Here is a 72,089-nt window from a genome sequence, read left to right on the forward strand (position 1 = left end):
ATCAGTTAAGCCTACTGAACCCCTGCTAGGCTCTGCCACCATTGCAAAGGGCTTGTACACAACCTCGTTGGGGCCAGTAGGGGAACCCAGTCGCACCCTTGACTGCACTCCAGCCCAGGGCCCTGTATTGCTCAGCTAGGTCTGCTCCTTTACCCATATTGCAGTTTTTCCAGGGCTACTTCCTACCTCACCTCGTTACTTCCCCTCTGGGTCTCAGAGTCTCCTCCCTGCCGGGAGAGCTTGCTTTACTCAGTCTTTTACAGCTTCCTTTCCTGCTCTGAGCTTTTCCCTAGATTCAGGACCCTGTAAGAGCCTTCTTACTCCCAGCCTAACTTTTTTTTCTCTCCAGCTCTTTCACTAAAGAGTCTCTATCAACAATTAACCCTGGATCCTTTTATGCAGGAGTCACGTGACTCCTTACAGGTGGGGCTCATCCTGTAATCAAGGTTGGCTTAGGCCGAGGCTCTCTGTGCCAAGGCCAGGACACCCTGTTAAATGAATCATAATGTTTACATTTCATCTTAGTTACAGGAACGAGATTTTTAATGAGAAATTGAGGTCCATACTTGCACACAATACAGTAAGTTCAGTTCAAAGCATAGAATATTGAACGTCCACTTTTCTGTCAGTCCATATGAAAGGAATATGTTAGTTCTATCAAACTAAAAACTTTCTACAAGCAGAGGATCTGATCCAGAGCCTACTGAAGTCAACGGAAAGACTCCCTTTAACTTCAATGGGCTTTGGATCAGACCCAAAGAGAATTACATTCAAACTGTGAAGCCATGGTCTCCTTTCTCTCTTTCTTTCAATATACAGAAGACCATCAATGATTAAAGTGGGGGAGGTTCAGAAGATGCTAGACATCTAAGGGTGGGGCTTTTTGCTTTTTTGTTATTTAAGTATAATTTCTTACTTTGTAATAAATATTTTTGTATTAAGGAATGGGAATTGGCCAAAGCTTCATATCTGACTTCAAAATTCAGTTCCCATGGAATGAACTTCCGCTAATGTTACTTTGGGGAAAACCAGCCCTTTTATGCTCTGATGCAATGAGCTCACACTGGCTGCTTTCGGGTGTGCTACCCTTAAACAAGAAATATGAGAAAAGAAAAAGATAGAACTATTACTTAGGCAGTATGTTGGGAGTGGCTGCTAGTTGACTGGCCAGTAAAACGGAAGGGTTATCTAAATATCCTCCTGAGTGATATTGCATTTCTATAGCACTTTCCATCAGAGGCACTCCCAGCACTTTACAACTTTACTGAATTAAGGCTTGCTACGCCCTTATTAGATAACTATTACCAGGCTTGAGCTGGCAAGACATCTCTATACAAAACTTTCCATGGGCTCAATGAGATTTCCTCAGACGGAGCTGGCAGCACAGTACCCAGAATCTAAGTTTTACAGATGGGGAAACTGAGGAACAAAAAGTCAAATCCAGGTCCCATAGACTCATAGACTCATAGACTTTAAGGTCAGAAGGGACCATTATGATCATCTGGTCTGACCCCCTGCATGATGCAGGCCACAAAGCCGTCCCTACCCTTTCCCTTGACTCTGCTGTTGAAGTCCCCAAATCCTGTGGCTTAGAGACTTCAATTGGCAGAGAATCCTCCAGCTAGTGATCCCTGCCCCATGCTGCGGAGGAAGGCGAAAAACCTCCAGGGCCTCTGCCAATCTACCCTGGAGGAAAATTCCTTCCCGACCCCAAATATGGCGATCATTAAAACCCGAGCATGTAGGCAAGAGTCTCCAGCCTGACCCTTGTTAGCCATTATACTGTTTACTTGCCATTTTGATCAATAGCAAAATTCACATTGACTCCAGAGTCACCTAAATCCAGCACAGAGATGAAGATCAACATTTTCAAATGGCTCAGCTAATTTTGGAGTGGCTCCACTTTTTGGTGCTCAACGTGAAGCACCTACAGCCTGATTTAGGGTGACCAGATGTCCCGATTTTATAGGGACAGTACTGATTTTTGGGTCTTTTTCTTACACAGGCTCCTATTACCCCTCACCCCCGTCCCAATTTTTCACATTTGCTGTCTGGTCACCCTAGCCTGATTCCCAAAGGTGCTGAGCACTCACAACTCCCATTGACTTTATTTGGGGTTGAGGGTACTCAGCACTTCCGAAAATCAGGCCAAGGTATCTCAAGTTGGGCACCCAAATGGCCGTTTTTGCCTAAGCACTTTGCCCATTGTCATGGTCAGCTGAGAAAAGAATTCAGCTCTCCTGACACTCAGACCTGTGGTTTAACTGCTGCCCAGTTTTGTAGATAACTACAATGATTGGAGGGATGGGAGAGGAAGGATTTCCATACAAGATGAAATTTAAAGGAGTCTAAGTAATTTGTTCAGGGAGCAAAATAACAGCTAGTATAAAGACAGCCAGATGGGTATGACTATTTACACTGTCCCATAACAGAACAGCAAGAGGAATTAATCAATGGAATTACAGGGTATTTAAAATAGAACAAAGGAAATGCCTATTATGCAACATGTAATTAACTTCCGGAACCCACTGCCACAAATATTTAACGGAACACACTTCTAAGCACAGTTCTATAAATAATAGGGTACAAACTGTCTTAATAAGAGGGATATTCTATCTGTAACAATGACCTCAACAACAGCAACAATAATTATTAGTAAATTGTTATGATTATTGCTGGAAGAAGTTAAAATCAGTGTGGGTAGGGAAAGGACTGTGTGCCCGAGCCTTTGCCAGTTTATGTAAGCACACACAAGCACTTTACATGCCTTTTCTGACCCCTGGGACTCAACTAGAATCCTCCTTCATGGTTCTAGTTACAGAAGGTTTGCAAAGTGATCTCTTCATAGGTACTGGGGGAAACCAGAACAGGAATGGCCGAATTCCTCCTTTAGCTACTGCTGCTGGGCAAGCGTTTTTCTGATGAGCAAACATGCAGTGCTTCCTTGAATTTGGCCTATTTTTTAAAGCAATGAACAGATTGCTCTGATATTGTTTCTTTCATGGGAAGCAAACCAGAGTCATCTTTGTTGGAACTGGAGCTGCTCTGTAATAATTTATGAATGCTGTGTGTTCATCTGTTTTTGGGGATGTTTACAGTATGAATATTTTGGTTTAGTAGGGGCTGTAAGGAAAAACAACCAGAAAGAGAAGCGAAATTACTCAAGATAAGTCACTTCTCTGCAGCCACTTGAATGTTGTTAAGAAAAGACCCAGGAGTACTCGAGATCAAAAGAACTATAGCAGTTTAAAAAGGGATTTTTTTCTCCAGAGAGAGGGGAGTTGTATGGGGGAGTTAATCGGAGGAAGCAGACTGAGAGTCAGGCACCCATTGGGATATCTGAAGAAATTAGGCCTACCTAGCTTACTATCAGAGGCTGATATGCCTTTAGATACAATAGACACATGTGTAGGCTGTTTGAGAGACAAGGTGGGTGAGGTGTATCTTTTATTGGACCAACTTCTGAAGTTGGTACAATACAAGATATTACCTCACCCACCTTGTCTCTCTAATATCCTGGAACCAACACAGCTACAACAACACTTCAAACAATGAAGACTGTTTGTTATTTTAAAATCCTTTTTCCTCTTATGCTTTTGTCCTACTGCAAAATAACAATACTTATGTTTAATAAGGCTGTCTGGACACTATATTCACCATTGGTCAGAGATTCCTGAAGGGAAGAATTGCAGGCATCGAACCCAGTTGGACCTGCTGGATAAACACAGTTGGTACACTGGGTGTGGTAGCCCAGGGCCCAGTCTAAGAATGGGAGAATCATGGTATTCCACCCTAGGAAAGGTAAAGGCATGAGCGCTAACATGGGAGGAGGTAGACTCAGAGAGCCCAGGGACAGAGGTGTAGCTAGCCCTGTATTTGTGATGGTTTCATAGCCAAGGGCTCACAATTAGTATCATTTCACCAACTCCTCTCTTGCTTCTGTGCAATAATATTATCTGCAGCTGAGGTTCACCTAAAATATCTTGAGAGGAAACAAATTCTTTTCTGTATCTTGCAGAACCAGATGAGCTTAGGCCAGAGGGATGACACTGTTTGGGCCTTCCCTTCTTTGCTGTGTTGGAGCAGGCTCCGATAAATATCCAAATCCTGAAATTAAAAGCTTGTGAAGAAAGACTGTTGGATAGAAATTTACTCATGACAAGTGTGCGTGCGAGTGTAATGATTCTTATGACGCGGTTTGGGAAGGCCACAGATAACCATTTCTGAATGAATCACCGAAAGATACTAAAAGCAAAGCTCACTGAACACTCCAAACCTGGTAAGGATCTGGAAACTAGTGCTTAAGAAGAAGAGGACATGGTTAGAAAGGATCTTGTCCACACATGGTGCTGAACCATTCAAAGGCCCAACTGCCCCATCTCCATTGCCAGAACTCCTCCAGCTCTGGTCTGCTTCCAAATCAGCTTGGCAATTGATTCTCTTGACTACAGAGTTGTAGTTAGAAGCAACATTTTCATGCCAAAACTCATTTTCTTGTGCTAAACTAGATGAAAAATGAAAGTTGGACCAACAGCCCATGTGATGTTGGCCTGATGGATTATCTGCGGTTGTCTGACAGCTGACAACAAATACTTTTTTAGTAATTGACAGTGTGAAGATGCTCAGAGGTTTGGACAGGAGAGAAGTTTGGTATTGCCTTTGAAGCTATTGAAAAAATCTTCTGTGCTCTATCCTGGAATTTAATTCTGGCTTTGGAAGTGTTTATCATATGGTAAAGCATAGTTTTCAGAGAAACTACAGATTTCTTCAGAAATCTAAAAGCTAGGTGCCTTTTACTGGTTCATAGGGGACCCTGAGGTTCAGTGGTTGTGGCAGTGGGGCTGGAATAAGGGTTCCACCTTCTGCTCCTTGCTTTACCACTCCTCGCTGTGAACGGTGAGTCTGTTGTCCTGCAAAGCCCTACAGGGGGAAATGAAACATAGGCACAACTTATGGCAGCCTGGACGCTGTGCCAGAGGCTGAAGCTTCCCTATAACTACTGAATAGGAACAGCATAAGGAACACCTCTAATCCCTCCCTGCACTGGAGCCTGCCCAAGCATGGGGATGAATCTGGCTCAGAGAGCTTGATTCTCCACTGCCCTGCACCTTGTGTAGCCGTTTAAACCCATGGAAAGTGAAATGTTACCATGATGTTTTACCTCCAATTTCACTTGCTTTCCATAGGGGTAAATGGCTTCACCAAGGTGCCAAGCAGCGAGGAACGAATCCCAAAAGACGAAGATTCCTGTCAGAGCAGGATTTGACATTGGGGTTTTAAAGGTGCCACTTGCCAACACGTCTTACATAATTATTATTTATTTTACAGCTTATACAAAAGACCTTTTTCTTTTCTAAAACATGACTTCAGTGTAAAGTAGAATCAGCCACCAGATTCACTCTGCAGAAGGATCAGGTACACCTCATCAGGCTCAGAACTATTTCTTTGTTTTCATAGATCAAATTTGCCCTGAAAAAAATCTTGAGTTATAAATGACAGAAAGACACATTTGGGAAATAAATATGCTTGAAGGGGAAGAGTTTTTTATATTTTATATTTTATTTTTAATTATTATTATTATTATTATTATTATTATTCAAAGTACGTCTTATCAACAATGTTACAAACCCTGATGGGAATGAAGAATAAATCAAGAAAGAGAAGCAAGGGGAGGAAGATCACACTGACAGCCATTTATCATCGCTTTTCAGTATGCTAGATGGCTATTTTCCTGGCATGTCGCATGTTCTCGGTGCCATTTGGAAAAAGCACCAAATAAGGTAAAGCTGCAAAGACAAAGAACACAAATTCTCAAGAGGAAAATACTTAGACAGAGAGCAACTCTCCTGTAATGTTTCCCAGCAGACATTACAAATGTATTACATTTTGAAAGTGCAATGCCCAGTGTGACAAAGTGTGATGCCCAAATGCTGTGATCTGTCAAGAGAAACTCCCAGATGCTTCATCACTGGAAGAGATCTATGGCTTTTCACACGAAGCAATGATCTTGCTGGCCTTTCATGTATGTAAAATTCAGAAAGAAAGCCAGGCCTCGTATCAGCTCTTCACACAACCAGTCCATTCATCAAGAACTTGGCTGACCTATGAAAGCCTTTTAATCATAGACACAGGTCAGGCTGCAGAAAGTGGCACAGCAATGAATGTTTCATGCAAATAAATCTCTCACCATCAGCCACCATACATCTGGCCATCTCTCATCCTGATTCATTACAGCAAAACATGGTTCTCTCTGACTGGAAAATTTAAGAAGCTCCCATGCTGGATTAACTGCTCTAAGAGAAAGGGGAGCATTGGCTGGTTTAAAGGATGACTAGCGGCATACTGAGCTTTTCCTCTGTAAGTACATGGGTTCAACTCCTGCCCAAGTCAGGAGAGTGAAAGATGTTACCATTCTCTGGAAGCAAATGAATCTCTCACCTTGCCAAGGTAACTTAGTGCAGTTCCCATTGAACAAGTGTCCACATAACAAAAACTACCAACGTGTTTGGCACAAATTGGCCCTCTTCTTGGCAAGCTGAGCAGAGAATAAGGGCAAGCAGTGAAACTGAATTACTCCCTTACCCAACAGTATCTCACTACCAGGTCTGGGCTGGGTCATACTGGTGGGAAAGTACAACCTGGTGCTTGCCTGTATTTGTTCCATGGTTAAACAGAGGAGTTAAGTCTCCAGGATTATCAATCTGTCACTTCACATCACCACTTAATTAACCAAATTTGGGGTTAAACTGGTTCAGAGGGCTCAGATCTCCATTCTGGTCCCTCTACTCAGCCAAAATTATCTTGATCTCTGCTTATGGGATGTCTTGCCAGTCGCCACTACAACAGAATCTCTCTCATCCATTCCTTCAAACTGCATTTTCCTTTCTTTCAGTAGATAGATGTTCATTCTACTTTTTTAATGCTTAGAAAGCACTTTAAGATCTTCAGATGAAAGTTGCTATACAAGTGCAACAAGTATTGTTAAACCCAATCTTGAGTTCCTTGGAATTCGATAGACCTGAATCATAACTAGGCTCTGTAGTTATGTACTGCTAGCTAAGATGAAAAGGGCTCCCAGCATGCATTTATAAACTTAGGATATAGGCAATGACCACCTGTATGCTGTTGGCTTTATAGGCTGAATCAGATCTCTTTTTAATGTTGGCAAAGACAAAAGGAAGTTGCAAGAATGGCTGATCTCATGAGATTCACCTCAGAGCTTTTCAGCAACTTCAAACCTGACCCTTAGCTTGGATTTGACTTCAAATTTGAATTCTGAATCCCAAGCTAACCCTACTCCAGATCCAGATCAGATCTGGCTTGATCAGCCCATCTCTATTTAAACTGATATTGTGCAGCAACTACATTCTGAACTGGACGTTAAAAAGGGAGGGAACACATGCTGTAAGAGTCTATAATTAAACTAGATGCCATTTAATTTCCACAGAAATGTCTGACTGTGGGAAAGAATATTTGCCCCTGAAATGGATGACGTTGGATTAATAACATCAAGCTGTACATGCTAGCTCAACATGCCTGTGCTCTTTTTTTGGAAGTCATCAATGCTGTCGTATGGCCAATGTGAGACATAAAAAAATGGGCAGGCCTTGCTCTGACTGCAGAGACTCTCTGAGTAAGAGAAAGACATCACCAAATGTGTGCTAAAACACTAGCATATTATTTTTCACAAAACAGCACTGTTATTAATTATGACAACTAGCAAACTCTGGGTGGGAACTGGTTTTCGTTGGCAGTACTCAGTGTAAAAATGAAAATAAAAACCACCCAAAAACAAAAAAACAAGGTTGGGGTGGAGGGGTGATGAAAAATGAAAGAGAGTTGGTCTGACAGACACTTTGTAGCCTTGAAAGTGAAAACCCAAATGGTCTGAAGACGGAGGCTTTTCATTCAAGTGAAATATCAATTACCAGGATTTTCTTCTTATCCTGCTCAAAGTAAAGTTGTAAAATTTCTCATATTCACTGGTTTCAAGGTATGCTACTATCTTTTCAGATACAGATTGATTGGCATGTGCAGCTAAATCCAAGTACATGCTGTTTGAACTCTGGCCAAATTCACTTCCAAGAGACTGGCTTTTCAATCTTGAACAAATTATGACTCAGTGAACTTTTATGCTGTAGCAAATCTATGTTTTCTGGTGAAGGATATTGGAAGGTTGTTTACACACAGCTGCAACTCCAGCCAAACTTCTCCCTCCCCACCCTCTAGAACATCCTAACCCTTTTCAGGAGAGTTTTGCTCTGGGTATACATTGAACTATTACATACAATGAGAATGCCTTTCTAGTGGTCCCCTCTAATGCACACAGAGAAACCGCTGTAGATGTTAGCTGATCCATTTAGTCTACTTGGCTCCCTGGCCTGATTGATGACTATATTGATTGCTTAATTAGTACTAAACTCAGGAAACAGAACAGGAACAAACAAGGAAGAGGATGTAATAAATGTTTCTTCCAGTCATAAAGAGAAGTAATAAATGGAGATGAAGAAAGAGCTGAGATATGGAGGACACTTGGATATCTGATAGACACAGTCTCTCTTCTATACTTTGTAGACAGCTTTATCACATGGAGATAGACTTAGGCTCTAGCAGGCTTGCTGGATACAAAGATGAACACATCAAGGAAAGGCTTCAGGATGGAGTAACAACTTATGATGTAACTGACAGAAAGTGAAAGTTTGAAACTAAGGCTCAAACATCTTAGCATAGTTGAAAAGGTATCTGGATAGTCACTGCTGGAGCCTTTGAAAAGTGGTGTACAAAATTGTTGGGGGAAAGGAAAGAAAGGAACTCTCTTTCTCAAAGAGCAAACAAGGCCCAGAAAATGGCACCCCATGAAGTAAGGGAACCAGGTCATGGAAGATCAAGGGGTGATTTGAATAAGGAAGGGAGACTGAGTTTTCTTCAATGGTCTTTCTGAGTGCATTGGACAGGGAGTGACATGGGAGCTGAGGAGAATGCTGCTACACTGGTACTGAGAATACTGGTATAGTGAACATTTTTTCAAGCCCCAAATACATATGCATCCCAATCTGTACTCCCACAACCTCTTACTTTGTACTCTAGTCTAACAGCTTTCATTTTATTCTATTTGATTATCTAAGCCTAATTCTATTCTTACCAGTCTCTCATTTTCTCTTTTCTTCTCTTATGTTCTTGGATCACTTCTCTTTCATTCCACTTTTTCTCTCAATCTGCTATTCCTTGTATTCTCTAAGAATCATTTCAGTTCTATGTTTAATTTATCTTTTAATATACAAGAATAAATTAGTCCCTTGAGGCATTTCCGGGATTTAGAAACATCAACATTCTTTTCACTTATTCTTAAAGCACTTTACAAACATTAATTAATCCTCACAACAATCTTGTGAGCTAATTAAATATTCTTATTTTACAAATGGAGAAATGGAGGTAGAGAGGTTTACTGACTTATCCAAAGCCTTGTTTGTTCCTGTTATGTTTCCTGAGGGAACTAGATTCCTGGCTCCCAGTCCTGCACTCAACCTTGTTCTCATTTGTAAGTTAACAATCCTATCTGCCAAGCCTTAGATGTAGGAAAAATACACAAAATGATCACTGCAGGACACAAAATGAAATGGATTAATTTCTTCAGACACAAATACAATTTCTGCAACTTCTGTTTCAGTATTTTGTATGTCTGATGTAAATAATTTGCAACAGATTAAGTGAGATAGTACCAGGTCTTTATGAGCTGGATGTAAATATGGGATAACTGCCAATCGCAGGTATTACCAACAGAGAATAACAGAGAATTGAGAAAGGGGATTCAACATCCAAATGTAAAAACTGATTTCTTCTATTTATTTATTACCAGAAGAAGAATTACATGTAATTTATAGGTAAAAGCAAAAATTGTGAAGGGAAACATTTTTGCCATGAGAGCAGATATACAGGGACATTTCCAGCTCCGATATCTATGATTAAACCTCTGCTCCTTCCTGAATTTTCTCTGCTTTATTTTTCTTTATGCAAATAAGTGATAAGAAATCTCTCATTATTTGGCAGCAGAAATGAACAGAAAACCAGGTAGTCGTCTAAAAATTAAGAAATGTGGGCTGGTGGGGGTTTGCAAGAGATTTGAAATAGCGGAAATAATAAAATCAGGGAATAGTGGCCAAAAGCAAATGAGCTATTCAATAAGAGACAGGTTCACAGCACATTGAAGTCAGATCATCAACAGGAATGGGAGAAAGGAGTATAATGCAGTAATACACTAGAACTTCACTCAAAACTCAGCTCTATATGATTGTTTCTCAGTGTCTGAAAATGCTCAGGAATCCTTTTGTTTTTCTTTATTTTCCATTTATTAAGAAGTTTTGATCTTTTAGGTTTCAGCTGAAACCAGAAACAGAAATGTCAAAATGCCACAAGATGCCTGTTCCTGAAATGTTTATGACCCAGTAGGAAGCAGAAAATGCCTGAACTTGGTCAAGAGAACCCAGTCTCATGAGATTTCCTACTCAATTGTACATACCAACCATATAAGCCTCAGAGCAGCATCCTAACTCTTAGGTACTTCTGCAAATTAACTTTTGATGGTCGTCCATTGTTAGACAAGGTGGAAACACAGCCTGGGAAGTGGTCAAGAAAATGTAAGTGGAAATGGAGCAGGGTAGAAGATCTAGGAAGTCATTTGATGTATCCATCTGACTGTCTGCTTCTGTATCCCTTTTCAGTTGCCTCTGCATCCTATGTTTATTGTGGGCTTTAGAATGTACTCTTGAACCTTCTATGTATCATATTTTTAAAAATGTCCTTCTCTGTCATCAGTGTTGAGAAAAAGCCAGAACTGGGCTCTGCTGTTCAGAAACGGAAATCCTAAGTCTTACACCAATAATGTGAAGAAGTCATTTCTGGACAGATTGTCTTTCTGGCTATTCTACCGAAAATATCAGGCTCTATCGCATTATCTAAAATGACAGTGGCTATCCAGTTTAAAAAGAAGTGCGTCCTTCAGGGCTAAGGTCACTTAACATCATATCACCCAGGGTAGCACCTTATATCATTCAGTCGATCTTATTGGTCTGGTGACAAGATGCCAGATTCCATAATTCCAGCTGTCTAGGACAGAGGAGTCCAAGCATCCTTTGGAGGTGACACATAGGCTAACCGAAGGGAGTCAGTAGAAATAACAGCTGTTTTAATTCACAATTTCTATTCCCATTTGTGATCATCTCAGTCAGTCAGTCAGCCCTGAGCTCTGTACTTCATCATGTTGGGTTACAAATCATATTATCTATCACACACATTTTAATCATCATGACACAATATAATTCAGGAGAGCAGAAAGAAGATTTTTAAAAATAACATATTCTTTGACCTTTTTCTTTAAAATACTTAAAGTGTAATAGTATCACAATTGCATATAAAATATCAAGTATTTGATATTTGTACAAATATGCTCTCTTTTTCCATAATAAGGAATAATTTCAAATGACAAATATAACTTCTGCTATATTGTTTGGGGGAACTTCTTCACCATGAAAATGTAACTCATTTTTCCCCTCTTTTCTCCTTATCACTTGGTGCAATAACCAAATAAACTATCTGATCAGTTGGCCCACAATCTGCTAAACTATTTCCAAGAAGCACTGAGACATCCACCAAATCAACAGATGTAATTATACTTTGATCTTGTATTCCAGTTCCTCTAAGAAAAGTTGAATGACATTAAGAAAGAAGGTCCCATCTCACCAATTTTAACATCCATAACGCTTAATATTGGCTATAGAACTGCTTGTCTTTGACTAGCTACATTAAGCGATGTTTTACTTAAGCTCCATCTCTTTAGAAATTTTTCTTGAGTGTCATAATTTGGCACTAATGAATTACATCTCATGGATTTTTTTAAATTTTCTTAATCCCATTTTCATAAGTACCAAGAAAGATTTTAGCTACTATTATTATCTTAAATACATATCTTACTTTAGACTCAATCCACTCTACAATATTGACTCATAAAATTCAATAAAAGTTGTTTTTACATTAAATTGGACCTGAACTATATATTTTATTTGAGCAGATCAACATTTTCTGGGTTTTGAATTTTGATAGAAAATTTTCATTTTTTTTTTGGTCAGCTCTATATTTTATGCTGTCTAATTATTTGGATCCAGTACAAATCCAATGTTTGAAATGCCCAAAATATGTTTAAGTAGTTTGTTGTCTGACCATCTCATCTATAACAGAGATTTGAACAATTAACTGTCTTCTCTTTTGAATTACAGAGGTATAGAAAAATAGATCATCATTTTCCACTGAAATACCTCCCCGGAAAAGAGTACGTTAGAATATTGTATTTGTCCCAATCTCACTTTCAATGCTCTCAATTTTGATTTTTCAATTTCTTTTGAAATAACTTTTAAAAAAATTTTGATTTCTACTGCTGTAACATTCTGGCTACTGAAACATTCTACCCACAGGCAGCAAAACCCTGATAAATTACATGAATGATTAGGGGAGCCATTATGAATTAATGAAATTTGCAATTATCAAGGAAGTGAAAGAATACAGTAGAAAGCTAAGATAATGCATGAGAAAATGTATGTGGTTAGTTTATTTTGGCAATTGCAGTTTAGTTTCAATTAGTTATGTTAATAATTCACAATGTACTGCAGCCTATTTAATCAAAATTGTATAAGGTCTCACTCTGCTAATAATATTGTGATAGATGAGGGAGAGCACTTTTTGGGGGGGCAAATAAGGTGGGTATCAGTGTTTGTCTCTATCTGTATTTACAATCAGGTTATCAGATGATCCAACGGAGGCACTGAGCTCTTTCAATATCTATTGAAGTCAGTGACAGTTGAGGGCACTCAGCACTTTGCAGGATAGAGCCCTGAACTATTTCAATCACATGTGTCTGCAAAGTTATGCTGGAAAAGAATCTCAGAAACAGGCTACCACAGTACAATATTTCTGCGTTTCTGCTTCCAGTTCCTGCTGGAACTGGGCAGCGCTAAGTGGGGCAAACACGAAATATAATGGGGCTAAAGAGTTACCAAAACTTTTCCAAACCTTACAGTGTTGGATGGAGTTTCAGGTCAATAGTTACTTTCTTCAGAGTGGTTGTTTCATCCCAAAATAAGGGTCTAAGTTCCAGTTGTACCATGAAGGCACAGCCATGGGTATAGGCAGCATGGAGAACCTCCTGTCCATCCTGGGAGAGATCTGTGGAATTCCTTCTGGAACTCTCAGGCATGCTGGGGAAGTGTATAAACCACACCATTCCACAATTGGGCCTATTAGGGTGCAGGCTAGCCATGGACCCACCTCCTCCCTGTCCCCTTAGAGTGTCTGGCACCTCAATGATGCTTTGAGAGATCAGTTCCTAAGCTTCCCCAAGCATAGAGAGTGATTGTCTCTGGCCCAGGCTCCTTTGCATGCTCCCATTTCATGCACCCATGCAAGGACTAGAGATAATCTGTCACTCAATCTGTATATCCTTATTGATGCATGTTAACAAATGATTACTTTCTAACCAGAGAAGCATGGATCCAAATGTTCCTTGAAATGTATTATCTCTGCTCACTCTGATTGCATTCAAAATCCAGACTTTTCAACCAGCCCCTATTTCTGTGATGGACTGAATCTAAACTGCTGATCCGAATGTCCCTGAACTTTGGGAAAATTCTAATCCAGACCCAGACTGTGCAGCTCAGGGTGTTCTCTGGTTTTCACACACTGATGGACTGAGAGCAAATAAAACCTTCCATTGCTGATTTTTAGTTAGCTTCTTCCTAACACATTTGTTTCTGATTAAAACTCCTTCAATCCCTATCCCCTGCAACATTTATTTTCTTTAGTGTGTGAAGCAAACTCAGGAAATAAATATTAATTTTCACTTTGTTCCCTTTTCTGAGATATTTTTGACTGGAATGGAACAGCTTGTGTGAGAATATCTGATTATATAGAATGTCTTCATAAGGCCGTTTGACATAATTTGTTAGTTCCCCCATCTGCACATGGAGATATAATAGAAACTAATGCCTGGGAAAAATGAACATTCAATGTATTTTATTCATTTCTTGCATAGTAGGTAAGTGTGTGACAAAGTGCCATTAGAATGATACATTACAGCTGTTTTAGCACATTAATTTGGCATTCATAGATTGAAATAAGTGGCATAGACCTTTTACTAACCTCCTCTCTGGCAAAAACAGTCACAGACTAAACAAGAGATAATATTAGAAAAGTTTGACATGATTTTACTTTTATGATTGGGATTATTCAAGGTAAGTCTTTTCATTAGTTTGTAAACTGTAAATTCTCTGAGGTTAGGACCTTTTTATTTGCATAGTAAAGACGTAGCACGCTTTAGGCTGCTGCAAAAGTAAGAAAGAAAAGAAATTTAAAGTGCACTAAAAATTGAATAATTCAACAAATAACTTTTTGTGCTAAACAGATAAATTGATAGATAGCTAGTGTTTAGCATGAAAAACCTGATTGTGTGTGAGCACTCATATAACAATAATGCTAACTCATGATCACTTATAATGTTAACTCTCATCCTCACATACCTCAGACTCACCTATTATTTATTGTCAGCCCTTTATGTGTTATTTCTCACATAGGATCTGATTCTATAAATCGTTATTCCTGGGTGTAATCTTTACTCATGCAGATTCCCCATACTGCTGATTTGAGGACCCCCAAGAGAAAACTTTTAACATATTAACTCATAAGTTGATGAATGTCATTTTACATATTACTTATTAGCATTATTTATTATTATTTTTACAGCACCCAAAAGTGTGTAGGTGTTTTATAGTAGACATAAGGAGACATGGTTCTTGCTCTCAAGAACTTACAACCTCAGAGCCAGATTCTGCAAACTCATAAGGCCTGATCCAAAGCCTGTTGAAATCAGTGACCATTTTTTCACTGACCTCAATAAAATTTGGATCAGGCCCTTACAAATAAAAATGGTGCTTCCTAGGAATAAATATTTGGTGCCCTGGGCCCTAGTTTTAGATATGATTTAAATGTAAAGAGGTAAAAAGCAATAGAGAAGGGAAGAGATAAAGAAAGACAAAGGTTACAGTGCTATGGTATGTAAGTACATTAAAAAAAATCTGATGATGTTCTCCTTTTGGGAGGAAGTGGGTACATTTTTAAGTAAACAATATGCATTTATACTATGGGAAGGGATGGGTATGGAATGGATTTTAAATGGGCATTTCTTGTCTTTTCTTGTTTCAGAATAACCTCATTCTTGCTTCTGGAATATCATGAGACTGTTTCTCATTTGCACTAAAGCTCTTATTACTTGTTACTAAATTACAGAATTTAAACCCACCTTTAGGCCCTTTTATGCTGCCACATTGGTGTAAAGGAGAATCAGAACCCATATGGTTCAGCAGCTGATCCCGCAGTGAATTTCTGTTCATTTTGATGGACGTTTGGAATGTACAGCACCAGGCATGTTGGGCTGTATTAGAGAGAGACATTTTTTGCACCCTGCTCAGGACTGAAGACTTAAAATAATATTTCTAACTAGTATTTATTTATTGTATTTATTTCAATGTATAAAGTCTATCATTCTTATTCAACAGGCACCCAATCCTGTGCTGTCCTTTTACACAAGTTAAAACTTACAATACTCAGATCAATAGTCTATAATGAATAATAACCTGCTCATTGTGCCATAAATACATATCCCAGTGCTCCAGACAACAAATAAAGATTTGTCTTCTTTCAGGAAACTTCTACCCCAAATGCATAGGAGGAGGAATTGCTTTGCAGATTAGACTTGACAGTTTATTACTGACCCTGGAATTTAATATGGGGTCCAACACCCATTGAAATAAAGGGAAGACGTGCATTGACTTCAGCAGTGTTATGAGGTGTTGGGTCAAGTCCTATATGAATAAAGGATATCTGATACTGTCACATGTTAGGGAAAAACAGTCCACCAGACTGCTGTGCTAGAATAACATTTATTTTCTTGATGTATCTTTTAGGTGGACCTTCTGTTTGTTTTCTGATATGAACATGATGTTGGCCTGTAGCTCTCCTAATAATCTTTATTGGCTGGTAAAATATTTAGTTATGCTTGCCCTTAGCGGAAGGAGCTGGGATTCAGTCCTCCATTCTACAGGTTTCAGAGCTGGATACTTGGAAACAAAGCCAACTTTTAAAAACAGCATATTAAAGCTGGTTAGTGGCTGAAATGTGCAGTGGAAATCATGATGAAATGAACTAGTGAAATGCAGAGCCTGTGACTAATCTGTTGAGATTTTAATATAATGAAAGTGAATATGAGCCAACCGTGTAGCTTGGTGCTTCTGGCCTGTCATTTGGGAAACCCAAATTTGGATTTATTGTCAAGACTACAATTGCCAGTAGCAACGGAGTGCAGGGGTAAAATGCTTGATCTCTGGGGAGGGAAGGGAACTAGTATACTGTTGCTGAATAATCTGTACCAGCCTACCTCAAAAGTACTTTAGCACTAATGGTATAATCAGACTGCCATGTAGCTGCCCTTTAGAAGAGAAGGTGCCAGTTTGAACCTGACCCTGTGAGGGGCTGAGTGCCTCCAACAAGAGGTTGAGCAGCCTCAGCTTCCACTGACTCTGCTAAGAGTTCAGAGCACTCAGCGCCTTACAGGAGGTGCTCAGCACATTGCAGGATAAAGCCCCGACGTCCAGGATTTAGGGACAAATCAGTCAGTTAAAGTGAATAAATGAGAGCGGGTCGATTTACAGGGCAAATTACCGAGATGAAAGGGGTGGGTGAAAAATGAGCTCCTTTGCCTGAGAGGAGAAAGATTGGGCTGCCAGGCACATGCACTGTGGCTAGTGTAGCGGTGTGTAGGCTCCTTTGAGCCATCCCAAACAACAGAAAGTGGAGATAAACTCAGCCAGCGGCGTTTGAGATTGTCTGAGGTGACCTTGTTGTCAGGTTCTAGGAGAAAGCTCTCCAGGCCTGGTGGCAGAGGTAACACCCTTGAACATTGTGCCTTAGGGCCAGGCTTGGGTAAGTTCTGGAAGTGATGTAAGGTTTACCCACTGGCTTTTGATAATTGTAACTATCAACATGAAGGCAATTTGACTACAGAGAGTTGTGGGTTTTGACCAGGTAACAGTGTGGTATATGTTGTGTGGTACCTTTTGTTTTCCATGTACTGCACCTTTGACTTTTCCAAGCACTCTTTCTAACCTTGTGTGCAGAACTGCCATTTTCATGTGAGATTTCAGTACAGACCATAAGAGGAGAAACACACACACGGCTCTCTCACAAAGACTTTACTTTTGTTCTTTCTTTTCTGGTGTTCCCTCAATATAAAACAAAGGCCATTTTCACTGAAAATATCAGAGGTGGGTGTTGGGGCTGCATGGAGAAACTGATGCTTAGTGGGGGGGGGGGGGGGGGGGCTTAAAGAGTCAAGTTGAAAAATTCTTAAATATAATACTAACTATCCATGAACGCCTTCATTTTCATTCACCATACATATTTCTCAGTTAATTATTCAGGTCTAATCAGTGCCTTATAGCTTTCTGTCTGTCTTTGTAATTTAGCAAAGCTGGTCAGCTAAAGAAAAGAGGGTACTAGTTATGTAAAAAAAAAACCTTCACAGAAGATTTAAAAAATAATCAGCACATAAATCAGGCGGTAAATCTAAAGCATTGATATGATGTTGACTAGTGTCGCTCTGGAGGCCAACATATTCATAACTGACCAGCACATGCAACAGGTGACAGCGTGTGACATTCACACTGAATTATATATCTATCTTAGGTCTCTACATGGCAATCTTTAATGTATTGTAATGTACCTCACAATCTTGTAATGTACCTCACAATTCGTCTTCACAACACCCTGTGAGTGAAGTTCAATTATCCCCATTTAACAGATGGGGAACTGAGGCACAGAGAGACTAAGGCCTAAATACCTTTGAGACTCAGGGCCTAAGGCCTGGTCTACACTATGACTTTAATTCGGATTTATCAGCTTTAATTCGAATTTACCCTGCACCCGTCCACACAACAACGTCATTTAATTCGGAATAAAGGGCTCTTTAAATCGATTTCTGTACTCCACCCCGACGAGCGGAGTAGCGCCAAAATCGATTTTAACATTTCGAATTAGGGATAGTGTGGCCGCAATTCGATGGTATTGGCCTCCGGGAGCTATCCCACAGTGCATCATTGTGACCGCTCTGGACAGCAATCTAAACTCGGATGCACTGGCCAGGTAGACAGGAAAAGCCCCGGGAACATTTGAATTTCATTTCCCGTTTGCCCAGCGTGGAGAGCACAGGTGACCACAGATAGCTCATCAGCACAGGTAACCATGCAGGCCGATAATCGAAAAAGAGCACCAGCATGGACCGTACGGGAGGTACTGGATCTGATCGCTATATGGGGAGAGGATTCAGTGCTAGCAGAACTTCGTTCTAAAAGATGAAATGCCAAAACTTTTGAAAAAATCTCCAAGGGCATGATGGAGAGAGGCCACAACAGGGACTCAGATCAGTGCCGCGTGAAAGTCAAGGAGCTGAGACAAGCCTATCAAAAAACAAAGGAGGCAAACGGTCGCTCCGGGTCAGAGCCGCGGACATGCCGCTTCTACGCCGAGCTGCATGCAATTCTAGGGGGGGCCGCCACCACTACCCCACCTCTGACCGTGGATTCCGGGTCGGGGATAGTCTCATCAGCTACACCTGAGGATTCTGCGGACGGGGAAGAGGAGGAGGAGGAGGAGGACGAGCTTGCACAGAGCACACAGCACTCCGTTCTCCCCAACAGCCAGGATCTTTTTCTCAGCCTGACTGAAGTACCCTCCCAACCCTCCCAAGCCAGTATCCAAGACCATGACCTCATGGAAGGGACCTCAGGTGAGTTTACCTTTTAAAATATAAAACTTGTTTTAAAAGCAAGCGGTTTTTAATGATTACTTTGCCCTGAGGACTTGGGATGCATTCGCGGCCAGTTCAGCTACTGGAAAAGTCTGTTAACGTGTCTGGGGATGGAGCGGAAATCCTCCAGGGACATCTCCATGAAGCTCTCCTGGAGGTACCCCAAAAGCCTTGCCACAATGTTTCTGGGCACTGCAGCCTTATTCCGTCCTCCATGGTAGGACACTTGACCACGCCATGCTAGTAGCAAGTAATCTGGTATCATTGCATGACAAAGCCTGGCAGCGTATGGTCCCGGTGTTTGCTGGCATTCAAGCAACATCCGTTCTTTATCTTGCTGTGTAATCCTCAGGAGAGTGATATCACTCCTGGTAACCTGGTTGAAATACGGGAACTTAGTTAAGGGGACAGAGGTGGCCGTTCCTACTAGGCTGTTTGCCTGTGGCTGAAAATAAATCCTTCCCTGCAGTTAGCCAAGCGCAGGGGGGGGGGTGGAATTGGCCCAGAGCTTTTCGCGTTTGGCTAGCAGGGATCTTCCCTGTTACCAGCCACGCGGTGGGGGGAGGGGTACCGTGATCATCCCAGAGAATTCATGGCGGGAGGGGGGCAGCGGGGGGGGGGGGGGGTTAGTTTGGTTCCTGCAGGGATCTTCCCTGATACCAGCCATGCGGTGGGGGGAGGGATAAAGCGATCATCCAGAGAATTGGATGGGGGTGGGGTGGTTAGTTTGTTTTCTGCTGCTGCTGAATGTTAACAGAAAAACTGCAGCACTCTACAGGCTTTGCTTGGTATGTGGGAAAGGAGGGCGCAGAAGCCGAAAGACAATGGCTTACCATGGCCGCATGCAAGCCGAATTCTGTTGCCCGGACCTGTGACATCTAGCAGCAAAGCCACAGGCACTCAGTATTAAGAGGCAAAATGAGACCTTGCACAGAAATCACATGTGCTATGTAATGTGAATAGTGTTGGTCACCGTGAAAGAGTATAAGCATTGTTCTGCAAAATGTATCTTTTTAAAAAATTCTCTCTTTTTTCCCCTCCCTACAGCAGCTGCAAATTCTTCAAGCCTCCCTCCTCCATCCCGAAGGCTATCACAGATAAGGCGTCGGAAAAAGAAGACGCGAGACGAGATGTTTGCAGAAATTATGGAATACACCCGCAGTGACAGAGCTCATCTGAATGAGTGGAAGGACACGGTTTCAAAGTATAGGAAAGAAGCCAATGAACGTGAGAACAGGAGGGACCAACGTGAGGAGAGGAGAGACGCTCGAGATGAGAGGTGGCGGCAGGAAGATCAGAGGAGACAGGATGCAATGCTGGGGCTGCTGAGTGAGCAAACAGACATGCTCCGGCGTCTGGTGGAGCTTCAGGAACGGCTGCAGGAAAACAGAGTGCCGCTACAGCCCCTATACCCCCCTCCCCATGTTCCATATCCTCCTTACCCAGACGTGTAAGAACGCGGGGGGGGAGGCTCCGTACACCTTCCCATTCCAACCCAGTGGACAGGCCAAGCAAAAGGCTGTCATTTTTTTAACCTTTTTTTAGTGGCCTTTTCCTTCCCACCGATCCTCCTCCCAAACCCCACCCGGGTTCCCTCCCTCTTTTTATAATCTATTAATAAAGAATAAATGTTTTTTAAATGATAGTGACTTTATTTGGTTTGAAAGCAAGCTGGGGGAAGGGGGAGGGTGGGTTCCTTACAGAGAATGAGTCAATAAAGGGGGCGGGTTTTCATGAAGGAGAAACAAACAGATATTTCACACTGTAGCCTAGCCAGTCATGAAACTGATTTTTAAAGCTTCTCTGATGCACAGCGCTTCCTGGTGTGCTCTTCTAATCGCCCTGGTGTCTGGCTGCGCGTAATCAGCAGCCAGGCGATTTGCCTCAGCCTCCCATCCTGCCATAAAGGTCTCCCCCTTACTTTCACAGAGATTGTGGAGCACGCAGCAAGCAGAAATAACAATGGGGAGATTGGTTTGGCTGAGGTCTGAGCGAGTCAATAATGAACACCAGCGACCTTTTAAACAGCCAAATGCACATTCTACCACCATTCTGCACTTGCTCAGCCTGTAGTTGAACAGCTCCTGACTCCTGTCCAGGCTGCCTGTGTATGGCTTCATGAGCCATGGCATTAAGGGGTAGGCTGGGTCCCCAAGAATAACTATTGGCATTTCAACATCCCCAACGGTTATTTTCTGGTCCGGAAAGTAAGTCCCTTGCTGCAGCCCTTTAAACAGAGTAGTGTTCCTGAAGACGCGAGCGTCATGAACCCTTCCCGGCCAGCCCACGTTGATGTTGGTGAAACGTCCCTTGTGATCCACAAGTGCTTGCAGCACCATTGAAAAGTACCCCTTGCGGTTTATGTACTGGGTACCCTGGTGCTCCGGTGCCAAGATAGGGATATGGGTTCCGTCTATCGCCCCACCACAGTTAGGGAATCCCATTGCAGCAAAGCCATCCACTATGGCCTGCACATTTCCCAGAGTCACTACCTTTCGTAGCAGCACCTGAGTGATTGCTTTGGCTACTTGCATCACAGCAGCCCCCACAGTAGATTTGCCCACTCCAAATTGATTCCCGACTGACCGGTAGCTGTCTGGCGTTGCAAGCTTCCACAGGGCTATCGCCACGCGCTTCTCAACTGTGAGGGCTGCTCTCAACTTGGTATTCTGGCGTTTCAGGGCAGGGGACAGCAAGTCACAAAGTTCCATGAAAGTGCCCTTACGCATGCGAAAGTTCCACAGCTACTGGGAATCATCCCACACCTGCAACACTATGCGGTCCCACCAGTCTGTGCTTGTTTCCCTTGCCCAGAATCGGCGTTCCATGGATAGAACCTGCCCCATTAACAACATGATCTCCAAAGCACCGGGGCCCGTGGTTTCACAGAATTCTGTGTCCGTGTCCGTGTCCATGTCCATCTCCTCATCATGCTTGTCGCTGCGCTGCCGCCGCCGCTGCCTCCTCGCCTCGTTTTTCTGGTCCTGGCTCAGCATAAACTCCACAAGAACACGCGAGGTGTTTACAATGTTCATGACTGCTGTCTTGAGCTGAGCGGGCTCCATGCTTGCCGTGGTATGGAGTCTGCAGTGTTAACCCAGGAAAAAAGGCGCAAAATGGTTGTCTGCCGTCCGTTGCTTTCATGCAAGGAGGGAGGGAGGGAGGAGGTGAGGCTGTACCCAGAACCACCTGCGACAATGTTTTTTGTCCCATCAGGCACTGGGATCTCAACCCAGAATTCCAATGGGCGCGGGAGACTGTGGGAACTATGGGATAGCTATGGGATAGCTACCCACAGTGCAACGCTCCAGAAATCGATGCTAGCCCCGGTACTTGGACGCACACTGCCGAATTAATGTGCTTAGTGTGGCCGCATACATTCGACTTTATACAATCTGTTTCCAAAACTCGAATTCTGTAAATTCGGATTAATCCCGTAGTGTAGACATACCCTAAGTGACTTGCCCAGGAGCACACACAGAAAGTTTGTGGCAGAGCAGAGAAACAAACACAGCTCTCTAGACTCCCAGGCTAACAGCTTAACCACTAGACCAGTGGTTCCCAAACTTGTTCCGCCACTTGTGCAGGGAAAGCCCCTGGTGAGCCGGGCCGGTTTGTTTACCTGCCTTGTCCGCAGGTTCAGCCGATCGTGGCTCCCAGTGGCTGTGGTTCGCTGCTCCAGGCCAATGGGAGCTGCTGGAAGTGGCGGCTAGTATGTCTCTTGGTCCGCGCTGCTTCCAGCAGCTCCCATTGGCCTGGAGCAGCGAACCACGGCCACTGGGAGCCGCGATCGGCCGAACCTGCGGACGCGGCAGGTAAACAAACCGACCCGTCCCCAGGGGCTTTCCCTGCACAAGCAGCGGAACAAGTTTGGGAACCACTGCACTAGACCATACTTTCCTGTGGACTGATGAGAGCAGGGGAGCATCAGGGGCACAACTGTTCTGGGGCCCTCCCAAAAATCTGTAACATCTGTGTAAATAAAGTGAAATAGGAGGAGATAGGGCCCCCACAGACATGATGTAGTGGGGCCCCACATTTTCCTTGATGGGCTGTGCTGCTATTATGCAGCATGTTTATAAACCCTACGTTGAATATGACAAATTTCTGTTCCCAGGAATATTTATGATTTGTTTAAAGTAATCCCATTAAAATGACACCAGCAAACCCTGCTTTTCCCACCCCCTCAGAACAGAGGAACATGAACTGAGAGAGAACTTTGAAAGTTCTCCTTTGATTGTTCCACCCATGTGCATGAAAGGTGCAGACTGCAAACAATCTCACCTTACCCATTACAGTGGCATTTAGCAGGCTTCAGCTCAAAATTCTCCATGAGGTGGGGAGAGAGATGGGGAATTGTAAGGATTTCAAACATTACCTGAACTAAAAATCTCCTGTCATAAAAAAAATACAGATTAGAAAGGGAAAAAATTATGACTGACTCACTTCTTAGTCATTACTTAGCTATTTCTGTAGCAGGGTATTATTTATAAAGTGCTCTTGGAGCACCCTTTCCTCATTCTCCTTAACTGGCACAGGCCTCTGTTGCTTAAAAGGGGGAAGTTAATTATTTTTTCCAATATCTCCAACACTTCAGCTTTGAACATCACAAACATCTCCTTCACTTTGACATACATTTGTTCTGTATCTCCTCTGTGTCTATGAAATCTTTTTATACATTCAGAGCAGCCCAGGAATGATGCAGTCTCCCTCCTTCAGCCAAGTACAATGTGAAAATAAGCCATCATTGCTGGGTTATCACAGTTTACAATAACAAACCATCCCTTTTGATTAAGAAATCATGTCTGTATTCTGTCTGGAATGTGTATATGTGCAGTGATGGACTTTAGTTGCCTAGTGCCTCGAGTTGAAAGAAGGAAACATGTCTTCTCAGTAAGCTGAAGGGAAAACGCTTGTTTTACTTAGGAAAGCAACATTAGAAAATAGGTTTTATTCAATAAATATTTAAAATATAACTTACTATTTGCCAACATTTAATTTATAACGCGGTTACTACTCAAACTCCCTCTTATCTTTTAACTTCTTCCTGCCTCTCCTGCCTGCTATCTTGAATGCTTAACCTACTGAAGCTTAAATGAGCCTTGGCTGACTGACTGGGTAGCTGACCAGAGATCTTGGCTTCCTTTATTTTGCTGTCCTGTAAACTATTTGTGTCAAGACAGTGTGTGACATTACTCTCTTACTGCGCATAAGAATCAGCTGCCATAGGCTGGAGGCCAAAAATATTAAGGGATATGTGATGGGTTTGGTCACAGAGACCCCCTTGGAACTGTCACCTGATATGCTGAAACTATCTCTTAGTCAGTTTTCTTTGATGGCTTGGGACTCCAGATCCCTGTCTTGTTGAGCCAGACGTGCTAGCCTGCTGTAAAACAGACCCAGGGTCTGAACCATGCCCCCAAAGTTTCAGACTTAACTGAAAACAGCTCAACAAGTACTCCTGTCTCCAGCACCCAGACACTCAGCTCCCAGTGGGATCCAAACCCCAAATAAATCTGTTTTACTCTGTATAAAGCTTATACAGGGTAAACTCATAAATTGTCCGCCCTCTATAACACTGATAGAGAGATATGCACAGCTGTTTGTGCCCCCAGGTATTAATCACTTACTCTGGGTTAATTAATAAACAAAAGTGATTTTATTAAGTATAAAAAGTAGGATTTAAATGGTTTCAAGTAATAACAGACAGAACAAAGTAAATTACCGAGCAAAATAAAACAAAACACACAAGTCTAAGCCTAATACATTAAGAAACTGAATACAGGTAAAACTCACCCTCAGAGATGTTCCAAGAAGCTTCTTTCACAGACTAGACTCCTTCCTACTCTGGGCCCAATCCTTTCCCCTGGTACAATTCTTGTTAGTTCCAGCTCAGGTGGTAACTAGGGGATTTCTCATAACTGGCAGCCACCTTTGTTCTGTTCCACCCCCTTTTATAGCTTTGGCCCAAGGTGGGAATCTTTTGTCTCTCTGGATCCCCACCCCTCCTTCTAAATGGAAAAGCACCAGGTTTAAGATGGATTCCAGTATCATGTGACATGGTCAGATATCACTGTAAGACCTCATTCATGTACACAGGAAGGCTTGCAGGTAAACAGACCCATTCACAACCAACTGTCCTAGTCAATGGGAGCCATCAAGATTCCAAGCCACCATTAATGGCCCACACTTTGCATAATTACAATAGGACTTCAGAGAAATACTTCACATTTCTAGCTCCAGATACAAGAATAATGCATTCATACAAATAGGTTGAACACATTCAGTAGATTATAAGCTTTGTAATTATACCTTACAAGAGACCTTTTGCATGAAGCATATTCCAGTTACATTATATTCACACTCATTAGCATATTTCCATAAAACATATGGAGTGCAATGTCACAGGATAACAAGAGCAGGTAAAGCAAATTAAAATGAAGGAGAAGCCAACTTGGAAATAAAGGGCTGCATTAAGGCTGCTCTCCTGTCCTATAGAACAATGGTTGTCAACCAGGGATACACGCACCCCTGGGGTACGTAGAACCAACTCATCTAGATATTTGCCTAGTTTTACAACAGGCTACAAAAAAAGCACTAGCGAAGTCAGTACAAACTAAAATTTCATACAGACAATGACTTGTTTATACTGCTCTATATACTATACACTGAAATGTAAGTACAATATTTATATTCCAATTGATTTATTTTATAATTATATGGTAAAAATGAGAAAGTAAGCAGTTTTTCAGTAATAGTGTGCTGTGACACTTTTATATTTTTATGTCTGATTTTGTAAGCAAATCGCTTGTAAGTGAGGTGAAACTTGGGGTACGCAAGACAAATCAGACTCCTGAAAGAGGTACAGTCGTCCAGAAAGGTTGAGAGCCATTGCTATAAAAAACTATTTAAAAGTTCTTCTTTCATCTCCAAGACTTAAGCTGTCATAGATCTTGGAACAAACTGTGAGCAATACGAGCTAGCTGGGCTAGTATTCACTGGGATTTAAAGGCTTACTATAATCGGTTTCTGATAACTACTGGGTGGTAGAGATGCACAGGGTAGGAAACACAAATTCTGCTGGTATGTGTGTGGTGTGCATGTGTATGAAGGGTGTGTACAGTTATATTCTTTTTGTTGTTGGCCTGAAAACGTTTCCCCTTCCTTTTACTGTGATGTGGGGTATCCCTGACTCATGAAGGTGACACCCTTAGACTGGGAAAAGCAGGGTGACTGTGTAAGTCACTCCCAGGACACAAATCTCAGCATTTTCAGAACAAAATGCATCTGATATAGCTTTCCTATGATGAATACATAAATAAAGACATATGGGATGGTGGGGGGCAGGGAAGGAAGGGTGAGAAACTTCAGATAAAAATGCTGTAAAAATAGTTTCTAAACGTGTTTTCGGATGTCATTGTGATGGGCACAATATATAAAGGATATAGATAATGGAGGGCTTGTGAAAGCTGCCAACATAACATCACTAGAGACTGAAATCCACAACTTCTAAACCAGAGAATACAGCAAAGGCAGGAAGTGCAGTGTACATTTTCCCACATTGCCCTGCTAATGCACCTTAATCCTGCTTTGGGGTGACTTCTAGGGGGAAAAGAGTAGATCAATCTTTGCTGAGATTGCAAGAGGGCTAATATAGTGTGTGCGTGTGTGTGTGTGTGGGGGGGTGTTATATAAATTGGGACAACTGTTCACCTGCAACTGAACTGAGCTCACCAAGTCATAGAATCATAGAATCATAGGACTGGAAGGGACCTTGAGAGGTCATCTAGTCCAGTCCCCTGCATTCATGGCAGGACTAAGTATTATCTAGACCATCTCTGACAGGTGTTTGTTTAACCTGCTCTTAAACCATCTCCAAGGATGGAGATTCCACAACCTCCCTAGACAATTTATTCCAGTGCTTAACCACCCTGACAGTTAGGAAGTTTTTCCTAATGTCCAACCTAAACCTCCCTTGCTGCAATTTAAGCCCATTGCTTCTTGTCCTATCCTCAGAGGTTAATAAGAACAAATTTTCTCACTCCTCCTTGTAACAACCTTTTATATACTTGAAAACTGTTATCATGTCCCCTCTCAGTCTTCTCTTTTCCAGACTAAACAAACCCAATTTTTTCAAGCTTCCCTGATAAGTCATCTTTTCTAGACCTTTAATCATTTTTGTTGCTCTTCTCTAGACTTTCTCCAATTTGTCCACATTGTTCCGAAATGTGGTGCCCAGAACTGGACACAATACTCCAGTTGAAGACTAATCAGATAGGATATTTCTCCTCCAGAGGTTTAAAAACACCTTGTAAAAAACCACAGTGTGCGGGACAAAAAGTCCCAAAGAGCAGTTTACTGGTAAGTTCAGGATCGGTGAGCAGTTTCTTTGGATCTTGCAACCCCATTGCCACATTACCGCAGTAATCCCATGATGGGCAAAGATATTGAGTTATTTGTATAACTGGTTCAATTTTGATAGAACAAGGTGTGTTTTGCGTAAGTTCCAACTGTTTCTCTAGACCCTTCTCCTGGTCAGCATAAGATCCTTTTGATCCTTCTGTGTGGTTAGGGATCTCTAGTTCAGGAAGGTACATGGCTCATCAGAACAGGCTAGCTGCTCACCACAGCATTAACTGCTCTGTGGGAATGTTAGAGTCCAAGATAATGCAGTCGCTGGGTTAGGCTTGTTACAGAGTCACTACCTTTCAGTAGTTTGGGAACAGGAAGATTTTGCAAAAAATTTGCCTTGGATTGGATTTGCCCAGAGGCGTGACTGACATTGATTTCCTGGGCCCCAATGGAGCTGTTTGCCTCCGACAGCCTTTGACTTGGGCTAAGACCACTGTAGAATGGCCATTCTGTGCTTTTCACAAAGGTTGCAACAGCTAGCATGAGACTGTTTTTTTTATTATCATAGCAAAGGCAGGCAAAACCTCCATTCATTACAGAGTGGCAAGGCCTGTGACACCCTATAAGAATTGTATTGCTAAGATCACTGTCATACTATGTGATTTATACTCAATTCATGATCAAATGCCCCCGTGTGTTTTCAATCCAGGCTTGAAACGGAAGAATATAACCACATTTGTAATATTTCAACAGACTTTTCCTTTTTTTCCTTTTTCCTTGTAATGATAAACCACAACATGTAAAACACCATGACATGTTGGGAATGCAATACACACTATAGCAAGGATTCTAAGGCAGTGGTCCCCAACCTTTTTTGTCTGGCGGGCACCAAATGACGAGCCACCGCGGACCATGCTGGCGGACGAGCATCCGCCGAAATGCCGCCGAGAAGTGGCAACATCAATAGGTGTTGCCGCTGACAAGCAGTGTCATCCAGAGGTGTCGCCGCCAAAATGCTGCCGAAAATCAGCGGACACACCTCTGGATGCTGCTGCTTGTCGGCGGCATTTTGGCAGATGCTCGTCCACTGGCCAGTACGCAGGCACACATAGATGCCCCGGCGGGTGCCATGGCACCCACGGGCACCGCGTTGGGGACCACTGGAGGGATCCCACTCTCAGTAGTTATAAAACATTGTTTCAAAATAATTTTACTGAGCAGTAGCACTGTGCAGAGGATGAAAGTTCCATTTCACGAAGGACTTTGAGATTTTGACATTTGGTATTGTTTCAAACTGGAATGAAACCTGAAAATTTCCAAATTCTCCACAAAGCAAAATCCTCCCCAAAATTTTGTTCCAGGTCATTTGAAACAGTACATTACAACAAAAAAACCAAAATGTTTTTGTTTGAATTTTGACTTTTTAATGTTGCATTATATTATAACATATGATGTTAAAATAAAATAAAAATTGAAAACAAAAAGTTGTTTCAAAACAAAAAATTGAAACGTTTCATTCCAAAAATGTCAGACTGGGACAATTCAACATTGTTAGAACTGTTTTTTCTAAACAAAATTCAAGTGAAATTAACCTGATTTCAGGAAGTATTTCAATTTTGAGCAAATCACATATTCCCACAGAATATGGTTCCAGTCAAGTTTCTCCAGCCAGCTCTACTCCGCCGGCATTTACTGCATATAGACTTACATTTCCATTGTAACTGGGCTGTTCTCAGAATACCTCACAAACTGCAGTTCATGTTCACACTAAATGGATTTTTTGGCAAAAGGTCAATATGGGCATCCGCATGGAAATACACACACTTTTGTTCATATAGTGGGCCAAATTCTTGCCAGCAATGTACATATGTATACTCCACAAAACCTGCAGGCAGCAACCACAGTCCTGTAAACAGCACATATGAAACGACCTGGACTAAGCAATAAACTCTACCCAGCCAGCTGCACTAATTATTCCTGTTATTAGCACTAATAGAATGCATGGGGAAGCTGGGCAAAATAAAGGATCTATTAACTCTCTTTAATAAGCTAAGGGCATGTCTTCACTACCCACCGGATCAGCGGGTAGCAATCGCTCTATTGGGGATCGATTTATCACGTCTAATGAAGACGCGATAAAATCGATCCCCGATGGCTCTGCCGTCGACTCCGGAAATCCACCGCGGCAAGAGGCGGAAGCGGAGTTGATGGCGGCGTGGCAGCGGTCGACTCACCGCCGTCCTCACAGCCAGGTAAGTCGACCTAAAATACGCAACTTCAGCTACGCTATTCACGTAGCTGAAGTTGCGTATCTTAGGTCGAACCCCCCCTGTAGTGTAGACCTAGCCTAAGACTGCAGCAGGTGAGGAGCAATGATGGAAGGTAGCGGTGAAAGCCCTATTTCCACAGGGAATAGAGAGGCATAAGAAAAGAGAATAGCGTGTATAAGTGCTTGGGCTGTTTGAGCACATGTATTGTATTTTCTCTGCACAAACCAGAATTTGACCCTATACATATAGGAAAACTTGTAATTTATTGGGGGTAATTTTCAAAGCACTGGGACTTGTGCTCCTATACAATTTAGCTGTGGTTGGAAATCTCCCCCATGATTAATATATTGCAATGCTGATCAATTTTCAGATATAAAATACATGGAATTAAACTCACTGGGTCTGCTTTTGATTTCATTTACAGCAGAGTAAATGAAGAGGAACGCTATTGAAATCGATGACGTAAAAGAGATCGAAAATGAGCAAAAGCAAGATCAGAATCAGGCCCAGTATAGCTAAATATATTATCATATTTTGAAAGTGATGCAATAGATCATTGCATTGCAAAATATGTAATGAAAAATTTAACAACATTCTGGATATTTTATATGAAATATATGTAGTTAATTAATTACATGGAACATCATTCACCATTTTTAGCAAGCTATTAAATACCAAACTAGTCTGTTAGCAATGTGCAACCATTTCTGTAAAAAACAAAATTAGCTGCGGAGACAATCTAAAGAGACTGGGCCAATCACTGGGAGTTTGGACTGAGCAAGAACTGCAGGATTGAACCCAAAGAAAGAAAGGGCCAGACTGTGGCTGACCCGTACAGGAGCTGTCCCTGACTTGCACACCTGGTGCAAATGGCAGTCTCACTCCCAGTCTTTCTGCATGCAGATTAGGTGAGAGTGCACAACACTTCCAGCTTCCCCAAAGGGAACAGCATGAGGCCATGACACCATATCCCTTCTACACAAGCTGTCAGACGGAAGCCAGCACGGGAGGAAAGTACAGACTGTGCCCTTTCAAGGGGTGTAGCATTTACTGTCCCGGTATTGCATTCCTAGGACTCTTGCGAGCATTCTGGATGCCTTAACACTGAGGCAAGCAGGAGGCCTCATTGACCTGCTGCTGGTGCAGAGTCCCTTCTTGTACCCACCTACGTAGCAGCCTACGGATAAGCGGAAAATCCCAGCAGAAAATGTTCACCGAGAGGGTGGTGAACATGTAAATTTAGCTGCTAAGTAATGCCATTGAAATGAACACATATAAATGAAGTCAGTGACTACAGCAGACAGCAAGCCATTTTAATGAGGAGAATGGGGACTGGAAGATACAATGACAAAGCAGGAGGGAAGGTGAGATAAACCTAAAGGGATCAGTCTTGTCAGACAAAGTGCCGCTATTGTTGTCTTACCAGTTCAATTCCCCTGAATAAATATTATTGAAAGTAAATAACCTGGCAAAGACAGGGTATTATGTCAGGATGCCTGTATTGCTGCACTAAATTCCTGCCCACATTAGGAGTCAGAATATTCAGTTTAATTTGGGTGTCATCTGGGGGATTCCTCTTGCAGCATTTGCCTCTCCCACTGCAAGATCTCCTGCCTTTGCTAAGCATTGCTGTTTTCTAAGAAAGTCTGTTCTGATGTTAGTGATAGGGAAACTCTAATGGTTCCAGTTAGAGAAGCATCTAAAAATTCAGATGCATGGACGACTTCAAAGCAAATTGTCACTTGGGCCCTGCATTCCATGTTATCCCTGCAATTCATGAGCAGGTCTTGTCTCTCTCTCTCTAACAGCCAAACTGAAGGGTGACAAAACAACTCAATGCAAGATTCCTTTTCTGTCTCCAACAACGGGGCAACTGATAACCTGATTTCCTCCCCTCCTTGGTTTCCAGTGGGGCTTCAACACTGGTCTTCTTGTGGGATTCCTAATACTGTCTGTTTTGGAGTGGATCAAAAACATTATGAAAACAACTCTTTTGCATGTTTCTGCATGTTCCTCTTTCAGTCCCAGCTGAAACAGGAAATGCAGCAACAAGGGAACATTAAAAAAAAACAACCCTAAACTTTAGCCAAGTCTTACAAAAGGTTTGAGTTTTAGGCAGAGGTTTGTGCTCAGCCATTCACTGCGTCTGGCAGACGGGGTCCAGGGCCAGATAAGGCAGCTAGCTGCCAATTCTACAGCAGCAGGGAGCCCCTAGGACAAGTGGAACAGCGAGGCCAGCGTTTACTGTTTATGTTCCTGGGACATGAGGTGTGTGGTGTGAGCTGTTATCTGTGTGGCTGACCTAGAGCGCCTTGGGGATAATAATTCAAGCCAACTGTGGAATCAAGATTTCTCTCCCTGTATCAGGGCTCAGGATAGGGCACAATGCAGGTCCCCTCTCTCCTCCCCCTGTTTAGCAGGAAAACTTCGTAATCTTCCCCCCTAATACTCAACAAAGCAGTTCCAGGCTCATTACCTATTCCCTGACCTCCCCCTATAGGACTAAGCCCCCCTCCTCTTCTGGTCTGGCAGAGCAGATTGTAGTAGGTGTGGGGACAGGTGAAGGTTGCACACCGAGTCTTGAGCCTGGCAGCTGAGGGGAGTGGGGCAATGAAAACAGTTTCAGAAAGAGACCCAGATTTGGTTGTACCTCCCCAGATGCATGTACGTTTTATTTACTGGAATTGGACAACCTTAACTTTTTGCCACCATTAGCTGTCCAGTCTCTCGCTGGCCCTGGCAAACCCTCTCCTTCTATGCTGTCAAACGTCTGTGCCTCTATTATTTATCTAGCCTCATCTAAGTTCCGGCAAAGTTAGGAGGTCACTTTAACCCATCTCAGAGTGGGTTTGCTCTGTATCTGGGAAGCCGAATGGCAGTGGGTTTATGTTTTATTTACGCCATTAACCTGTTACTCTAATTCAGGCTGTTCTATGATTAAACACAGAGGCAATGGGTTTGCTCTCTTTATTATCCTATTACTCTATAAAAGGATGTTGCAGGCATTTCTGTGTAATATAAAAATGACACAGTCAAGGTTTTAAAACAATTCCCCCCTGTTGTTTATATGAACTTCTTGAAAGATAGAAGCCAAAATTTTCGTCCTTACCAAGGGCTTTATGACTGTTTCTGGTGTGGAGGGAAGCAAAACTACATCAATCACATGAAAACAGGCCTCAGGATATGGCAGAGGAAAGGGCAGTAAATAGCATGTTCCTCTTACCTCCTGCATTACAGGAACTCCTTCCATTATTGATTCTCAATGGGATTTGGGTGGAGTTCCAAGCATCAAGAGGGTCTGAGCTGAGAAGCAGCCTGTTTTTGTGGAATGATGCTTTCCTATCAAATCTACACAAATTCCACTTACTTTTCCCTTGGACGTTAATGCAGCTGTGACTGAATGCACTCCTGTATTCACATCCTACACACCGCTGTAATAAGCTTTGTATAAAATATGCCTTGTGAGGTATCATTTGAAACTAATAACTCACTGGTCAATTATATCACAGTGAAAGTATGTAGCAACACTATATGTAAAGTTATGAACATAAGCTGAAGTTATGACTGATACGTGTTTGCCAGACAAGTCTGGGGAGTGGGTAAATCAGTTTCTCAAAAACAAAGGACAAACCGACACCTCTAGCTAGGTATCAAAGTTGACTGGCAATCACCATTCTTTGGCAGCAAAGGGGGACAGGAACAAATCAATTTCCATTTTAACAAACAACATGAAACATCTTTCAGCACGAGACCCCATGTCTTCATCCTCACAGCTGGAAGAACTTCATCTAGTGGGAATCTGTGACTGAACTATAAAAGTGAGGTGCAAAAATGCTCTGGGTATTCTCTCATCTTTCTCGCTCTTTCACCTGAGAAGACAAAGGAACCAGCCTTTGGGCTTTGGGAGGGGTTTCACCTGAGAATTTGGTCAGCCCTGTTGTTGGGAACACGTGGTAAGAATTTTACCTTTAACCAAGTCTAGCTTATTAAGTTTTAGTTACGAGAAAGCATTTTGATCTTTATTTCTCTTGGAATCATTTCTGACTTCAATTCCTTATACCTGTACTCACTTAAAACCAATTTGTAGTTAAAGCAACTTGTTTTATTCTTTAACCAAAACTAATCCAGTGCTGTCTTTAAACTGAACTGTGTGAGCAACTCTAATTAAAGTAGCAAACAGTTGTACATTGACCCCTTAAGGGGCAATGGACCTCTAATATCTGGACTGTCCAGGAGAGGGCTGGACAGTGCCACACACATGGTGCTTTTGGGAAAATCCAGGACTGGGAGTATGTTGGGGTCACCCTGCAAATAGCAACTAAGGCTGGTGGAAGCCAGAGTGTGACTGATGTGTGGCTGCCAGGCTGAAGCTATACATAGACACTCAGGGTGTGGCTTGCATGCTGGAAGGCTGTTTGTGAGCAGCCAAGAAGGGAGCTACCACAGCACAGCATGGTGAGGCACCTAAAGTTGCCAGGCAGGTGGTAACACAACCCCTCACTGATCTGGATTGCACCTCGCAATGTGATAGCTGCTTCTTGAATTTGGATTCTTCACCCTTGCCTAGAGGGCATCAGATGAATGTGCAGATGCAAATGAGGATCAATGAGGGTACAGATCTAGCTATGCTGTCAGGTGAGTGGGGAAGCCTCCTACCTTGCATAGGAGGATACGCACACTAAGAAGATGTCCTGAGAGCCTGGCAGTTGGGATCAGGACTCCCCATTAATATAATGCACTCCAGGCAGTTGGAGGGTCATGTCCCCTCCATGCTGGCACTAATCCCTTCCTACTGAAGAGAATCTGCTTCTCTATTCATTGCAATGAGATTTGCTATTTTACCTGAAAGTAGATTACATAAGCCAGACATTTTCCCTTTTCATCACTTGCCCACCCCATACACAAACACCCGTTTGAGGTGTAGGATTGTCCTTCCCTAGTTGACCGGCTTTTGATTTTTTTTTTTGTGAGAAGAGATTAAAACATTTTAAAATGCCACTCACATATAGAGAATTGCACTGACTTTGCAGACCCTTTGCTAAAAATCAGGTTATTTAAAAATACACTCTTGTTTAATTAAACCTGTGGATATCAGAGTCCATAAATACACAAAAGGTTGTGAACCATAGTTTGGCAGTAATCCTTTCATGACTACTACCTAATTCTATTGTCTGCCTTCTCCATTTTACTGGGATGACTGGCAATTTACTATAGGCAAATGTGAGGATGAAATATTCATTGCTGGTTCAATATTGTCTAATTTGTATGGCTGTGTTGACATATGAGAATACTTTGCAGCAGTCTGAATTGTCAGTAATTGTGAATTAACGTGCAGAACCAGATCTTTAATTCAAAGCTGAGAACCAATAGATGAAAAATATCATACAAACTGGCAGAATCACCATAAATTGCTCTAAGATTGTGGTTATCATTTGAAAACAAACATTATAGGGCAAATTTATCTGCACGCACAAAAACTCCAGTCTGCATATGTAAATCCTGATTTGCAGGTGTATATGGGTTTTTCATAACAACACACCTCTTCCTCTTACAAGATTGGTCGCTCCTGCTCTGTACACTCTTCTGTTGTCCTATATCATAAGTGGTTTTAATTCCACCCAAGTTTGAAATCATTACCTTCAATAAGAACTCTGCCATCATGATCTTTTATTATGCTTGGTAGTGGGGGAAACTTTTTGATAACAAGTCTTACCCCTGTGAACAAACCTTTTGAATTATTACTCAAGTTCGTTGCATTTTGTCCTGATGTATTCACTCTTATCTCATTTGGTCTGCCTTTGAATATGTCAGTTCAATTACTTGTATTTCCTGCCACATTCTTCAGCCTCTAAGCCACTCTCTTTCACTCCATGTTATTTTTTCACCAGCACAAACATGTTCTCCGTTACCCAGGTGTGGGCCAATGGTGACTTTTAGGAACACATCCTTTGCGGGCTTTGAGCATGACCATTTTCATTTTATTCCAAAGTTTGTTCAGGTTCTTCTCCTCTTTCACCTGTGATAATGTGTCAAATTCATTCTTCACAGAAGTCATGTAGTCATGCACCAGGTAGATAAAGTATCAGCAGAATACCTAATGATGTTTGGTGACCACGGTATTGATCTCACGTGGAAGATTTGCAATGATGTATGGATGACTAGCAATTGGCCAGACAACTGGATGAGAGGAATCTTTCTACCCTTACCAAAGAAAGGGTATATAACAGAGTGCAGTAATTATTGTACCATCTCCCTAATATTGCACATGAATAAAGTGCTGCTCTACATAATTCAGGATCTCAGGAAATGGATGATAAAAGCAGAACTACCAGCGTGGACGTATGTCCTCTGGAATGATGTTGAAGCATGAAGGGACATATGAATCTTTAGCGCATCTGGCATGTAAATATCTTGTGACGCCGGCTACAACAGTGCCATTTGAATGCCTGTTCTCACTTTCGGGTGACAAGATGCGGGCAGCATTATCTCCTGCAAATTGTAACTAAACTTATTGTGAATAATTTGGACAATTGTATTGTCAATGTTAGGTCTCAAACTTCCGGAAGCTTCAAAAAGTGAGCCTTGTAAAATTAGCTTTAAAAAGCAAGCTTTGCAAAAGGAAACAGACTTGTGGTCAAAAAGTGCTGCAACCAGATAACACATAATGCTGACTCCTATAAAGTGAGATAAGTTGTACCCCACGGGCACAGCTTGTCTGACCCACATTAACCATATGTAAAACAATTGGCTACAAGGAGAGAAGTAAACATAAATTATACAGTAAAAGCGACAGCACAAACCACAATGAGAATTTGGCTCACCCTGATTGGTCGGTCTGTTTTGGAACACGGCCGACAGATAAGATAAAAAGAATGAAGGCACGGGACTGTGTGTGTGTTTTGGTCATAAGAGAAACTTGACCCACACCCCCTGAACCGAAGGGACATGCACTTCGCGACTGTCTGTACCTGGCCAGTGCGGAAAACAGCCAACTGAAGGGCAACGTATTTTTCGGATGAATGCAGGGTAAGGTTATGGAGTAAAGAAATCTGGGTTACTCGAGCTGATTTGATCTCAAGTTGTGTTGACACTACAGTATTAAGAATAGTAGTGTCGGGATAATTTGACCTCAGATTATATCAATACTGCAGTATTAAAAATAGTAGTAAGTACCTGATGCATAATATTACATGTACTTGTGCTTGCCTTCAGTATAATTTACCATTTATATTAATCCTTATTTAGTGCTGGTCTTTAATTCTGCTTTTCTTATTTTGTCTGTGTTGTCTTTATAGTCAAAAGTCATTAAAAGCCTTTTTTGAGGAATAATCAGTAGTTTTAGTTTCTCTTATATGGACACTGCTCAACCTCATTATATCTGTGTTTGGTGGTGGGAAGTAGCGATCACCAGGGCACCATTGTGGCCCTGATGCGTGTCTCCTTCTTCCTTTATCTCCGCACTTATTTGTCTGAATGATTGGCTGAGTAGGACTGAGTGGACTTGTAGGCACTAAAGTTTTACATTGTTTTATTTTTGAATGCAGTTATTTTTTTGTACAAAATTCTACATTTGTATGTTCAACTTTCATGATAAAGGGATTGCACTACAGTACTTGTAATGGGGGAATTGAAAAATACTATTTCTTTTTTTTTTTTTTACAGGGCAAATATTTGTAATAAAAATAAATATAAAGTGAGCACTGTACACTTTGTATTCTGTGTTGTAATTGAAATCAATATATTTGAAAATGTAGAAAACATCCAAAAATATTTAAATAAATGGTATTCTATTATTGTTTAACAGCGTCATTAATCATGTGATTAATTTTTTTAATCTCTTGACAGCTGTACTTGGTACCACACAATTTTTTTATTAAAAAACTAGAAAGATATAAAATTAACATGGCACACATTAAATAAATTAAAACTGGCTAACTGATAGGTCTTGAAATGTGATTCCCATCGAGCAGGTGTGCTTCCAGTGGGGTTCCCAAGGATGGGTTCTTGGCCCTATGCTATTTTACATTTTTATCCATGACCTGGAAGAAAGCATAAATTATCACTGATAAAGTTGGCAGACAACACTAAAATTGGAGAAGTGGTAAATATTGAATAGGACAGGTCACTGATTCAGAGCCATCGGGGTTGCTTGGTAAATAGTCATAAGCAAACAATATGTGTTTTAATATGATTAAATGTATACATCTCGAAACAAAGAATGTAGGCCATACTTGTAGGATGAGGTACTCCATTCTGAGAAGCAGTAAATCAGCTGAACATGAGCTCCCAGTGTGACACTGTGGTGAAAAGAATTAATGTGATCCTGGGATGCTGTAACGGTGCAGGACTTGCCCCTGCGGTACCTCCTGCCGGTGTCTTGGGAATTAGCTCGTTTCCAGCCTTGGAGCGCCCTCTGCAGGCTGGTGTCCCACTGCCTCTAGGTCCCCACGTCCCTCCCTGGACTCCGGTGCCCTGTTATCTGAGGTGCTACCCCCTGGCAGTAACCCCTCACTCTCAGGGTCTCCCCTCCCCAGGGAACCCCCACCTCCCTATCCCTCCATCTACAGCTAGAGGAGACTGTGTGTCTGCTCCTGGCTTCCCTGGCTTTTATATAGGGCCAGCTGAGGCCTGATTGGGGCATGGCCCAGCTGCGTCTGCTTCCCCAATCAGCCTAGTAGCTGCTTCCCTCTGCAACAGCCCTCTCCCAGGGCTGTCTTTATACCCCTCAGGGCAGGAGCGGGTGACCACCCCGCTACAGATGCATAAATAGGGGAATCTTGAGTACATTATTTTACCTCCACAGTTGGCACTGATGCAACTGCTACTGGAATATAGTGTTCAGTTCTGGTGTCTACAATTCAAGAAGGATGTTGATGAATTGGAGAGGGTTCAGAGAAGAGCCCCAAGAATGATTAAAGGATTAGAAAACATAATTTATAATGGTAGAGTCAAATAGCTCAATCTATTTAGCTTAACAAAGAGAAGGTTAAGGGGTGATGTGATTACAGTCCATAAATATCTACAAGAGGAACAAATATTTAATAATGAGTTCTTCCATCTAGCAGAGAAAGGTATAACACAATGCAATGGCTTGAAGTTGAAGCTAGACAAATTCCGACTGGAATAAGGCATACATTTTTAACAATGAGAGTAATTAAACACTGGAATAATTTACCAAGGGTTGTGGTGGATTCTCCATAACTGACCATTTTTAAATCAAGATTGGATGTTTTTCTAAACCATATGCTCTCGGAATTATTTTGGGAAAGTTCAATGGCCTGCGTTATACAGGAGATCTGACTAGATGATCACAATGGTCCCTGCTAGCCTTGATATTATGAATCTATGCATGCAAGTCTGGTGCATTTACTTTTGAAAATATAACTCTCTATCTCACAATTATTTCCGCCCCGCATCACACAGCTCTGTGAAAACATTCACGAAGGAAGTCTTATCTTCGCTTTGATGTTTTGGTTGCTCAGATGTCAGTGGACAGTGGGGAAGTTTAATGAAAGGCTTGAAACATCCATTGACTGGACAAACCTCCTCAGACAAGGTCCTCAGAATTAAAACTGTTCTTGGTATTTAAGGCATTTTAAATGGCAGCTGGCTTCAACTGCCAAGCTTCTTCAGTAGTCCAGGCATCACACCGATGATTATGGCTAAAAGATAATATTAATCCCAGTTAGTCTGAAATTAGGGCTGTAAAGAGAGCCCGCAGTCCTGCTAAGAAGTGCCACTCCTTCGAGACTGATAAACTTGAAGATGTTGTTTTCCCCTGGGGTTTTGCAGGATTAGCTGCAATATAATCTCCACAGTTTCTGAACATAACTCCTTATGTCAGCCTCTCTTCATGCTGTATTTTCTATATCCCAATATTCCAGGAATGCGTTTACATCCTCCTTCTGCTGGTTTCATGGAGATTCATGATCCTGATCCCCAAAGTTTGGAACTGGATCTGAACATCCTGGATGTTAGGAAGTGACCAGATTTGGAATGTTGGCTTATGCCTATCTTGATCTTATATGTTTGCATTCAGCTGTTTCTTTTTTTAGGTATGTCTTTGTCTAATTTATCTAGACTACTGTCTATTATCATTTTAAAGAATAATTCATACAATTGCCTGACACACTGTGAGATGTCTTTTTCATCTTCCTGTGACTCCTGTTTTCCATGCACAATATTTCTGTTTGCTGTGATCCTGGGTTTTTTTGTTCTAAGTTTGTACAACATCATTATTTTCATCCATTTATCTTGTTACCTTTTCTAACAAGCCATCTTCCTTCCTCCATCAGGTTCTTTCTTTGCAGGTCAAAGAGTAGGACAATTGTTATGCATAGTCATCATGAAAGCATGCAAAACTCAGAGCCCTCGTAGAAGCTCTTATAATGAAGGCAGAATTAAACTAGGTTAATGGAAAATTGCATGGAGCTGCTTATGATAATAAGGCTGATGTACAGAAAGAAGGCTAGGTTGTTTAAGGGACAGGTTTAAGAATGAGGAGGTATGAGTTATGTTGTAAATAATTGGGCTACAAATTTACCCTAATTATGAGCTCAACTGTAAATAGTAAGTGTAAGTTCATAATAACCTGTAGCAGCAAATGTTAATGGAAAAAGGTACAGAAGCAAGACAAGCTAAATTAGTCCAAACAAAACTGTGTTAACAAGCACTGTGTTAAAATTATGACTGGTAAACAAAAGGAGTAGCAGACAGGAAATCAATGAACCAAAATTGGTGTTTCAGAAATTAGGTCTACTGGTGGGCAAAATAGTGAAAGCATGGAGTATTCCACCCAACACGCCCTTTTGGGGTTCTTAAAAAGAAGAGATTTTGGGGAAAAATTAGTAGAAGAAGCAGTTTTCTGTCAACACCTGCTGCAGGGAGCTTTATCATCATGGCTGCCAATCTCCAGGGACCCTGGACCTTCTTCATGCTAATTCTGAGAGATATCCTGACCGGACTAGGCCAGAGTGAGGGACCCAGGTGACAATGCAATCTCCACTGGTTTCGGCTAAATTCTGAACACCATCGGGGATGTGAGCCTTCATCTCCTCTCCCCCCGCCACCATGTCTTTTTCCTTCCCCAACTTATTTCTTTTCTTTCCTATAATTTTGCCTTCCGTTTAATAAGAGTCTGGCTTAGCCATCCCAGACCACATGTTTTGCAATGTTGGTGTGAGTCTGTGACCAAAGAGGCAACTAAAAGCAATGCCCCAAACAATCCAATGGTGGTACGAGTTTGCCAGGTCTAGGAGTGGCCGATAAGACCATGTGATTGGCCTGTGTTTCTCCAGCAGAGAGGTTGCAAGTGAAAGTCAGCACCAGAGACAGAAACTGCATTTTCCATCTTTGCTGTTCTTTTCTCTCCCCTTTTGTGTGTGTTTGTCTGGTTTTGTCTTCTTAGGAAACAGGATTGGACTTTAATATTAATAACAACAACTCCAGCCCTTCTCAACTAACTTCTCTTCTCCCCAAAAAGGACAGTTATTACAGTCTTTCATACCATCTCTATGTCTGGGGAGCAAACAGCTGTGTATATCTCTCTATTAGTATTATAGAGGGCGGACAATTTATGAGTTTACCCTGTATAAGCTTTATACAGAGTAAAACGGATCTATTTGGGGTTTGGATCCCATTGAGAACTGGGTGCTGGAGAACTGGGTGCTGAGCTGTTTTTGGTTAAAGTCTGCAGTTTTGGAGGCGTGGACTAGACCTGGATCTGTGCTGCAGCAGGTTAGCGTGTCTGGCTCAACAAGACAGGGTTCTGGAGTCCCAAGCTGTCAGGGAAAACGGGCTCAGAGGTAATTTCAGCACGTCAGGTGACAGTCCCAAGGGGGTCTCTGTGACCAAACCCGTCACAACTACCTTGGATGGGTTTTGGCTCTTCCACTAACAATCACAGGAAGACCTTTGAAACGAAGATGTTGATTAAGAGGAAGATTGTCAAAAGCATCTATAGATTTTAAGGACAAAAGTCAGTGGGACTTGTGCTCCTAAATCCTTTCAGGAGACATTTTCAATTTTTTTTTAAATATTAACCACAAATGTCCAGACCTCCAAAAAAATTTTTTCTGATTAGGGGAGAATGTCTAACTAGGATTTGCCTGTTCCTAGTTATAATCAGCCCATAAATATAACAGAGCAGTCAAGCCTTTAACCAAATAATGAACAGTATTTAATATAAAGCATTTTTTAGGTTTCATGGGGAACTGATGAGAAAAGACTGGCTGTCCAGAATGGACAAGTTCCAACAGCAGCATAAGGTATGAAGCTCTCCCTAGCAAACTACAGCTAGAGATCATCACCAGCAAGGACATGTAAAGTTCATGGCAAATGATTGAAGCTTTTCATTTTGGAATTGCCTAAAGGACAAAAATCTACATTCAGTATTCATTAATCACTATTAGCTCTGTGTGAACTTCCTATCCTGTCAAGATATCAGTCTACCAAAGCAGATATTTGCTGTACCTTGTTTCTTTTATCTGTACTCAACTGTCACATCCTGCTAAGCATTTTAAATGATTTTCATTTGAAGGCAGCCTTCCTGACACTAATAACTATAAATGCAGCCATTATCCTCCCTGGGAGAAGAGAAATTGAGAGTCAGATGTAAACCTCCTTCTCAAAGATTTTTCAACAGAGACACACAAAGTTTTGCCAAAACTATCACTTGGGTTTGCTTTAGCAAAGCTAAGCCAGCACAATACATAGTTCTAGGCATACCTTGCACTGAATATTGTCCTTTTGTTTTTTAATCTACTAGGTAAAATGTTTGCCTGCTAATTGGAGTAACTGGATTGATCCTTTGTGCAATATCTAGTTACAGCGTTTTTGGCCAACACCAACATGGTCGAGGGACATCTACATAGAACACATCACCAGACATTGGCAATACCAGGAGGGATGAGCTGGAGTTCCAATGAGAAGCGCAGTGCGGAAAGTAACTGAAATACTTTCCCCGTGGATTGTATTTTCCAAATGGATAATCTACCCTAAATGCTCAATTACTGAGGGACAGTCTACACTCATTCCTATATTTGCTTTCTACAACCAACTCTCTGTATAACTTTTCATGAATGATGTACCCGAGTATTAGGATTCTAATATTTAAACTGTATTGTTAAATTTATTCACCTTAATTTGGGTTATTGCTGATTATGTACTATATGTATCTTATGACTTTAAAAACAAACTTTGTATTTGTGGATAATCTAAGCACTATACCCAGATGTACGGACACTTTTCTTAACCTATGTACTATATCATTTTTTTAACTTTCACCTTAATAAAATTTTTAAATTTGTTCATTGCCAAAACTGTAAGGTATTTACAATTAATTTTTTTACAGCTTCTAAAACACTCCAGAATTCAGCAGGAAAATTGAAAACATCATTGGTCAACACACATGTTCTAACAGGATCTGCATCATATGTTAGCCATTCACCTGGGCTGAGGCTGGTACAGCTCCTTAAGTGTTCTGGCTCTTTAAAGTTTCACACTCAAATACCATGCAAGGTGTTTTATATTTTATATTTTAAACCTCCAAGGTGCTGAGCTACAATCTAAAGAATACAATTAATCTAAGTTAGAAATAAATGCTGATTTGTATCTTAGCCCATCTCTATTCTGCAGGACCAGTTGACATATAAGGGAACAGTTTGAAAAAGTGGTGCACATACAAAATCTGTGATCAGAGAGTCTGTCAGCCCCTCCATTGGAGAGAGGAAGGGTGGCCCCGTGGTTAGGGTACTAGCCTGAGACATGGGAGACTACTCTGCTCCAGATTTCTTAGGCAAATCATTTTAGGCCAGTTTTTAAAGGTATTTAGGCACCTAAAGTTGCAAATGGGCACCTACTGGGATTTTCAAAAGTGCCTAAATGCCTATCTCAGTTAACAGAACTAACAGAATTATGTACCTGGGCACTTTTGACACTCCCACTAGGTGCCTATCTGCCTCTTTAGGCACCTAAATACATTTACAAATCTAATCTTTTCTCAGTACCTCATTTCCCATCTGTAAAATGGGGCTAAGAACATTTCCTTACTGCACAGGGAGAATAACTAGTGCTTCCCTTCTGTGTCTCCACCCTGTTGTCTCTTGCCTGACACTTAGATTGTAAATTCTTTGGGGTGGGGACTATTTTTTTGTCTTTTTTTGTATAGCCTCTATTACAATGGGGTCCTGGTCCATGCCTGGGGCTCCTTGGGGCTCCTCCTATACACATAGTAACGAATAATATATATATATATAAGAATAATATATATACTATATATTTGGACACCATCAAATTAGGCCTGAATAAAGATTGGGAGTGGATGGGTCACTACAAAAAGTAATTTTCCGTCTGCTGATACTCACACCTTCTTGTCAACTGCGGGAAATGGGCCACTTCCATCTTAATTGAATTGGCTTGTTAGCACTGACCCCCCACTTGGTAAGGCAACTCCCATCTTTTCATGTGCTATAATATATATTCTTTTTACTGTATTTTTCACTCCATGCATCTGATGAAGTGGGTTTTTGGGCATAAGCTTTTATGGGCTAATAAATTTGTTAGTCTCTAAGGTGCCACAAGGACTCCTCGTTGTATATAAACACTGTGGCATCCATCCCAAAGTTATAACGCACTTAACTTAGATTTCAAAAGTCATTTAAAGGAACCTTCCATGCCATGTTGTTATAAGGGGAAGACTTGTAACATTCGCTAATATATGTCAATAATTCTTTATGCACAGCCCCATCAATGATGTAAGCGCACAGCAGAGCTTTTGATCACCTAAAGTTTTCCAACTACTAGTCTAACAATCATTTGAAAACTCTTATGGATTTGAATTACTTCTAATGGTTTAGAGGGACACCTTGAAATGTCATGTTTCAAGCAGTTCATGTGCCAACACTTTAACTGTTGATCAACATGAAGTGCCTCACAAATTTCACTTTGATTTTGGGGTTCAAAATCAATAACACCTGAGATTGTCCTGGTCTGGTATACAAGTGGAGAGATTTTACATGAAACCATAAATTGGCTCATGTTTGCAAATCTTTCAGTGAACCTGAGCTGAGTTTAATATTTTTCACGAGAGCCAATAGAAACATTTAAAAATTTGAAATTTCAACATAATTTTGGTGTAAAATATGGAGAAAAATGTCACATTTTGCTGTTTTTTGACCAGCTCTCTGTGTAATGAAACCTAAACAACGAAGTTTCATGTAGTTTCACAGTGACTATATCACTCATCAGCTTACAGTGAGCATGCTTTAGCATTAGGATCTCCCTTGTCCGTCCAAAAATGATTTATTACAAATAAAACACGTATCACTTTCTTATGCTGAAAGTAAGAAACAGAACATGTCCCTAAACATCTTTCCTTAAGAATTACAAAGTAACTTTTAGATATTGTACAAACAACATTGGGCATCAGTATTTTCTCCTTTCAACTCCCAGGACACAATCAGAAACCACTAAAATGCACTGTGCTCTATAAATATGCAAGGTTTTTTCCAAGGGCTTATGGCCAAATTCTGCCTATTGTTACATTCATGTAACCACGCTGAAGTCGGTAGGGTTGAACATGTGTGACTGGGGGCAAAACTTGGCCAGCTGCATTGCTACAGCTTGGCTGCCATCTGAACCAGGCTTCTTCCTGCTTTTTGTTTAGACCTGGGCCCAAAACCACAGGGACAGTTTCAGACCTGACGATTTGTAGTTACACTTTCTGATATTTGGGTGAGTGGACTTTGAATTTGAAGTTCTAGTTCAGGCCCATTTCTAATGAGAATGACATCATTGTTGCAGGTACTGGGCCAGATTCTCCAGTCTGCTAAGGCCACTTAGCAACAGAGAGTGGCTTTATACCAGACAGAGATTCTGAATGGAGATTTTCTCTGATGTTTGGGGAATCTACAACTGGCATTGAACTGGTGGATGCAGCATGGCTGCCTCCTATGGTAGCTGTCACCTCACTCCCTGCACTAAGAGCATGTCAGGAGTAGCCTGGGGGCATACTGGAGGTGGGAGGTGTCCACCAAGCCTGATCCTTCCATGCAGCAGCGCCAGCCTCACAAGTTAGGCTAGCACTCTCCAATACATCTGATCACAGCTTGGACATAGTGGAGAACTGGTGCCATTATTACCAATTATATCAACAGCACTAATAGCAAAAACATATCCACTAGTTTCAGAAATAATAATAAAAAAGACAGAAAATAAAAAGCATACATTGCTATTTCACTTTGTTAACTGTCATCATACACTCTTTGAAGCCACCTTCAACAATGTCTCAAATGCTAGATCCACTTTCAAAATAAAGTTCTTTCTAGGGCTGTGCCTTAAAAATATGTCGGCAATTGTACTATGTAGGGATTGCTGTTAAATTAGATGGCTCTTTAGATTAGATTTTCCAAAAAAACCCAACAAAACACAAAGATCAAAGTCTTGTCTATGTATAAGAAGAAGGAATTAAGATGTAGCATCCAAGTCAGGTTTTACTGTTGAAGACACACGCCAGGCCCATCCTGCAAGTTCCTTTCCACAGATTTTTGTATCCTCAAAATCCTATTACCAACCCAAAAGAGCTTCTGCTCATAGCGTGTACCAAATGCAAGTGTAACAATCATGTGAAAACTCATGGGGTTTAATTATTTTAGTGATTTAAGGACACATTTAAAACTCAGGCAGTGGGAAACTCATTGTTTCCATTCCCCAGGGATTCCGGTGACAACATTTTCTTCATTTTCCATCCACTTGAGGTCCCCCACAAATCACCTGAACCACTGAGTTTCTCTTGGTTTGGCATCAGTGCTTTGAGTTTAGCTTGGTTCAAGGAGCTCTGTGCAGGGTCAGAGTCCCTCTGTATGGAGTAACTTGCAGGGTAAGGGCCTAATATAGCACATTCAGGACAGTAATATCCCAGCCCAATGTACGACATTTGGGGCCAGATTCTCATCTGTGTGGACAGGGCCAGCTCAGGCTTTTCTGACGCCCCAAGTGGCAAAGGGGAAAAAAAAAAAAGCTGTGATCGGCGGCACTTCGGTGGCAGCTCAACCGCGCCACTTCATTCCTCGGCGGCAACTCGGCGGCGGGTCCTTCGGTCCGAGAGGGACTGAGAGACCCGCCGCCGGACGTGCCGCCCCTTTCCATTGACCGCCCCAAGCACGTGCTTCTTTCGCTGGTGCCTGGAGCCGGCCCTGTGTGTGGAATTCATGCTCAGTTGAGCTGAGGAGGTGGAAAGTGTCTCTAATCCACCTGTAACAAAGTTATTATGCTGACTGGAGAGTGGGGGTTTCTTGGCTCACCCACTGACAGCCCCAAAAGAGCACATCTCCTCCTAGATGACCAGGCCCCCTGTCTGAGGAGGCTACTGGGTGTGTCTGTTCTTCCTGTCTCTGGAAAAGAAGGATATTGTTTGGCTACAGCAATAGCAGGAGAAGGAGCTGCCTCTGTACCCTCTACCAGTAATAAACAGGTGTAGCTCTTGGGTTACTGAACTCATGTCTCTCTATCATTATCTTGAGGCCTGTGTCTGTTTGTATTAATTTGCCAATAAGTATTGACTGTAAATTTGCATTCCTTTCCAACTTCTGCCTATCCTGGGGCCCTAGGTCGATTCCCTTGTGTTTGCTGTGAGTTACTAAACAAGAGCCCGTTGTATTGTAACATGGCCTGAAGCTCTAAAACATTTCAATCAAAATGTCCTGACATTGGTGTTTTATCCTTGTGTTTGGAGTGTGGGTTTTTCCATAAGGGTGTATATGGGGAGATGGAAAGGTCAGGGCTGGTAAGTCTCTCGATATGCCCAAGGACACTCCATGTAGAGAAGAAAACTGGGTCCCTTCTAATAGGAGCAGGCAGACATGGTAGCAAGAGACAGGATGAATGGAATGTGCCGAAAGGAAGCTGTGAGCTTTGTTTCAGTTTTAAGACAAACTAGTGAATAGGTAGGGAGATAAAGGGTGAAACAGCTTACAACAGGACAAATCCGAAAGGCCAGAAAGCAGGGTAGAGGTCTGCCTGTCCTATATAATCAGTACTGTAATGGGGGCTCCAGGTGCCGAGGTGGGCCGCCCCCTTGGCCCAGTGCGGGGTTGTTACACCCTGTCACACAGTCGCTAGGTTTTCCTGCTAATACAGGGAGTTGCAGCAAGTTGGGTTCCAGTCCCCTGTTGGGGCCACGTAAACAAATAGTCCGTGGTCCCTGAGTCTCCAGGTTAGGCCCGACAACCGCAACTGGAGTCCTGGCCCCCTTGGACGGGGCAGAACAATGACCAGTTCACAGCTCCTGGGCGGGGCAAAACAAACAAGCAGTCTATGGTCCCTAAGCCTCCTGGCCGGGGCAGGCAGTAGCAACTGTGGAATCAGCCCCTTGGGCAGGGCAAAACAGCAGTCAGTCCATGGCCTCTGGGTGGGGCAAAACAATCAGACAATCTATGGCCCCTAAGCCTTCTGATGGGGCAGGTAGTAACAATTGGGGGAATCAGCCCTTTTGGGAAGAGCAGACCAGCAATCCAACTGTAGCCCCTGGGCAGGGCAGAGCAAACAAGCAGTTTATGGCTGGGCAGGTGGTAGTGATAAGGGAATTGGCCCCCTGGGCAGAGTAAAATAGCAATCAGTCTGTGGCCCTTGGGCGGGGCAAAAGAAACAGTCTATAGCTTCTAAGCTCGTGGGCTGGGATGTAGAGCAGACAGTTGCCATGCCTTGTGGTAAGGGAACCTGGCCCCACCCTCTCCACCAGGTTCCGACCCAGGGCCCTATGAAGCTAGGGAACTCCCCATTAGAGGTTTAGGCATTGGCTTCTACCACCTTCCCTGGGTCACTTCCTACCACAAGTTGCATCCTGGGCATCTCCTCAGCTGGTGGCGGCTTGGTTTCCCTGTCAGTCTCCGCAGTCAGTCGTCTGCAGTGTAATCCGGGTCCTCGGGCTCTACCACCTGGAGCGTCACAGGCTCTACAGCAGCCTCAGTACATGTCCTTCCTCCCCCGTAGCCAGCCCTGACTGAGCTGGGCTGCTTCCTTTTATCTAGCTCTTTCACCTGTAGCATGCGCAGCAGGGGAAAGGGGGCATGGCCTCTTGGGCCCACAGCAATTGGTCCATCCCCATTGGCCCGGTAGGGCTTAGTCACTCCATCACAAGCACATCATGATCTTTTTAAAGTTGCATGTGACAGCCATGCCTGCTTTTTTCCCTCAGATAAATAGGGTTTTAGTTTTCTTCAAATGTCTAAAGAGTGAAGTCAACCCCAACCTGTTAGTGTCTGCAGAGCAGAGGTATATTTTGGCGCGCTCTATTGTAATTAGAAGGACAAGAGAAGCTATCCAAACCCTTGTTTAGATTTTCTATGATACACTCAGAGTTTAGAGAGAGACATACTGGCTGGAAAGGGACAATGTTTATGACCTAGAGTGTAATTTCAGCCACAGCCCTGAATAAAGTGCGGTGTGTAAACAGCACCACTTCAAGAGTAGCCCAAGGAGGCACAGTGAGTCACAATTGCCTTCCTTCTTACTCTCAGAAGTGCCATTAGTAATTTGTGGCTGGCCCACACTAACATTAAATTAGGATACCCCTTGTCCTGGCTCAGTTGCACTGGCCAGAGAGGTTTTTAAATTAATAAAATATATCATCTGAATATAGGTTAATTTGTACCCTTCCTTTCTGAGCATCACGCATTTAATATTTGGTGATGTTGTGCTGGTTGGGGCTCCAGGGAAAGCTCAGAGGAAAGAGTGTAATTATTCTTATTTCTGCAAGGTTCATTCAGCACATTGCAGGATTGACTTTTCCCCTTGATCCGTTAGTCCTTGTCCCTGACAGCCTGGAAGTAAACACAGATACTGTTTTAATTCCAGATCACCGCCCTGTCCTCTTAATAACTGACCAGGGACACACCTCTTAAACATTCAGGATACCAACTTAATCGCTTTATCCGACACTGAGAGCCTTCATTCAGTCCCTCCAGATACTGCATTCTGGGAAACCCTGAAAGCAACTTCTGAGGAGTAGGTGTCAGCACAAAACCAAAGCTGTGATGGCAGGAAAGCTGCTGTGTGGACACAAAATGAGCCAAATAACCTATAATAAATAGTTAAACTGACTGTGACTCTGATTACAAAATGATGGCGGTAGCTGTAGTGTGATCAAGACTTGAAATTGGTGAGGGGAAGGGGGAAAAACAAAACCAAACCCCATAGAATCATTGCCTTTCACTGATTCAGACCAAAGCATAAATTGTATATAATGCCAGCAGACCTGCTAAGACTAAGGAACAACAGGCACTATCTACATTTCCAAATATTTATTATTATTATTATTTTATTATTTTGCTTTTCTTAGACTTGAAAATATCATTTTACAGTTTAAGGTAAATATATGTTTTGCTTCCCATTTGCTGTTTTTTTCTTCTCGAGGCTGGGCCAGAGGGGAAAGGTGTGAGCAGAACAGACAATCTACATAGATTGTAAGCTCGTTGGAGCAGGGCTGTCTTTTTATTCTGTGCTTGTACAGTGCTTAGCACAATGGGGTCTTGATCCAGCACTACGGTAATGCAAATAATGTATAACAACAATAATAGTATTCTTAGGGTGAAATCCTGGCCCCATTAATTTCACTGCAGCCAGGATCTCACCCTCAGTCTTTTATGACCTTAATGGGGTTAGGACTCTGAATTTCCAAAGGAGAGCTTTAGATTTTAAATTGGTTTCAAAATTTGGCTTCATTCCAATTAGAAAAATCCCCTAAATTTCAAAATTATCTGAGAAAAGGAATGGTGCCCCCAGCTCCAAGACAGTCTACCTGGCAGGCTGCCCCAGGGCCATAGATTGTGGGAAATCCTGTAGTCGTTGGTCCTGGGGCAGTCCGCATGGCAGTCCACCCAGAGCAAGAGATCCTGGAAACTTTGGCTCCTCTGAAGCCTGACTGGTGGGCTGCCAAAGAGCTGGGCCAGGCAGCTGGCAGGAAATCATGCAGGGTTCTCTCAGAACTTCAGTGAAATTGAAAAAATCTGTGTGTAATGTTTCAATTTCATGAAATCGACAGTTCTAGTGGATAATTCAAGCTAACTCTGCAGCAAAGATATGCCCTAAAAGTCAGCTGTGAGGCTGGGTTCCCTTTTCACTGCCCTGCAGCTTCACCAGGCATATTAACAGCATAGTCACATCCCCTGACTTAATCCAAAGGAAAGAGAAAAGTCAGTTAGGCATCTTGGGCATAGACTTCATTTTGATGCAGCATAAAAACAGTATTGATGGCAAATCTTCAGAACTGGGAATCAGGAGAAAGTGTTTGTGGGGTTTTCTATGTATAAAATTTCAGGAAAACACTAATTTTTACAGAAATTGTAAATCTTCAAACCCTGAAGGCAGATTCCAAATGGGTCAGCAGCTATAAATGGACCTTTCGGGTATGTCTCCACAGCAAAGAAAAACCCATGGCTGGCTGTGACAGCCAACTCGGGCTTGTGCTGTGGGGCTGTGTCACTGTTGTGTAGACTTCCAGGCTCAGGCTGGAGCCGGAGTTCTGGGACCCTCCCACCTCGCAGGGTCCTAGATCCCAGACTCCAGTCCGGGATTGGAAGTTTACACAGCAATGAAACAGCCCCACTGCCCGAGCCCAGGCCAGCCACAGGTGTCTAGTCACTGTGTAGACATACTCTTAGGCATTCTTAGGCACTCTGTCTCAGGAATTGACTAGTTACCCATCTCTCGTGCACTATGCTTTATCTTCAGTTAATTACCCAGGGCTAATTGCTGACAATGAGAATGACAATAGCTTGGGTAGAGAAACAACTGGACCAACTTCTGTTGGTGAGAGAGACAAGCTTTTGAGTTTACACAGAGCTCTTCAGCTTGAAATCTTGACTCTCTCACCAACAAAAGTTGGCCCAGTTAAAGATATTGCCTCCACCACCTTGTCTCTTTAGTATCAACACAGCTACTACAATACTGCACACAAATAGCGTGATCATTTCTTAAAATTTAGAATTAGTTTTCCAGAGAAAAAATAAAGATCTGAGACTGATGTACAGTCTCATGCTTCCTCGGAGCCTGCTCTGTGTTTTCCAAAACACAGATCTTAAACCAGGTCTACTGCATGCTGCAAATAGGGGATTCTGCTACCATGTGATAGCCTAAGTGCTGCCTCTTTGCAAACAATATAAGCCCGATTACACAAACAGCTTTTCTGGGAACATCCAGTATTTTCAGGGTTTGTTTACAAAGGGCCCCTCAAGATTGGGAAGACTTAAACCCTTTAATAAGAGCCAAAGGAACAGACGTTCCTTCTCCGTCCTCAAGGCAGAAGTCTGTGGAAGAGCTATGGATCCTTCATTGGCTAGCAGCATTTTGTTTACTCTGATCAAGGTAAACAATTGTTTGAAACAACTTTGGACAAGCATAAAACACATAAACCCCAATGAGGAAGCTGCCCAGTTCCCCATCTGGCGCTTTATTTTTTAAACATAATGTACAATAAAAAATATTGCGTCGGATGAAGTGGGCATTCACCCACGAAAGCTTATGCTCCAATACTTCCGTTAGTCTTAAAGGTGCCACAGGACCCTCTGTTGCTTAATAAAAAATATGGCAGCATTTGCCATATACAAAGCACTTGCATGCCTCCGGTAGGGTGTATGGCTCTCTGCTCTCTTGATTATTCTCTGCTGCATTTTGACTGCCAGCCTTTCAGGTCCATGAATCAGATTCAGGGAGTATTGGGGGTGGTGAAAGATTTGAGTGAATGGACACATTTTACTGACTCCTGTATACATTTCAACAGGATTTCTATTCAGCCAGGTAGCAAACCAATCCACATTTTTATGTGAAATAAACAAGATCCCCAAAATGAAAGAATGAAGATTAAATGTATGGGCCAGACCTTCAGATGACATATATCAGTGTAGTTCCATTAAAGTCAAGATGTGGCTCTTTATTTTTTTCTGCTCCTAATACAAAATAACCTTAATATTATCCAAAGGTTGGGTTTAATCAAACACACAATTTCAGACCTCTTCACATTTCCCCCTTCCCAGCCCTTTGACTCTTTCCTGGACTGAACCCTCCAAACCTCGGCCCTTACATTGTTTCTGGGATTCTGCTAACATTTTAGCTTATTTGGACTAAAAAGTGGCTTTTTAAAAAAGAAATTAAAAATAATATTTCACACATTTATGGCACATTTCATCCAAGAATTTCAAAACACCTCACTCTGTCATAACTTCACATTGTCCCTATAATGTAGCTAATTAGGATTATACTCATTTTACAGGTGGGCAAACTGGGTACTCCAAAACAATAAGGCTCTGATCCCGCAAAGGGATCTACCAGCACTGTCCTGTATGCAGGACTCAGCAGTAGGCAAGTGTGTTCCAATGTGCATTCGTGCTGCCCAACACCTGATCACTGGGAGCAAGTCCTTCAGCCTGGATTAGCTCTAGATCAATTTGGAAACACAAAATCTCTTGAATGTTTAATTGACGTGATAGTTACAGTATGGAGACACAGATGGATCAGTCAAGTGGCAGGGTTTCACAGCTACAGCATGAAGCTCCAAACAGGAGAAACCACTAGCATTCTTGTTTATTTGGTCTAACCTGGGAAAAGACTGATTTTGTTTGGAGCCTGAAAGGTCAATAGGGAACTGAAGCTGCCTAATGAAATACATGCAATCTAGGGAGAGTTTGCTTATCATAAAATTGTATTAGAATGTGACTGATGGTCTCGGTTTGGGAATGTGCATTTCCCCCCCTCTTTCAGTGATCATTCTTGCTGTTCTCTTGGCCTATTGGCCTTTTAGAAGGAAACTTTGGTTTAAAAAAGAGTGAAGGTGGCAAGGTGTGTTTCATTTTCATTCATTTCAGGTACAGAAAGAAAACTCTCAAAGAGATATGCAGTCATTGTGCTTCAAAGTCTCCTGCTTTTGGCATGGTCCAACTCCCATTAAAATCAATGGGAGTCTTTCTACTGACTTTCAATGGGTGCTGGATCATGTACTATCCAAGGAATGATATTATGGGCTATATCCCCCCAAATTTATTGTCCCTCCGAAAGTGGCTGCAGGATTCATGCATTTTCACTGCTGTTCCTCCCTCTTCCAAGTTCTTGCTAGAGTTGCTCAGAAATGTTTTGATGGAATGTTTCCCGTTGGAAAATGCCAGTTTGTCAAAATCAAAATGTTTTTTTTCATAGATTCATAGATTCTAGGACTGGAAGGGACCTCGAGAGGTCATCGAGTCCAGTCCCCTGCCCGCATGGCAGGACCAAATACCATCTAGACCATCCCTGATAGACATTTATCTAACCTACTCTTAAATATCTCAAGAGATGGAGATTCCACAACCTCCCTAGGCAATTTATTCCAGTGTTTAACCACCCTGACAGTTAGGAACTTTTTCCTAATGTCCAACCTAGACCTCCCTTGCTGCAGTTTAAACCCATTGCTTCTGGTTCTATCCTTAGAGGCTAAGGTGAACAAGTTTTCTCCCTCCTCCTTATGACACCCTTTTAAATACCTGAAAACTGCTATCATGTCCCCTCTCAGTCTTCTCTTTTCCAAACTAAACAAACCCAATTCTTTCAGCCTTCCTTCATAGGTCATGTTCTCAAGACCTTTAATCATTCTTGTTGCTCTTCTCTGGACCCTTTCCAATTTCTCCACATCTTTTTTAAAATGCAGTGCCCAGAACTGGACACAATACTCCAGCTGAGGCCTAACCAGAGCAGAGTAGAGCAGAAGAATGACTTCTCGTGTCTTGCTCACAACACACCTGTTAATACATCCCAGAATCATGTTTGCTTTTTTTGCAACAGCATCACACTGTTGACTCATATTTAGCTTGTGGTCCACTATAACCCCTAGATCCCTTTCTGCCATACTCCTTCCTAGACAGTCTCTTCCCATTCTGTATGTGTGAAACTGATTTTTCCTTCCTAAGTGGAGCACTTTGCATTTGTCTTTGTTAAACTTCATCCTGTTTACCTCAGCCCATTTCTCCAATTTGTCCAGATCATTTTGAATTATGACCCTGTCCTCCAAAGCAGTTGCAATCCCTCCCAGTTTGGTATCATCCGCAAACTTAATAAGCGTACTTTCTATGCCAATATCTAAGTCGTTGATGAAGATATTGAACAGCGTCGGTCCCAAAACAGACCCCTGCGGTACCCCACTCGTTATGCCTTTCCAGCGGGATTGGGAACCATTAATAACAACTCTCTGAGTACGGTTATCCAGCCAGTTATGCACCCACCTTATAGTAGCCCCATCTAAATTGTATTTGCCTAGTTTATCGATAAGAATATCATGCGAGACCGTATCAAATGCCTTACTAAAGTCTAGGTATACCACATCCACAGCTTCACCCTTATCCACAAGGCTCGTTATCCTATCAAAGAAAGCTATCAGATTGGTTTGACATGATTTGTTCTTCACAAATCCATGCTGGCTGTTCCCTATCACCTTACCACCTTCCAAGTGTTTGCAGATGATTTCCTTAATTACTTGCTCCATTATCTTCCCTGGCACAGAAGTTAAACTAACTGGTCTGTAGTTTCCTGGGTTGTTTTTATTTCCCTTTTTATAGATGGGCACTATATTTGCCCTTTTCCAGTCTTCTGGAATCTCTCCCGTCTCCCATGATTTTCCAAAGATAATAGCTAGAGGCTCAGATACCTCCTCTATTAGCTCCTTGAGTATTCTAGGATGCATTTCATCAGACCCTGGTGACTTGCAGGCATCTAACTTTTCTAAGTGATTTTTAACTTGTTCTTTTTTTATTTTATCTGCTAAACCTACCCCCTTCCCATTAGCATTCACTATGTTAGGCATACCTTCAGACTTCTCGGTGAAGACCGAAACAAAGAAATCATTAAGCATCTCCGCCATTTCCAAGTTTCCTGTTACTGTTTCTCCCTCTTCACTAAGCAGTGGGCCTACCCTGTCTTTGGTCTTCCTCTTGCTTCTAATGTATTGATAAAAAGTCTTCTTGTTTCCCTTTATTCCCATAGCTAGTTTGAGCTCATTTTGTGCCTTTGCCTTTCTAATCTTGCCCCTGCATTCCTGTGTTGTTTGCCTATATTCATCCTTTATAATCTGTCCCAGTTTCCATTTTTTATATGACTCCTTTTTATTTTTTAGATCATGCAAGATCTCATGGTTAAGCCAAGGTGGTCTTTTGCCACATTTTCTATCTTTCCTAACCAGCGGAATAGCTTGCTTTTGGGCTCTTAATAGTGTCCCTTTGAAAAACTGCCAACTCTCCTCAGTTGTTTTTCCCCTCAGTCTTGATTCCCATGGGACCTTACCTATCAGCTCTCTGAGCTTACCAAAATCTGCCTTCCTGAAATCCATTGTCTCTATTTTGCTGTTCTCCCTTCTACCCTTCCTTAGAATTGCAAACTCTATGATTTCATGATCACTTTCACCCAGGCTGCCTTCTAATTTCAAATTCTCAACGAGTTCCTCCCTATTTGTTAAAATCAAGTCTAGAACAGCTTTCCCCCTAGTAGCTTTTTCAACCTTCTGAAATAAAAAGTTGTCTCCAATGCAGTCCAGGAATTTGTTGGATAGTCTGTGCCCCGCTGTGTTATTTTCCCAACATATATCCGGATAGTTGAAGTCCCCCATCACCACCAAATCTTGGGCTTTGGATGATTTTGTTAGTTGCTTAAAAAAAGCCTCATCCACCTCTTCCACCTGGTTAGGTGGCCTGTAGTAGACTCCTAGCATGACATCTCCCTTGTTTTTTACCCCTTTTAGCCTAACCCAGAGACTCTCAACACTTCCGTCTCCTATGTCCACCTCTACCTCAGTCCAATTGTGTACATTTTTAATATATAAGGCAACACCTCCTCCCTTTTTCCCCTGTCTATCCTTCCTGAGCAAGCTGTACCCATCCACACCAACATTCCAATCATGTGTATTATCCCACCAAGTTTCAGTGATGCCAACAATGTCATAGTTGTATTTATTTATTAGCACTTCCAGTTCTTCCTGCTTATTGCCCATACTTCTCGCATTTGTATATAGGCATCTAAGATACTGGTTTGATCTTTCCTCCCAGTTTTGTCCTGACCCTCCTTTCTCTCTGACAATATAGCCCACACTCCCTCTCGTTTCCGACCCATCTCCCCGGTCTCCATGTTCCCCACTTACCTGTGGGCTTTGCTCACCTGTCCCCGTCGAACCTAGTTTAAAGCCCTCCTCACTAGGTTAGCCAGTCTGTGTCCAAATAGGGTCTTTCCTCTCCTCGAAAGGTGAACGCCATCTCTGCCTAGCAGTCCTTCCTCGAATAGCATCCCGTGGTCTAGGAAGCCAAAGCCCTCCTGGCGACACCATCTTCGCAGCCAGGCATTCACCTCCATGATGCATCTGTCTCTGCCCGGGCCCCTACCTTTGACAGGAAGAATTGAAGAGAATACCACCTGCGCTCCAAACTCCTTCACCCGTACTCCCAGAGCCCTGTAGTCACTCTTGATCCGCTCAGTGTCACACCGCGCAGTATCATTTGTGCCCACATGGATGAGTAGCATGGGGTAGTAGTCAGAGGGCTGGATAATCCTCGACAATGCCTCCGTAACGTCTCGGATACGAGCTCCCAGCAGGCAGCATACCTCCCGAGATGAAATGTCAGGGCGACAGATGGGCGCCTCCGTCCCCCTCAGCAGAGAGTCTCCGACCACCACTACCCTACGTTTCCTATTCGCAGTGGTGGCAGCAGACCTCCCAGCCTTAGGGGTACGAGGCTTCTCCTCCTTTACTGTAGGGAGTGATTCCTTCTTTCCTGTATCAAGAAGAGCATAACGGTTACCTATTACCACGGGAGGAGGGTTTGGAGCAGGGGTGGAGCACTGCCTGCTGCCAGAAGTAACCAGTTGCCAGTGTCCACCCTGAGCCATCTCCTCCTCCACCAGTGGTCTATCAGCAGTCCTGTGTACTGGGACAGCTACCTCAGCTGTCTCCACATGGACACTGTCGAGGAATTGCTCGTGGATTCGGATGCTCCTTAACCTAGCCACCTCCTCCTGTAGCTCTCCCACCTGCTGCCTGAGAGATTCCACCAGCAGGCACCTTTCACATTGGATGGTCCCCACAGCCTGGATATCAGTAAGTGGAAATTGCAAGTTACAGTCTCTGCAAAACCACACCAGGATCTGGGTAGAAGCATCCATGCTCAGGTGCTCTGTCTGGCTACAGGCACAGGTGGAGGAGACAGAAGCAGTGCTGGCACAGGTGTTGCGGGTCTTCCTAACCATCGTAAGCCTCCCTCTGTCAAACTCCCGTCTGCAGCCCCCTGTCCGCTGAAAGGGTTGTTTAAGCAAGAAGTTTTGAATGTAGTTGGTTTATAAGTATTAAGGGGAATAAAGGGAAAACAGATAGAACCGGCAAGGGACCCTCGCCCCCTTCCAAACTCCCTTGCAAAACTCCCTGTTAGCAGCCCCTGTTCTACAAAACTAGGCAGGTTTCCAATGGGTTTCTGCTAGCTGCCTATCCATCCCCCCTCTCTGGTTCCTCAGAAGCTTGCCTGGTGGGGAGTTTAGGAGTCAGGGCTTCTACACACCCAGGCTCTTGGTTCTTCAACAGCCCACCTGATTTGTACACTGAGGAGCTGGGCAGCTGGCTCCCTGGGCTGCCAAACCCCCTGGCTGCCTTGTTGTCTGGGCATCCAGAGGGCCAGCTGGAAACATTCAAAAATTCCATTTTGGGTCTTCTGAAATGGACTTTTTCAATTATTTCCATTCAGCAGGAAATTTTGCATTTCTGACTTTTCGTTTGGATCCAGAACGATTTTTGGGGGAGGGAAATGTGAAATTTTGATCAGGAGAGAAATTCTGTTTCCTGCCCAGCTGTAGTAGTTATTCCATTTCTCCTGGCCCCATTTTGTCATGCCTCACAAGGGATTTGAGAGTTCAGAAAAGCAGAATTGTCCTATGGCAAGGACAGTAAATATTTTTTCAGGAATGTGTGACCAAAATGCAAAAAGAGATATTTTATGAATGGTTGGCAATAAAAGTACTGCAATAAACACACAGTTAATCAGACACGAAGGCACTAAGGATAGATCAGAAAGGTCCTGTTGATCTAATCTGGCCCTTAAATATAAAGTTCAGCCCATAAACCACAATGTAGTCTCTCTTTTTAAACAAGCCAAATAATTAACAAGAGACTTTTATACTGGGGGAAATCTCTCATCTGTCTTGCTTTTCATATGCCAGATCTTCAGCTGGTGTATCCAGAGTAGCTCCATTGACTTCCATGGAGTTACACTAATTTACGCCAGCTAAGGATGTGGCTCATACTTTTTAAATCATCTTTCCTGCCTTTTTTTGCTAACTAGCAAATAAAATTGTTGTTTAAACAAGGGTTTGTCTCACAGCCTCTCTCAACCTTTGTCTTGATCCTGCTCTGAAGCCTGGTTTAGACTGTGTTCCAGTCACAGCCATTTTCCTGATAAACTCTTTTGCCATATAGACCCAGAAGTGTGACTTACCATCAAGACAGAGCAAGTGAAGAAGAGAGAGAAAGCTCTCATTTAAACACAATTGCAAGAGCAGCAGCAAGCAAAACCGACATAAGGACTGGAACTGGAGTAAACTGCTTTTTGATTAATGCTCTTTTTTCAAGTTTATCCCAGTGTGAAAGACCCTCCCTTTCAAACAATCTGGTCTGAACTTTGCCTCTTCCCTTTCTCTTGTTCCACACATCCCGATTGTGTTCAAATGTTGCCTGTCCTTCCTCCAAAACGTTTCTGAGATCAGTACTTTTCTTTCTGTCCAGATACTCTAAACTCTCATCCACTCTCATCATATACCGACTTGATTATTGTAACTTCTTCCTTGCTGGACTCCCTATCATTCCCCCCACCTCCAGTCCATCTAAAATGCACTGCTGAAATCATCTTCCTTGCTTATTGTTCTGACCACATCACCCCTCTTCTTTGAACACTTCCACTGGTTTATAATGGGAAGTTGGTCATAACCCTAACTACAGTTGTTACTGGTGGCATCCTAAGAATATGCTGAAGAATGCAGTTTTCAGAAGTGTGTGAGCATCAAGAGACTTAAATGAACTTAGCTCATGAATGAGACCATGAAGAAGTAGTGACCTTAGCAACACAATGGTTTGTTGCAGCAGCTGTATTAGACGCAGCACTTTTACATTTAATTACCAGGCATCTGAAGCGGCATCCTAATTTTTTTTTATACTGAGCAAGGGCTCACTTGGAAATATACAATGTCTGTTTCATAATCAATGAAAGATTTAAGCATCATAGGAAATTAAATACAGAAATAAGAATTAATAAAATAATAATAAATAACCACCCCAAACTGGGCATTTCACAGCTTAGGCTAGTGATCTGTGCAAACCTCAGTACTTTTCTTATGTAGATCTCCATCACTTGACCAAGGAAGGTAAATACCATTATCCTCATCCTACTGATGGAGAGAGTACAGAGAGAGGTAGTGACTAGACCAATAGGGGAAGGAGGGGCTAGATGGGTGGAGCCTCAGAGGATGGCAGGAAGCTTCATTAAGGGAAGGGGAGGAATTTTGGAGGTGGGATGGGTGAGGATTGATTGGGAACACGGTGATCTTCAATAAGGAAATGGGATTAGGGAGTTAACAAACCTTTGGATAGGACCAGGAGGCTACTGGGGGCTCCCCTATGTGATTCCTGTACAGCTGTTTACATTCTGTAAAACTGATGTCATGTCCGGGGGGCATCTCTTCCTGATTCCTGACTGGGCCTTTTGGAACAATCAAAGAAGAGACTGTCTTCAGAAAATGCATCCTGGGTCTTACACTGCATCCAGAATGTAATAGGACAGGACTACATGAGTTCATGGAGTGATGGACAGAGACTCATGCAGTTCAGATATGATCAATACATTTGGAAGTCAGGTACCTTGTTATCAAGTCTCAGTGCCTTGATTTAAGGCGCTCACAGCAGCTGCGGACACAGTAATGCCAAATACATTATATTTCCTACTTTTCTTCAGGCTCTTTCCTGAAGGGTAATGATTGCTAATGAAACTGACATACATTTTCATATAAGTAACAGTGCAGTTCGGAGAAACTCAGTATCCCAGACTCATGATTGGCTCCCTTTTCTTTTTCATTCCTTTTCATTACAGATGGACCTGAACCAAAAGCCTAGATTTGAACTCCCCCAGGAATTTTGGGACATTCAGAATCCCAGCCTGGATTTGAACTCTTCAGCATAAGCTCATCCTTCATGCTCATAGGAACGAACTGAGCTGCTGTCTTTGTCCTCCACGAGTGGGTACAGCTAAGATCATTGCCAGCAACTTCAAAGAGGAAAGCACTGAAATATTATTATAGTTTAAATTTCTATTTTCCTCTTCATGAGCCATAAATTAATGTAATTCTGTTAAAAAAAAGCCTTAATTTAAATGTGGACCTGGGCTGCTGATCTTAACTGACAACAAATGGTTCTTTAACTTGGCTTTTCATTGCCAAGATGTATTTAAATCAGTCCACATCTCTCATTGAAATTGCCCTTCCAGTCAAGCTGGTTTAATTTCATGCTCCACTTCACAGCCACAACTTCATTGTACACACATGTTTGTTCCCAAATCTAGCTCTTCTGTGAAATGTACAAACCATATTGGCCTCTGCTACAGCATTATACTGTGCAACAAAGAAAACCCATGGAGTATTCTTGCCTAGCGTTTCAGAAAGACACTTTCAAACCTAACATGGAGATCTCTAATTGACGGTCAGATTGCACCTTGCTCAGTGTGGGTGAGCAATAGCTTTCCACCCCAGCTTATGCAACTGTGACCATTAATGGAGTTCATCTGGATTTATACCACTATAAGGAGAGTAGAATTTGGCCAAAAACAAACAGCACTTTTCCCTCCAGGTACTGAATTAATACTCTAGTTGGTGTTGGGGTACTGCAGTGTTGTAAGGGCTTTCATCAGATGAGATGTAAAATCAAGGTGCCAGCCACTTCCGGTTATTAAAGGGCCCATAAAATTTTCACATGAGGAGACATGATAACCTGGGTGTTCTGGTTAAATACTAATCTGGGTTACTAAAGTACTTTACCAATTTAACTTCAGGGGAATTTAGGTGTTATAATGTTCTCCACTAACTGCTCTAAACTGTTGTGTTGATGTGAACTGTTGGTTGCTGTGTTTTCAGCAGCAGAGGCTATATTTCAGCGATGGTGTCACAGCCTGCTCACTGCTATTGCCCCCACCCTTGGTCAGTCTGGGCAATAGCTGAATCCATGTCCAAAGCCTCCTTTCCACCTCTTGCCGCACACCGTGCCTTCTTTTCCTGCCTCTCAGTGAGGCAAAATACTCTGTGTTCATGGCTTAGCCTCCGGCTAAGTCATATGTGTCCTCCCCTTCCAGGGTATCAGAGTCTCTTCTGATGAATGACTCAGGCAGTCTTCCCATTCACTGCCCAGCTGGTCCCACTTCCCCAGGCCTTCTCTCTACTCCAGGTACCAGCTTAGGGACCCTCTAATCAGCAGCCTAGGTCTATTCCATTCTGCACCTTACTGCATTTTCCCTGAGTCTTTCCTAACCTTCTGGCTCCTCCACCAAAAAACCTTCTCTGGGTTTGCTATCCCCAAAACTCCCCTGCCAGGGAGTAACTGTAGGCTACTTTGGCTCTATAGCCTCTAACCACATCTCCCTTCTCCCACAGAGTGCTTGCACTGCACAGCACACCACATCTGCTGCCAAATTCCTGTCTTTATAAACCCAGCCCAGCTCCTTCCTCCTCAGCTGGTAGGCTCCTGCATTATTCAGTCAGGGATTACTTAAACCACCTGTTTCCCCTCAGCTGGGGCCTGTCTGGTTAATTGGTCCCCTTCTTAGCCTACATTAACCCCTTCAGGGGAAGGGATAGCTCAGTGGTTTGAGTATTGGGGTGCTAAACCCAGGGTTGTGAGTTCAATCCTTTGAGGGGGCCATTTAGGGATCTGGGGCAAAAATCTGTCTGGGATTGGTCCTACTTTGAGCAGGGGGCTGGACTCAATAACCTCCTGAGGTCCCTTTCAACCCTGGTATTCTATAAGTGTGGGGTGAACACCATCACAGATGGCTAAGTGGCTCCTGTATATGTATTGATAGGAAAGCACATCAGGACTAAGGGTGCTATATATGATTAAAGTAACTGCAAAGAGGTCATGGAATTTAGTATTTGAATTTACTAGTATCTGCTGTTGTACATAAGGGTCCTAGAGGTGGAAAGTCTCCAAGCAGGAGATGGGACTTCTGAAGTGGCCAGAGAGGGCACCTGGGTGCTTTTCTTCATTAATAGTCTCAATAGCAATAAGAAAGACCTGGGAGTAAGGAGGGCATGGGCACAGGATACTTTTTAAATGCCTACAGTCAAAGCAGCCCTAGGCATCCCAGAACCTGTTCTTACAGGGGTCAAATTCTCAAGGGCCCCTCTTTTCAAGCAGTATTTCCTGGTGTTTTGTTTCCCCCCCAGTTTTTGGGAGAGGCAAGGCCCTGGCCTTGGGCTAACTCTGCGCATAAAGTTTCTGCTCTTCATTTGGTTGATTCACTGTACTCTTTGTCTGTGACTGGCATCTCTTATCCCCTGTTTATATCAGACAAGGTAGGAGAGTTGCTCTGCCTATTGAGAGGGAGTAACTGAGTGGTATATATTCCTCACTCTCAGATATACCCTGGCATAATCCCACAAATTCATTCCCATCAGTGAAACCACCGAGTGGACTGAATGAACACTAGGCTGTGCTATGGGTGAAGTCTGCATGACTGCACTTTGCAGTGTGATAAACTTTTCTAGTTTGTTGGCACCTATGGAAAAAATAAGAACAGCCTCTGTTTCAATTCTTTTAATAGAGGGATATTTTAGGATATTGCGGGGTCTGAATGTTCACATTCTTTCCCAACACTAACAGATTCCGCAGTAATGTAGTATGGTAGCAGTCATTTGGCTAATGCCATAAGTTATGGCTTACTAACTGTAGTCATGACAAAGTGCATTAGGAAAAATGTTAGCACAATCAACTCATTCCATTTCCCCTCCGCTTCCCGCCCCCACCCCCCAATTAAATAAATAGATGCTGGGGCATATAGCGAACTATTAGCCCCAGCTCTGCTGGTTTAAGTTCCACAGACCCCTGGCTCCCAGTCCATCGTCCTTCCACCCTGCCATGATTAACAACCCTGCTAAATGAAGTTCTCTCTTTGTCTGCAGAACAAGCCCCCTGCAGTACATGCTCCTCCCCATTGTCTTGCTAATGAGGCGCAGCCATTTCTAGGCGATAGAGGTAGTTCAATGGACCTGCTTACAAGTCACTGGTTCCTTCTGCTCATTGTGCCATTGTAGTGGCTTTTCTGGTGATACATGTCTGTATAGGTCAGGTCTCGTCTGCTAGGCACTATCTGAATAGGTACTGCTATAATTACTGTTATAATAATTCTGGGCTAGATCTTCTGCTGGTGTAAATCAGCACAGTTCCTTTGAATTCAATGGTGCTAAATTGGTTTATACCATCTGAGGTTCTGGCATGCTACAGTTTTAGGAAGATCATACGTAGCCCTCTAGCCTTCTGAAGTTCGTATTCAAGTAAAACTCTGACATCAGAGGGAGTTACATGCCTTTAAGAGTTACATGCATCAGGACCAATGTGCTAAACATCACTAATGTGGAAGCAGGGCTTTATTTTATATAGCTCCACTCCAAAAAATGATCTCTTATAGACTCAGAGTGAGATCAGCAGTGTTCCTCATTTGCCTCCCTCTCTACAGTTCACACATGCACTGTTCAGAATCCAGTCCTCGCTAAAAGCCGGATTATTCCACACTCCTTTGTGCTGGAATGTTTATATCAGACAAAGTGAGAGAGTTGCTCTACCTCAGGGATTGGCAACCTTTGGCACGCGGCTCGCCAGGGTAAGCCCCCCGGCAGGCCGGGCCGGTTTGTTTACCTGCCACGTCTGCAGGTTCAGCTGATCGCAGCTCTCATTGGCCACGGTTCGCCAATGGGGGCTGCGGGAAGTGGCACAGGCCGAGGGATGTGCTGGCTGCTGCTTCCCGCCGCCCCCATTGGCTTGGAACGGCGAACCGCGGCCAGTTGGAGCCGCAATCGGCCCCACCTGTGGATGCGGCAGGTAAACAAACCAGCCGGGCCCGCCAGGGGGCTTACCCTGGCGAGCCGCATGCTAAAGATTGCTGATCCCTGCTCTATCTATTGGGAGGCAGTAACTTACTTCCAAATAATTCCCAATGAGACTAAGGAGTGACGTAGCATGAGTAATAGGGGCAGAATCTGGCCCTGAATGATTTCTTTACTTTCCTCTTTGCCTTCTATAAATAACAAACTCTTTGTGCTGGCCTGGCATCTCTTCTCCCTGGAGAAATGGACTGACTAGATGCAGTTTAATTACAGCCCTCACAAGACATGGCTGAGCAGGGAAGGTCATGCTGCTTGGATCTCATCTTATGCTCATCACGGAGACTGGTTCTTAATAAACACTGATATATACCCAAGCTGTCTGCTGGGAGAGAACCTTTGAACAGGAATAGTCATTGGAGCAGTGCAAATGGAAGGGTCCCAATGAATGAAAGCAGGAGTCACCAGGGATTTCCCTATATACCCCCCCCTGAATTTCCCCAACACCCCTCTCCCCAAGTTTTGTGAACTAGTTACATGCAGTGTTGCCAATTTAGTGATTGTTTGGACATTTGAATTGAAATTGAAACATTGATACACACTTTAAAAGCATACACCTATTTTATCACGTTATATCTGAAAAAGTATAATAGATTTGAAAAGTATGAACATAACCTAGCTTCCTAATACAGCTATTGTTTTTATGACAATGTCAGTGCATTCATTTCGGTGATGTCGGCCAACCTAATAATTTCATATTATGATTTGTAAGCAAAGTCTAAATGAGCTCTCCCTGACAGCTAGTGATGAGCTGGGGCTGGGGGGAAAGGCTTCAGGCCCAGATTGTATTTACAGTCACACCTAATCTACCTAGGTATCCAGCAAACAGAGCTGTGTTGCCCAAGTGATAGATTTTGGCTGGGGTTGGAGGTGAGGGGGAGGAATGAAATGTTGTTATTGTATGAGTAAAGGGCAGTAGAACTGTACTTGACCTGTGCTGATTGAGGGCATCAAGAGAGGATGGGAACAGGTGTTTTGCTTGATGGTCTGCCTGAGTCACAAGTACTATTTGACCTGCCCTTCTCCACTGTTTAAAGTCAGAGCTGATTAGGCTCTATACATAGTCTTTTGTTTTGTTAAGTGACCACTACGGTGAAATCACTGATAATCAGGTCTAAGTGCTTCGACCTGCTGTGGGACAGTGTTTCTGTGGAAGAGACAGTCCAGACTGCACTAGCAGTGAGGTTCCCCCACTGAGAGCTCAGCTGAAATCACTGAGAGCTAGGTGGAACCTCAAGAGATCAACACCGGTGAGTGTTAATGAGGCTGTTAAGAATGCTGGAGACACAACACAGTTCATGCGAACAAACATGGCTGTGGCATCAGACTTTCTATTTAAGCAAGAGATACCACACATTGCAAACTGGAGGCCAATGTTAAGGGCATTGTCACTTGTTCATCCTGAAGTTGAACACTGGTTCTGAACAAGACCAGCAAATGCTCACTATCTTTCTGCAAGAAACTCAACTGACTGGCTAGAAGCATGTGGTACAACAGTGAAAGAACAGGAGTACTTGTGGCACCTTAGAGACTAACAAATTTATTAGAGCATAAGCTTTCGTGGACTACAGCCCACTTCTTCGGATGCATCTCCACCAAAGCTTATGCTCTAATAAATTTGTTAGTCTCTAAGGTGCCACAAGTACTCCTGTTCTTTTTGCGGATACAGACTAACACGGCTGCTACTCTGAAACAGTGAAAGACTCAACAGTTGAAAAAATGAAAACTCTCTCACCACATTCAAAAAATTTGCATACATGGCTGATGAATGCACCAATGCAAATGGACATCAAGTATTAAGTCATTGTGTATGTTATCTTGATGTCAGTGGTAGGCTAGTAGATGCATTCCTAGATGTTCAAGTTATAGAAGACACATCAGCGGCATCTGTGACAACCCACATCTTAGAAGAGTTAAATACTTGTCAATTGGAACCTAAACAGATGGCTGCTTGTGCATTTGATGGAGCTGCAAACTTCTCTGGAAGACATGGTGGAGTACAAGGTTTGCTCAGAGAAAAGTGTAACCCTAATCTCACCTATACACACTGCAGAGGCCATCTACTCCAACTAGCGTTAGTACAAGCTGCAGACTCTTCAAAAGACATTAAAAAAAAGCTATAAATTTAATGTCTTCATTATATTATTTTTTCAGCAAGAGTCCATAAAGACTGAATATCATGGAAAATATAGAAGATACACTAGGACTGAAGTTCAAATTAGTCCAACCTGGGAAAACCCTCTGGCTTTTTCATGAGCGATCCTTGGCTGTTGTCTTAAAATTACTCCAGCCGTTATTACTGGCTTTGGAAAGTATCTACCATGATGGGATGGATCTAAGTAGTGAGGCTGGTGGATTACTTTTGCTACTACGGTCAGAGAAGACTATTGCCATTCTGTCTCTTGTAAGTTGTGACGCAGTAGGGAGCGGAGCGGACTGACCTGGGAATGTCGTCTAGTTTTACTGGGACTGTCTGCATGGGGGATGGGATAGCAGGGGGTGACTTTACTTGAGTGACGATACCTAAGCCTGTAACCTGAGCCGAGAGGGAGATGGGGGCCAGGTAACACCTTCTCCCCAGGAAACTGGACAAAGGCTGGAGGAGGAGCTGGGGGAAGGCTGGGTGAAACTGCTGAAGGGGTTTTTCAGTTTGAAGCGGTCTGGGAAAATGGAGGAAACCCCAAGGCTGGGGTCTAAGCTCCCTTCCCCCTCCTCCCCCCGAGGGACCTAACTGAGGGGTCCTGGTTGTACCTACAAGCGCTGTTTGGGACTGTGTTCCTGTCTAATAAACCTTCCATTTTACTGGCTGGCTAAGAGTCACGGTGAATCACAGGAAGTGAGGGTGCAGGGCCCAGACTCCCCCACACTCCGTGACATCTGGTGGCAGTGGTGGGATGTACTGCACCCCGTGGATGGCACTTCCTGCAGTAAGTGACTGGGGAGCAGTAAAACAAAGGGGAATTGACAAGGACCAGGTGTGCTAAAAATTCAGAGAGGAGCGGTTTTGGGGGGCAGAGGAACTACGCTTAACCCCTGGAAGTGTGTAACCAGCAAAAAGGACTGTTGCAGTAACGGGGTCCCCCTGTGGACTGCGGTAAGCAGGCTCAGGGGCGGAGAAGTCTGCAGCTTAACCCTGGAAAAGAGGTGGTAACCTAAAAAAGGGCTGGCACACTAGGGGTTCCTCCTGGAAACTGTGGGGAGCTAAGAGCACCCAGGCCTGCGAGTGGCCAGCGGGAAGATGTATAAAAAGCACTTTAAAAGCGACCTGGTCAAGCTGTGCAGGCAGAGGGGGCTGCGCATTGGGAGGCTCACCAAAGAACAGCTAATTGCCCAGTTGGAGAAGGAAGATCGCTCAAATAAACTAATCCCTGTCTTTGAGGGAAGCAGCCCGGCAGATGCAGCGCAGGCACCAGTGTCTGTTCCAGCTGGGAGTGGTCAAACGGCTGCTGAGGGCTTCCCGAGACCCCTCCTACCTATGCCTAGGGGAAGGGCTGGAAGAAGCCCAGCAAATACCAAGGGCACTGTGACCCCTGCAGCCAGCAGGGGATCCTCCTGGCAGAGCTCCCCATCGCTGGAGCTAAGGCGGCTGGAATGGGAAAAGGAAATAAAACTAAAAGAGCTAAAGTTAAGGCAGCAGAAACTGATGGAGGAGCAAGCAGAACAAAAAAGGCAGCGTTAGTATGAGCTAGAGAAGAAAAAAAAAGCAAAGGCAGCATAAGCTGAAGTTGGCCAAGCTAATAAGCAGCAAGCCCCCGGCTGCGGTAAGTAATGGGGGACCCAGGACTGCATGGAGATTTAATAAGTGCGTCTTGGCCCGGCATAAGGAAGGGAAGGACATAGATAACTTCCTGAATGCCTTTAAGGATGCTTGCAAGCTGCACAGGGTTGACCCTGCAAACAGGCTCCAGTTTCTCACCCCCTTACTGGACCCCAAAGCAGTGGGAATGTACAGCCGAATAAAAGGGGCGGAGGCAGGGGACTATAAACTGTTCAAAAAGGCCCTGCTATGCGAGTTTGGGCTGACTCCCAAAATGTACCGAAAAAGGTTCCAGAGTCAGCATAAAACCCTTGAGGTCACATATCTAAACCTGGCCCTCCGGATGCAGGGATATGCCCACAAGTGGGCAGATGGGGCCCCAACTAGGAAGAACGTGCTTAACCTAATGATACTGGAGTAACTGTATGAACAGTGCCCATCCAACCTGAGGCTATGGTTGGTGAACAAAAAGGCAGGGGACCTGCAACGCGCAGGGCAGCTGGCCGACGAGTTTCTAAACAGCCGGTCAGGGGGTGGCAGGGAGCTCCAAAGAAACAGGCCCGCCATAATGCAGCAAAAGAGTCACCCAGGAACCTCCCAAAGGGAGGAACATGAAAAACCCCATCCCAAAAGGAACATCCGGTGTCAGGACCAACCGATCGGCCCAAAGGAATCAACGGAACACGAGTTGCTATTACTGTGGCCAAAGAGGCCACATACGGACACAGGGCCCCAAGCTCAAGAACAAACTGAGCACACCGAACCCACACAGGGTTAACTGGGTAGGAACACAGCCGGAGGAGGGGCAGGCTTTCCAGGCAAGGGGGGCTAACAGCTTCCCAACTGCTCAGGAGGGAGGAGTGCCCGAGACCAGCTTCTCTGGAGGGCTGGATGCTCCGAACAGAAGGTTCTCAGTTTACAGGGTGGGCGCGGGGCTGTGCCTGCGGAGCGAGTGCCTTGTTCCCCTGAAGGTGGATAGGAGAAAGGTCAATGGATACTGGAATACAGGCGCTAAGGTAACGTTGGCCCGGCCCGAGGTGGTGGCCCCAGATTGGGTAATGCCCAACACCTACCTGATCCCAAGGTAATGCCCAACACCTACCTGAACCCCATTCAAGGTGCCTGTGGCGAGGGTACATCTGAAATGGGGGGTCAAGGAGGGCCCCAAGGATGTGGGGGTGCACCACCATTTGCCCACTGAGGTGTTGATGGGGGGGACCTAAAGAACTGGCCAAGCAACCCCCAGAACGCCATATTTGTGACCCCTAGCCAGAGCCAGCAAGGGGCACGACACCCTGACCTCGGAAAGGATACCACACCAGAGGCACAGGACCCTACCCTGGTGGGGAGGATGCGCCTAGGGACAAGGCTCAAAAAGGCTGCGGCTTCAGACCCAGCCGGCGAGAGGGAACAGGTCCCTATCCCTTCCCCAGCCGCTGAGTTCCAGGCCAAGTTGCAAAAAAATCCCTCCTTGAGGAAGCTCAGGGACCTGGCCAACCTCAGTGTGGTACAAACCATGGGAAAAGGTTGCTAGAAAAGGTTCCTGTGGGAAAAGGGATTCATATACCAAAAATGGGCTCCCCGAGAGAAGATGAAGTCATGGGAAATCAGGAGGCAGCTGGTGGTACCCCAAAAGTATCGCCGCAAGCTACTGCACCTGGCCCATAACATCCCTCTCGCAGGGCACCAGGGAATCCGGTGCACCAGGCAGAGGCTGCTACAAAACTTTTACTGGCCTGGGGTCTTTACTACTGTTCAACAGTATTGCCAATCCTGTGACCCCTGTCAGAGGGTGGCAAAGGGCCGGGACAAGAAAAAAGCGGCTTTAAAACCCTTGCCCATCATAAAGAAGCTTTTCCAAAAGGTGGCTATGGACATCGTGGAACCTCTCAGCAAGACAACCCTGTTGGGGAAAAAATACATTCTGGTGGTGGTAAATTTCGCCACCAGCTACCCCAAGGCAGTGCCCATTGAAGCAGACACCATTGCAAATGCATTGCTGACCATTTTCAGCCAAGTGGGGTTCTCCAAGGAAGTCTTAACAAACCAAGGGTCCAATTTCATGTCGGCTCTGCTCCGGTGCTTGTGGGAAAAATGTGGGGTCTGGTACAACTGGGCATCAGCATATCACCCCCAGTCCAATGGGCTGGTGAAAAGGTTCCACAAAACACTAAAGATCATGCTAAAAACATTTATGAACCATCACCCGCAGGATTGGAACAAGTACTTACCTCACCTGCTGTTCGCATACAGAAAAGTGTCCCAGTAGTCTACCGGGTTTTCACCCTTCAAACTGTTATATGGCAAAAGGGTAAAGGAGCCCCTAAACCTAATAAAAAAAATGAATGGGAGGGAAAGGCCACTCCCAATAAAAAGTCAGTGGTGAAGTATGTCCTAACCTTCCAGGAAAAACTTGCTAAACTCATGGGCCTGGCCAGAAAAAATCTGGCCAGAGCCCAGAGGAAGCAAAAGGTCTGGTATAACTGCACGGTGCAGGCCCGTGCCTACGCCACCAAAAATCAGGTGATGGTTCTCATCCCCATGAGAAAAAAACAAACTACAGGCCACCTGGAAAGATCCTTTCAAGGTTGTCAAGCAACTAAATGAAGTAAACTATGTGGTAAAGCTGTCAAACCGGGCACACCACCGCCAGGTGTACCATGTCAATATAATGAAGCCATATTATAACAGCAGAAATGTGGTGTTGGCTGTGTGTGAACATTGAAAGGAGCAGGAAGATAACCCTTTAGTAAATCTATTCCCTGGAACAAAAGCTGGCTCCCCCACTGAAAACAATTCCCCTCTCGGATCGGCTAACCCCTACCCAGCAAGCTAAAATTAGAGGGGTGCTGCATCTGTACCAACAGCTGTTTTCCAACCAGCCTGGATGCACTAATCTGACTGTCCACCGGGTGAAAACAGGATCCCATCCTCCTCTACAATGCTCCCCCTCCGAGTCACAGGAAAAACTGCGCAGAACCTAAAAAAAGAGGTTAGGAACATGCTGACTTTGGGGGTGATCCAGCCATCTTCCAGCCCTTGAGCCTTGCCGGTGCTGCTGGTCCCCAAAAAGGATGGGTCAATCCGGTTCTGTGTGAACTATCGAAAGCTTAACACCATCACTGTATCTAATGCCTACCCCATGCCCAGGCTTGACAAGCTCCTAAACAAATTGGAAGGAGCTCGGTACCTTACCATCATGAATCTTACAAAGGGCTACTGGCAAGTGCCACTAAATGCAGATGTCAGGCTAAAAATCGGCCTTTATCACCCCGCTGGATCTCTATAAGTTCCTGACCCTGCCTTTTGGCCTCAAGGGGGCGCCAGCTACCTTCCAGCACCTGGTGAACCAGCTACTAAAGGGAATAAAAAGTTTTGCCGTGGCGTATATTAATAACATCTGTGTCTTTAGCCAAACCTGAAAGAACCACGTGTCCCAGGTTAAACAAGTGCTGAACCGACTCCAGGAGGCTGGGCTAACTGTAAAAGCTAAAAAGTGCAAGGTGGGGGATGGCTAAAGTACCTTACCTGGGCCATCGGATGGGAAGCAGCTGCCTAAAGCCAAAACCAGCCAAAGTGAAGGTAATCAAAGACTGGCTCGCTCCACAAACCAAAAAGCAGGTCCAAGCCT

The sequence above is a fragment of the Chrysemys picta genome, chromosome 8, assembly GCF_011386835.1.
Source record: "Chrysemys picta bellii isolate R12L10 chromosome 8, ASM1138683v2, whole genome shotgun sequence".
Classification (NCBI taxonomy): Eukaryota; Metazoa; Chordata; order Testudines; family Emydidae; genus Chrysemys; species Chrysemys picta.